Source organism: Nuphar pumila, chromosome 8, assembly GCF_984573655.1.
Source record: "Nuphar pumila chromosome 8, dmNupPumi1.hap1.1, whole genome shotgun sequence".
Classification (NCBI taxonomy): Eukaryota; Viridiplantae; Streptophyta; class Magnoliopsida; order Nymphaeales; family Nymphaeaceae; genus Nuphar; species Nuphar pumila.
This window is the reverse complement of record NC_143256.1, coordinates 125,620,349-125,692,437: the sequence shown is the minus strand read 5'-3', so window position 1 is coordinate 125,692,437 and position 72,089 is coordinate 125,620,349. Positions and strand designations below refer to the sequence as shown.

The 72,089-nt window shown below is 37.3% G+C and overlaps 3 protein-coding genes and 1 pseudogene across 5 annotated transcripts in view; 1 reads left to right on the top strand and 3 right to left on the bottom strand.

The window, feature by feature from the left end:
- Positions 1–12,151, bottom strand: part of LOC149830643 (type I inositol polyphosphate 5-phosphatase 4-like) — a 14,550-nt gene extending 2,399 nt beyond the window's left edge. The window contains exons 1-9 of the mRNA XM_090015505.1: positions 12,117–12,151; positions 11,470–11,809; positions 2,295–2,382; positions 1,855–1,923; positions 1,609–1,699; positions 1,403–1,507; positions 553–1,180; positions 219–412; positions 1–52 (exon numbers count right to left, since the gene is read on the bottom strand). The exon at positions 1–52 is cut by the window's left edge and continues 57 nt beyond it. Of these exons, the coding sequence (XP_089871631.1) occupies positions 1–52; positions 219–412; positions 553–1,180; positions 1,403–1,507; positions 1,609–1,699; positions 1,855–1,923; positions 2,295–2,382; positions 11,470–11,809; positions 12,117–12,151 (1,602 nt within the window). The remainder of the gene's footprint in view (positions 53–218; positions 413–552; positions 1,181–1,402; positions 1,508–1,608; positions 1,700–1,854; positions 1,924–2,294; positions 2,383–11,469; positions 11,810–12,116) is intronic.
- Positions 12,152–18,789: 6,638 nt separating this feature from the next.
- On the bottom strand, positions 18,790–39,701 carry LOC149830642 (putative plant SNARE 11). The gene is made up of 11 exons (XM_090015892.1): positions 39,574–39,701; positions 39,302–39,387; positions 30,790–30,882; positions 30,279–30,372; positions 30,109–30,146; positions 27,897–27,991; positions 20,662–20,741; positions 20,026–20,082; positions 19,839–19,931; positions 19,498–19,572; positions 18,790–19,312 (listed from the first exon to the last, which is right to left on the bottom strand). The coding sequence occupies exons 2-11, from the start codon at positions 39,376–39,378 to the stop codon at positions 19,223–19,225; spliced, it is 792 nt and encodes a 263-aa protein (XP_089872018.1). The 5' UTR covers positions 39,379–39,387; positions 39,574–39,701; the 3' UTR covers positions 18,790–19,222.
- An 8,734-nt stretch (positions 39,702–48,435) lies between these two features.
- LOC149830641 (ATP-dependent RNA helicase SUV3, mitochondrial-like) lies at positions 48,436–67,692 on the top strand. 2 transcript variants are annotated; one of them, XM_090015891.1, is made up of 17 exons: positions 48,436–48,485; positions 48,583–48,715; positions 49,773–49,896; positions 50,250–50,371; positions 50,500–50,690; positions 54,967–55,107; positions 56,516–56,638; positions 60,315–60,392; positions 61,196–61,364; positions 63,106–63,218; positions 64,473–64,553; positions 65,057–65,122; positions 65,337–65,401; positions 65,895–65,940; positions 66,023–66,139; positions 67,084–67,175; positions 67,462–67,692. In XM_090015891.1, the coding sequence occupies exons 3-17, from the start codon at positions 49,778–49,780 to the stop codon at positions 67,556–67,558; spliced, it is 1,620 nt and encodes a 539-aa protein (XP_089872017.1). In that variant the 5' UTR covers positions 48,436–48,485; positions 48,583–48,715; positions 49,773–49,777; the 3' UTR covers positions 67,559–67,692. The 2 variants fall into 2 exon arrangements, with proteins under 2 accessions (XP_089872017.1, XP_089872016.1); XM_090015890.1 differs by lacking the exon at positions 48,436–48,485 and having other exon boundaries at positions 48,553–48,715.
- Positions 67,693–68,428: 736 nt separating this feature from the next.
- Positions 68,429–71,027, bottom strand: LOC149830640 (uncharacterized; annotated as a pseudogene). The gene is made up of 6 exons (XR_016433691.1): positions 70,965–71,027; positions 70,763–70,876; positions 70,308–70,586; positions 69,440–69,553; positions 68,769–68,843; positions 68,429–68,713 (listed from the first exon to the last, which is right to left on the bottom strand). The product of XR_016433691.1 is annotated as an uncharacterized LOC149830640 (transcript).
- Positions 71,028–72,089: the final 1,062 nt, after the last annotated feature.

Sequence of the window (72,089 nt, the reverse complement as noted above, 5' to 3'; positions counted from 1 at the left end):
ACGATATGTTAGAGCTATCCGATAATTCAAGTCTCCAAGCCAAATAATCCGACTGAAGCACAGACAAATTTTCCATTAGTTCATTGAGAAGATTCATGGAAAAAAATAAAATTGGGGCCTCAATGAGGCATGAAAAAACAGAATACAGTATTTGTTCAATTGCCCCAAAGAAAACTGAATTGGGAGTAAAGTTCTCATGCACTTTGTCAGTGACTTACTCGTGATCGAAGATTGTTTCAGGGGAGTTCTCGTCACCTAGCCCATGGACTCCAGGGAATCGAGTCTTCCTTAGTATCTCCATGACATCCGAATTCCTCCTTAGCTCATCTCCCTCTTTCTGCCCTGATGTCAAATGACTACAGATGAAGCAGAAGCTTGTTTTGTGCACGAACATGCTAATCGAAATGGAACCCTGAAAAACCCATGAGTTGAAGAAAAATGACAGAGAAAGAAAAGATTTTGAGCTAAAAACGAATACCAAAAACAACCAAAATTTTCAAAAATGAATCAAACAATGGCAGCAGAGAAAAAGTCAGTAGCAAAAGATTTTACCTTATTTCCAAGATAACCCATTAACCCTCTTCCCACGCAAGAGACTTTCAGGTTCCTAACATCATCCCTTATGTCACTCCTCACCCAAACTGAGAGAAATATGCCAACCATTTGCTTGCTAGCCACCAGACAGTATCGAGAATGGCCTGTTGATCTCTCTCTTTCCTCGCCCATGGAAGTGGGAACTCCGTAAGGCAATGGTGAAAAATACATAGCACTTGGAGAATCACAACCAGCATTTTCATCATCCGAAGAACCTGATCGAAAGGTACCATCGCAATCGCTTGGCCTATTCCCAAACATAACTCTATCACAAACACTGAATCGGCGATCAAGCCTCGGTTGAGGAATCAAAATATCGTTATCCATCCTCAAACTTCGACTGAGTGACTGAAAAGACCGGCGATTGAAGAAAGAAGTGGCCTTTTGCCTCGTTGAACCTTCAAAATCGGAGTCTAATTCTACAATGGGATCAGGTATAGGTGAAGGCATTTGGTAGCCACCACTGCCACTCGTGCCAGGAAGATTATTTAGAGTTTTCCGTATCAATGCTAGCCATTTTATAGCAGGGCCGTTGTCCTCCGCACCTAGGACGTTCCCCGCATTCAGAGGAACTATTTCTTGGAAACTGCAGGGAAAAAGACAACAATGAGAAACTTCCTAGTTCCTTCACCAAATGCAAACAGAAAAATCTTGTGATATGAACAGAAAAACTAGTCCTGCCACAGTCAAATGAAATTAACAGAGAATTTGTGATACCCCAAAACGTAATTGTAATGCAAACAGAAAAAACTCGTGGTGTGAACAGAACAAAGTGGCCCACTAAAATGAAATTAACAATTTGTGATACCCCAAGACATAAATGTCCGCAGGAGGTGAAGTATGAAGCCAATCGTCGAGTCTCAGATAACTAGGAGGTGATTTTCCAGCTACATTCCATGTTGCTACAAATACCCTGTTCACAAAATGAAAGGTAGAAATCATGAGAAATGTGAATTCAAAAACCACCAGAGAAAACTTCTTTTTTTTTTGCCTTTGAGACTTCGAGTTAAATACCTATAGTCCTGAACCTCAGTAACTTGAGCAGTGGTATCAAACTCAAACTTTGGTCTCCTGTAAGTCTCTGGGCTTCTCTTGGTTGATCTCTCTGGAAGAAGACAAGCAAACAAAATCAGAAAATAAACAAGGGTTGGATACAGGGTACCGACAATTTTTACTTCAGAGAAAAATAAGAAACTCATAGAAGAGACAGAGCAGAAAACTCAGAATAGGAAAAATAGGTGTTGGACAGTTGGGCCTAGCCTGTTTTGCTTTTCTTGAGTGTGAAACTTTCCCTCTCTGTGAAACTCTTCTTCCACTCCTCATCACCAACTGAGATTCAGAATTGCATCCCAAGCCAATCATTAGAGGATTAAAAAGAAAAACCCTTTTTCATCAGAACAAATTAAAATAATTCATAGAACAGGCCATAGAAATTACACGAAACATATTTGTGTGACAGGAGGAAGAACCAAGACCAGAAATGAAAAATTAAAAAATCCAAATGCAAGAAAAATGTGAAATGCACAAAGACTCAACTCGATGTGATTGGAAAACAAAGAAAGATTCAACTTTGTAAAGGGGTTATAGGTATAACTTTGTCTCTCTGTCATGGCTAATGATCCTTTTAGACAACAGTAACACAATCCAAATCCCGGAAATGATCTTTGAAGGAAAAAATGAGGAAATAGGAAGAAACCCACCTTCTTCAACCACATCATCAGCATGAAAATCATGAGCTTTGCTCTTGATATTGAACCATTTTCTAACGAGAGCCTTAGACCAGGAGAACTTGAGTCCATGAACAGTCACAGGCAGGTACACAGAGACAGAATAAGAAAATAAGAACAAAAACAGAAAGGAAAAAGAAACCAGAATAGACCCATTTCCACAAATGTCAATCAATCATAGAAAGAAGAAGAAAAATGATGGCATTGTTATGAGACCTTGCCCTTCTTCTGGCTCCCATCTCTCATTTTTTCACTAATTCTTCATACAGCCTTCCTCCAAATAAGCAATGCCGGTCTTCTCTCTCTCTCTCTCTCTCTCTCTCTCTCTCTCTCTCTCTCTCTCTCTTTTAATCTACTTAAAGATGAGTTTTGAGTTTTTGGGATTTGGCTTAAGCGTCAACAGCAACTTGAAGGAAATAAATGAAAGAATTTGAATGAAAACAAGGTGGGTACCGTCAAGAAATGAAGGCCAAAAAACAGAAGGGAGAAAATGAGCAGAGGAGAATACGGATGGCTTCTGAGAAGAAGACAATGCAGAAGGGACACGCTCTCTCCCCTTCAAAACCTCGTTTTTGAGTGTGTACAGCAAAGCGTAGAATTTGAAGAGAATAAAGCGCAAGCAAATACTCTCTCTCACTCTCGAGGCTTTTTTACAACAAATCCAAGACCATGAAGACGGTTCAGCAAGGTAAAACCACCTTGTTTCTCACATAGAAAAAACTGCCCGGTTTGCTGCCCTGATGGGACCCACATGGCTCTTTCAAGCTGAGGTAGCCTGCCCGCGGTCAGGATGGGGTAGTGAGCTTTATTTTTCTGGTGTACCCTTGTAAGGGAGAAAAGCAGTTAAAGGAAAGAAGAGATAAAGACCGACCGACCAAGAGTGTGTGCAGTTTTGAAGGGCTGGGAGATTTTGAAGGTCCTTTATTTTTCCCATATATATTTTTCTTGAAAATCTTGCATAAGGCCTTATTGATCGTGTGAAGAGAATGTTTTGGAGATTTTGTTTATATTTTTTGAGGGGGGTGTGGTTTCCTATGTTGGGTACTGGTTTATGATTTTTGGGGTTCCTGGAGCTCTTGTCTCCTCCCTTGCCCTCTTTTGTGGGGCAATGTGTTGGTTTCACCTCTCCTAGATTTGGATATTAGAGTTTTGTTGGAATTGCTTAGGGTTTTGTCCATCTTCCTCCAAATCTAGGTGATTGTTTGGTTTACCAGCCAAGGTGTTGGCCAGCCTACTAGGGTGTTGTTATGTTTTGACAAAATTTTAAGCCTTGTTATCCTTGTGCCTTTGTGGGGATGATTTTAAACCCCTAATGCACTATTCACTATGTCATTGTTTAACACAAATCTAAGGTTTTGTTAGGCCATCTTAGGGTGCTTCAATTGGAGGCTGTCTCACTTCTAGAAATTTGCACACCATGCCCTAATCCTGGGGGAATTGCGATTCCCTTGCTCAACTGGTCAAAATCTTAAGCCCATGATCATGGATTTATTTTAAACTAATCTAGGGTTTTGCAGTCTAAGCTTAACACAACCCCATGCTCATTTGTGGGAGACTGTGCTAAGCTCCACTTATTCCATTCTTTGTGCACATATAACTAGGTTTTGGTACTCTTTTAAGGTATTAGTTTATTGGATTGAGGATTGGATGGCCCCCAAAGATTCGAAAAAGTGCAACCCTAGATCTCCATCTCATGTCATCATGGAATCCTTCTCCATATCCCAGTATCCCCATTAGTCACCAGTGAAGCTTCCACTAACAAGGCAGTGAGTGGCACCCCACGGTGGGCCATACAAATCTTTTACATGTATTGATCAAGCTTTCATTGTAGCCATCTATTCTGGGATCCACAGTTTGTATGATGTGGCAATCAGTTATTGCTCACAAGTTGAGCAGACATGCATATTCAAGTGCCTTTCTAATCAAAAACTTATCAATGTTTAATGTGCAGTCAGTGGGGACTCAAGGAATGGCATCTCCAGAGAGTCAATTGAATGCTAAGTGCCCCCAAATGAAGCAATACCATGATGCCCAAAGACTGCCTAACTGCATGTGCTTTTTGAATGGGCTCTAGGATCCCTTAACTCATTTTCATGTCTTCCTGTGAGGTGGGGCCACCATGGAATGTGGACTAGATGAATGCATAGGTCACAGTCTTGCAGAGATGTCTATCTATGGAGGCAATCAAAAGTAAATGAGGGAAGCTCAACTGAAGGGTGTTTTTTCAGCAAACTAGGCATTAAAAGGGTGGCCATGGGTTCTTCTGCTCAAGTGTACATCTAGATTCTAGACCAAGACTAGAAGTATATGCAAGGGCAGCTCTTAAATCGGGAATGTGTTGGTTCCATGTTGGGCATGACATAGAGAGGGTCACCATGCATTATGGATTCAATAAAGGCATGAGGATCCCAATCTTTTGGTTCATCTACCTGTATGCTTGCCCTAAAAAAGAAAGAAAAAAAGACCACTCTCTCTCTCTCTCTCTCTACTAACTTTAACTTTTTACAAGGAGAGGTGAAAATCATCTATCTGGCTCTTTCTCAAGGCATTTATTTTCCAGCCCTATATTATTTGCTGTATTGCTACAAATGGGTAATCTGCAAAATTGCATTTAGACCATCAAATGGAGGAATCCAACGGTTTATGAATTCCTTGAAGGTTGCTTCTATCATTATCTACCAAAAAAGGAAAGATGGGCGTCAGCACATGCTGATGCATGCATACTTGATGCTTTCAATGGTCAAATTGGAAAAGAAATAATTATTATTTTATGGAAAAGAAAAAGGGAATGGAGATAAAGATCAAAAAATCCGGTACATGAGTAAAGCTCAGGTAGGTTATGTCTATTATTACGTCACCGTTATTTCCAAAGCTGAAAAGTTATAAAGAAGGGAAATATACTCAAATTCCTTTCTTGAGCTTAGTCCTCACATCAAAGGCAAAGTACACAATGATAAGTAGGGTTTGACTGCCCTTTTTTGGCTTCATGACTCTGCCTAGCCTTGGTTTGACTGGACTTGACCATAACTCTTAAGTGCCTTGAGTCCATGTTGGTGAACCCAAGTCAAAGCTTACCTGTCTCTAGGTCCATCCTGACATACAATCAATGACTTGGCTGAATAAGGTGAGACTGTTTCAAGTCTAGTTGGACCAAGGTTGAGTCTTATGCCAACTAGACTCACCACATTGTATCCCATTTGGGTTCTTGATATTAATAAGAAATTTTAAGAACAAGGCATTGCACCCTAACATGGTGGATGCACATACACTCACTTATCCAGATAAGTAAGGATATCATGTTGGATCATAAATCCAGGATCGATAACATGCTCTCGTTAAATCGTTGAAATCATAAATAGAACAAAATCAAAAGCGAAAGCTATACCTAAATCCATAGCGCTCAAGTTGATCATTGATGGGTATGATCTTTCAGAACCTGTGTATTAACCTTTTTTTCTCTAAACCTCATGAGAGGGACTAAATCTCTTTCTGATAATAGGGAGTCTAAAGAGAGAGAGCCTTAATATAAGGTTTGGGGATCATAACCTAATGTATTTAGGATTATGTCTCAACTCAACCCATTATAGAGTTTTAGACAGGGCAGGGCTCTCCACACAGTGTTCCATATCATTTGAAATACCACAAGGCTCATCCAGATTAGACCACATGAACTAGGCCTGAACCTAAGACAGACTTACGATGTGTGGTTCAGCGCATGTAGATCCACATGATTTTTCTAACAATCTTCCACTTGAGCCACATACGTAACTTAATAATCACACATTGTAACCTTATGAGCTCAAAAATATTGTCTTATCAATTGATATCTCAACCAATCTGGTCCATTGATTATGTCAACATAGAACCAAAGTGATCTTCATTACAAATAACGCAAATGGACTTATCAATGATCACGTATATTGACATAACCAAATGACATTGATCAAGTATGAATGTGAAGCATGGAAATTACATGCAATATGATCAAACATGCCTATTTCCAACTAGTCATTCCTGAAAACTTAAGTGAGATCATAACATAATGAGTACATAATGCAACTTAACTTTAATTTTATACCAAAACAGCAAAAGATAACTTTATTATATCATAAAACGACCAAATACAAACTCTCATTAAACCAACATATCATAAAATGATAAAACACCCATACGAGCAGTATGCTCGTGAAAGACCTTGGGTGCAAACCTTTACTAAGCGAATCCGCAATCATGGAGTTTGTGCCAATATGTTCTATTGATATCTGAATATTTTGCACTCTTTTTTTAACAACAAAGAACTTAATATCAATATGCTTTGACTTAGATGAGCTCCTGTTGTGATTGGAATATAGCACTGCTGAATTATTGTCATAAAATAACTTTAGCGGTCTTTCAACATTATCCAAAATATGCAGCCCAGTGACAAAATTGCATAGCCAAATCACATGGTTGGATGTCTCATAACAAGCCATGAATTCTGCTGCCATGGTGGAAGAAGCAATGAGTGTCTACTTGACACTCTTCTAGGAAATATCTCTCCCAACCAACAGAAAAATATAGCCTGACGTGGATTTGGGACTGTCTTGGCATCCCGTAAAATCAGAATAAGAATACCCAATGATCTCTAGTTGATCTGACTTCCTGTATGTGAGCATATAACCTTTTATTCTTTGTAAATACTGCATAACCCATTTGGTTGCTTTCTAATGATCCATACCTGGGTTACTAAGATATTTGCCTCACCTCTCAACAATGTACGCTAAATTCAGATGCGTACACACCTGAGCATACATGGAACTCCCCACAACATATGCATAGGAAATCTGTTCCGTAGCTTTAATTTCAAACTGGTGTTTGGGGCACTGAACGAGAGTAAACTTGTCTCCTTTTACAATGAGAGTATCCTCTGGTTTGCAATCCTTCATACCATACCTTTCCAGAACACTTTTGATATAGCTCTTTTGTGATAATCCAAGAATACCCCAAGAACGATCTCGATGTATCTGAATCCCTAATACAAAAGAGGCATCCCCAAGATCTTTCATTTCAAATTTCTTTGTCAGAAATCTCTTGGTTTCGTGCAATATGCCTATATCATTACTGGCAAGCAATATGTCATCCACATACAAAACCATAAAAATAAATTTACTCTCACTGAATTTGTGGTATATGCATTCATCAATCACATTCATCTCAAAACCAAACGAGAGGACAACTTGATGAAATTTATGATACTACTGACGGGAAGCTTGCTTAAATCTATAGATGGGTTTCTTTAGTTTACAAATCATTTTCTTGACATCGCTTGAGACAAAATATTCTGGTTGGACCATGTATATTGTCTCATCGATGTCCCCATTAAAGAATGTAGTTTTAACATCCATCTGATGTAGCTCTAAGTCATAATGAGCCACAAGTGCCATCATAATCCTAAAAGAGTCTTTCATAGAAACTGAAGAGAAAGTCTCTGTGTAGTCAATGCCTTTCCTTTGAGTAAACCCTTTTGCAACAAGACAGGCCTTATATCTTTCAAGATTACCCTTTGAATCCCTTTTGGTTTTAAATATCCATTTGCAACCAATGAGTTTCACACCTTTAGGTAATGGGACAAGACCCCACACGTCATTGTCACTTATGGATTTAATCTTCTCATGCATTGCTTCAATCCACTTTTGAGAGTTAAAACTTTGTGTGGCTTGATGGAGGTTGATTGAATCATCTTCCATTAGGCCAGTATCACCCTCATGTTCTTGTAGAAAGATAATATAATCATCCAAAATTGTCTTTCTTTTCTCTCTAGTAGATTTCCTTAATGCGACTGATTCTTGAAGTGTTTCTTGAGGTTGTTGAGTTTGAACTTCAGAAGTAAAAGCTTGATTTTGGGTAGAGGGATTTGAAGCATTACCTTGATCCGAATTTGTGGAAATAATGTCAAGAATGAGAATCTGATCATTGTCATCCACAATTGTGGGAAGTGAAAGAGACTATTCTTTAAAGGCAATGTCTTTTACTTTATCACTCTCTCCAAACTCAACACCCTCAAAGAAACAAGCATTTCCTGTTTCAAAAAATGACTTATTTGCAGGGTCATAAAACTTATAGCTCTTGGATCTTTCAGAATACCCAATAAAATTGTAGCTAACCATTCTGGAATCCAGTTTCTTTTCATATGACTTGTAGGGCCTAGCCTCAGCTGGACATATCTAAATATGAAAATGTTTTAAGCTAGGCTTTCGGCCTGTCCATAATTCACATGGGGTCTTGGTTACTGCTTTAGAGGGTACTATGTTCAAAACATAAGATGCAGTCTTTAATGCTTCTCCTCAGAGGGACTCTGGTAGGGTAGAATAAAAAATCATAGTCCTTATCATATCTTTAAGAGTCGTGTTTCATCTTTCAGCAACACCATTCATGCTAGGGGTGTCTGGCATGGTATACTAAGGGATGATCCCACATTCCTCTAGGAATTTAGCAAAAGGCCTTGGATGTTGTTTACCTGATTCATTATATCTGCCATAGTACTCGCCACTATGGTCAGATCTGACGGCCTTAATTCTTTTCCCAAGTTGGTTTTCAACTTCGGCCTTAAAGGATTTGAACACATCCAGGGACTGAGACTTTTTATTAATCAAATATATGTACCCACAACAAGAATAGTTATTTATGAATGCAATAAAATATTGTTGACCATTTCAAGAAGCCGTAGGGGTCCACAAATATTTGTATGAATTAGTTCTAAGACGTTTGTTCTCCTTTCAGTACCTAATTTTCTTATGTTTATTCATTTTCCTTTTATATACTCAACACAAACCTGAAAGTCAATAAAATTAAGGAAATCAAGAATTTCATTTGACACACGCTTTTCAATTATTTGTTTAGAAATATGACCTAAGCGCTTATGCCATAACAAAGCAGAATTCTCATTTGTTAATTTTTGTTTTGTACCACGAAAACTTATTTGTAACGTTTCATTAAACGAGGCAATAGTATCAAACATATAAAGGTTGTCAACTATAGATAAAGGTTGTCAATTGTAGATAAAGAACCGGTCCTAATAAGATTTGAGTCAAGAAATAAATTAAATTCATTATTTCTAAATAAAAAAGAATAACTGTATTTGTCCAAAATGGAAATAGAAACCAAATTCTGCCTAAAAGATGACACAATAAATGTTTCCTTCAAATCTAAAAAAAAAACAGTCTTTAATGACAACCTAAATGTTCATATTGCCTCGACTTTAGTTGTTTTGACATCGCTCACATAGATGAATCTTTCAGCATCAATTAACGGTTGGCAACTTAGGCAACCCTGCAAAGACACACTTATGTGAGTGGTAGCACCAGAGTTCATCTACCAAGTGTGTTCGGGCACAGAAGTCAAATTAACTTCAGAACAAACTAAAGTAAGGAGCGTACCTTTTTTCTCACTCCAAGCATGAAACTTGGTACAGTCCTTCTTCATGTGACCCTCCCATTTGCAAAAGAAACAACTAGACTTTGGTTCTTGATGTCTTTTTTGTTTCTTCTGCGATTGAGGGTCAACTGCAACTTCCTTAGTCTTTTTCTTTTTCTTAAACCTATCCTTAAATGTTACTTTCAGATGAGCACTTTCAATCTTCTCTTGCTTCATCCTATCATCTTCTTGCACACAGTGTGAAATAAGCTCATTAAGAGTCTATTTTTTCTTCTAGCAGTTATAACTGACCTTAAACTGGCTATACTGTGCAGGAAGGGATATCAAAACCAAGTGCAAGAGTAAGTTCTCAGACAACTCTAACTTTAGTGCCTTTAGTTTTGAAGCAAGATGAGATATCTCCATGATGTACTCCTAAATATTTTATTTGCCTTTATACCTCATTGAGACAAGACTCAAAAGAAGAGTACTTGTCTTAGCCTTTTCATTTTTCGTAAAACATTTTTTAATTTCTTCAAGGAAACATTTGGCATTGGCCTCTTCGGACATAGTGCCCCTAAAAGATTCTAGAATCGCATATTTTATGATCATGAGACTCATGTGAATAGATCGATCTCACCACTTAGAGTTTTTTTTATCCTCAGTAGAACTCTTATTCGTAAGAGCAGGTGGTTGATCTTCTCATAGTGCGAGATCCAGATCCATACAATCAAGCACAATCATAACATTTTCTTTCTAATTCTTGAAATTTGAACCGCTCAAAACAAGAATGGAATTAATGTGGGCAGATATCATAGAAACAGATGTATTAACTGAATAAAAAATAGACAAACTCACGATCAATATTCATATTCACATACAATAACATAAAATATACATATTTAAACAATGGTGAACCCCATCACAAGATACATAACACAACATTGACACTTAGTCTTTGGACAAAAGTGTCAACTTGTAAGTGGTACTCTCAATACAATAATCAAAATATGAACAATCAGTCTTGTCAAACAATGAGTCTTTCTTTAGACCGACTCGTTATTCACATGAAAAACCGAATGATTGTCTCATATTCATTACTGAAAGTATACATTTGGGCTTGACCAAATAGTAATCTTCCTTTGAGTTGATTACTATTCACATGAACCACAAACATATAGCCATCACAATATTCTAAAATGAACTAACCTACACAACAACGGTTACTTTGACAACATATTGATTCAATTAATTCAATTTAAGATATCAGACCCAGAATCAGAAACAATACCAATGTTCAAATATGTCAACAAGAGCACATGCATATGAATGAAATAAGCAAGCATAATAGCATATGTGGGTCGAATAGTAATCGAATATTGACCCACCAGAGTGACCCAAAATGCACACCAAATAACCATATAAAACCTCAAACATTTTTTTCTAAGGCTTAGTGCGTAGGTCCGAAAGTTGATTTGACCCAGATCAGATCAGATCTCACACACTACATACGGGTAGAAAAAGAATTCACAGGGTCCGGTCTAAATAAGCATGGCCCACATATGACTCGATTCAGTCCCCGCGCCCACATGGGAACCGAACCGGGTTAGCAGTGCCCGGACCCAAAAATAAAGCCAGACAGTCAGTCTGGGCTCGACTGAATGTCGGTCTAACCCAGAATTGGCTGACTAAAAGTTGAACCAGCTCTGAGTTTGACGGCTAAGGACCGAACTGGGTAATCCTGCAAATAACTCACCCACTGTGCAACCCTGGAACATCTGGTAACCAAGCCTAATGCCCATACGGGCCTGAGACGGATAGCCAAACCGATTCTGCAAGAAACAGTCGGCCAATCGGCTATACATGTACACTGGTTCGGTCCATCATCGAGCACCGAACCGACTGGTGCACACAGGACCAAACCTGTCTTGAGTGCAGAGGCAAAATCGGCCTGAGGTTCCCTGATGGTCGAGTAGACCTGACGCCATTGTGGTGAGACTGCTCTCACTCTGACACCATCTGTAAGGCCGAGAGTGGTCTGACGTTCCCTAATGGCTGAGCCGGTCTGACGCCATTGTCGTGAGGCTGCTCTCACTCTAGCACCATTCGTAAGGTTGAGAGCGGTCTAATGTTCCTTGATGTTCGAGCCAGTCTGATGCCATTATCGTGAGGACGCTCTCACTCTAGCAGCATTCGTAATGCCGAGAGCGGTCTGACATCAATCTGATGGTCGATTAAGCACCGTTTGTAGTCTTCCCTGAACCCTCAGTCACCCGACGATGGTGGTTGGGGCGACCCGAATTCCTTACCGTCGTTGTCGGACATTGCTAGCTCTGGACACCAGGTGGCGACTGAGCCAAACATAGTGCCTCAACCGTCGGCAACCTACAAATGATCACCCACCGATGGCTCGAGCAAACCGAAAGCCCAGGCACCATTGTCGGACACCTTCCTGCGTGAGTGTGTTGTTGGAAACCTACCGATGATCTCGCCCTGGTCGTCTAATGAGATAGAAGGGTTGGACGGTCTTTTCTGAATCCAAAACAAAAATAGGGTTCAATGGGTGATCACAATGCCTAGGCTATCATCGTCGGGCACTGTCCATCGTTCGACGATGGCGATCAGGCGGTGGCTAAGTCGGCACCCACCCCGGTCTCCTAAATCATGGAAGGGTCATTCACTGCTGCCAGAGACCAGACAAAACAAAAAAAAATGCGTAAGAAGAGGGTCGAACGACCGTCTCTCGACGACGCCCTAAATCCAATCAAAAGATCGATGCCGAAAGAAAATGAAACATAAAGAAATATGGTTCAACGATTAAACGAGAATATGCGCTCTAATTGTTGGATCATAAATCCATCAAAAACTAAAACAAGATCGATAACATGCTCTCGCTAAATTGTTGAAATCATAAACATAACAAAATCAAAAGCGAAAGCTATACCTGAATCTATAGCGCTTTGATTGATCATTGACGGGTATAATCTTCCAAAACCTGTGTATTAGCCATTTTTCTTTCTCTAAACTTGATGAGAGGGACTAAATCTCTTTCTGATAATGGAGAGTCTGAAGAAGGAAGGCCTTAATATAAGGTTTGGGGACCATAACCTAATGTATTTAGGACTCTGTATCAGCTCAACCCATTATAGAGTTTTAGACGTCAGAGCAGGTCTCTCCACACAGTGATCCATATCATTTGAGATACCACAGGGCCCATCCGGATTAAATCACATGAACAGGGCCTGAACCTAAGATAGACTTACGATGTGTGATTCATCGTATATAGGCCCACATGATTTTTCTAACATATCATGCAGGGTCAAAACCAATAATTAGAAATTAATACTGTGGAGGGATAACACTAGGGTCAGCTGGGCATTAAGGGGGCATAACATTATCGCGAATCACACTTATGTTGTTATGAAGATCTTCTTGGTGATGAAAAATCTTATCATGAAGTAAAAAAAAATTGTCGTTTGAAAATCTTGAGAAATATCAAAGGATGTAATATTTAAATTTTCAAAAGGACACAAAAATTTTATTTTTTAGACCAAAAACATTTTTTTAAATTAAGTGTAAAATTACTTAATAACTTGTCTTCGGCTAGTACAAAAATGTTACCACTTTACCATCCAACAATTAGAATATATTCTTGGTCTTATTGTGAGGCTTATGAATTAGATGGATCTTGATTTGATATTTTCCTCCCTCAATTTTTGAATCCTTGGGATGTATTGATATTTAAGTCATCATGTATGCATGTCTTAACAAATTGGTTCAACTTATGAAAAGGAATTCAAAGCTTGAAGGGGAGAAGATAAATAGAAGTGATTAATAAATTTTTAAATGTCATATTTGAGATTTTGGCATACATTTAATACCAAAACTGTCTGTGATTAATCATAACAAGTTTAGGTGTACATTTAAAAGGTCTCAAAATATAGGTGCACTATTAAATTGTGCTGAAAATTAGTTAAAACTTAGGTGTTGGTTTGGAAACTACCCTATATAAAATCTTGACATATTGAATATATGTGATATTGTGTAAATATCCAAGTTTTTTCAGTATTTCATCAGCTTTCGAGAATTATTCGTGCATTATTTTCAATATATAACCTACGTTCGTGGCTATGATCAGGGCCATTGCCTATCAAGGTCAACACAAATTTCTCAATAAAAGAATCGGTAAACCCCAAGGGGTTTGGCGTAGTGGGAGAGGGCCTTGGCCGCTAGATGAGTGGTCAGTGTTTCATTTCTCACGAATGTCAGCCCCTTGTATATAAGAAAAGGCAAGGGTAATATGCTTCTTGCTCATGCCAAAGCCAGGCAACTCCCTTAGGGGCAAGGGGTGAGTGCATCACGGGTTTACACCATAGAAAAAGCTACCGTAAGTATGACATGCTACTAGGTCTCTGATCCCGAGAATGATTTCTCCATTTTTTTCATGAAAAAAAAAATATAAAAAGTAAAAAACACAAATTTCTCCTATTATTACTAAAAACTGGTGGTTTTCCATCATTAAAAAAGAAAAAAGAAAAGGTTCCCCATGCTATGGTTTCTTATTACGTGTTAGGAAAAACTATGCTACTAGTTATTTAAAAGCAAATGTTTTAATAGTTGAGAAAATGTTGTTGTCAGTGTTTAAGGAAGCACTCCCTCTCAACTTTGTAGAAAGCACATCGAAGCCATAAACGATCCTAGAAAACGTCACCGATCTACAGCATTTTCTATTGAAAAAAGAAAAGGCTTTACGTGTGAAAGCAAGTTGAATGTGGTACAACTTCAACGCGTCCTCTCTTTTGAAATAGGAAGGTTGATTTTACTAAAGAGGAGTTTTGTAATCTACCTCACTATGTTTTGTCACCAAGTTCCTGTTTGGTTGTTAGTTATGTACACAGCATGACGACGCCTATACAATAGAATAAGGACAAACATCTCAATCGAATATGGGGTAGTGCAAATTTACGAAAGATACATAAGTGTGACATATTGAATGCAAAGCCTTAGCAGTTCGGGTGACTTCTTTGTACTGGCTGGCCGTCATTGCACCATAAAGATGAAAGAGAGTGTCCTAGCTGTAGGGGGGGTGTCAACGGGTCGGTTTTGGTTCTGACCCAGGTGAAATCAGACTTGGACTTAATTTTTGGGTATGGTATTGGGTCAGGACTTGGGTTTAATCGGATCCATTATAAGAGAAATCATACTCAGACCCGATAAGAACTCCATGAACCAGACCCAGACCATACCCGATAAAATAATATTTTTATCATTTTTACAATGAAAAATTGCAGGTCTTAATCAGTACTCGGGTCGGGCCCGAGTTTGGTATAAATCTTCACAAGCTATACCTGGATCCATGTATTAATCGGACCTTCTTCGGTACCCACATAGATATGAGAGAGAGAGAAAAGAAAAATCGGTAATATGTGCCTAATGATAATGCTCACAAGGGCTTGGCTCATCTGGTAGGGGCCACTTGTGAAAATCACCAAGTTGACGGGATATTAGAAGTTCAAAACCCATGGGTAACATCCCTTACTGCAAGGCCAAATTGGGTATACTCTCATTTGGAGAAGGGCGAACTCAAGGGTTTTACCAGAGGCTGTCCAATATGCGGTTGGTGATGGGTTTTTTTTTTTCTCCTTGGATTGGTGTACTGTATTCGGGCTTCGCTGCTAAGGGGGTGTTTAAGAACCTCCACTTCTCTGGCAGGAGCACTTAGTGCACGTCACCTTGTGCTGGGACGTTGCAAGTTCGAACCCTAAATGGTATGGTTGTATAACTGGTATGGGTCTGCCTAACCCCAGCTTTCTCTTTTCAGAAGAGAGGCTCGAATCTCAAATCTGAGCTAGCATAGAGCCATGCTGATGTAACGCAGGCGTCGTGCCAACATCCAAGGCTTCCAAAAAAAATTTTATTCAATTTGAAATCTCTCATATGAGTCTATGTTTGGGGAGTCGATGTTGAAGTGGTGATGGGACTAGAGATGAAAATAGGTGATGGGAGTGGAATTGTCAATTACATCCTTAGAATGATATAACTGAAATAGGGATATGGGAGGCCATCCCTCTCCCATCTCTCAAATACAACCTAAAGAGAGTTGGATTTTAGATCGTGAATTTGAAAATGGATGGGGGCCCCCAGTTGGGTGGTAACAGGCCAGTCACTGGAAGGACCGTTGGGTACCCAGCCTGCCCAAAGCCCAATAAGAATTGAATCTTACCTGACCCAAACAGATCCTGGGATCTCAAATCTAGAGAGAGAGAAAGAGAGAGGAAAAAAAAAACATTTGGTATTTGTAATAAACGGACAGACAATTATTTATGCCTAAGTGATGTTAACCCCACGCCTTGCACGCAGGAACATTTCACCAACAAGGAGAGAGAGGGGCTGTAAATAGAAATGTTTTGCAACTACTGAAAGTTCAATTAGTTACGTTCCTTTCCATTCAAGCAATTGGAAATAATATAATAGAAAGAGAATAAAGAAAAGAACAGATATAGCACGATGCATTTTTTTTTACATGGGAAACCTTTTAGGATGCAAGAAAAGAATCATGAGGCAAATCATAGTAAGGCTATTTTGGAGTTTTAAAAAAATTACCTCCTTCCAAAGCCGGTTCACACCCTTGGTTTTGTTGGTAAAAAGTGCATTCTTATCTTAAGGTTCACTTTCTCTATCCATTTAAAGAGAGACACCCCTTTGTCACATAATATTTAATTTCCTTTTGGGTGAAGGTTCATTAGGATGTGGACTCAAGTAAAAGATGAAATCTAACCGTTTCCCCATTAGTTTGAACGCGCTTTCCAAATATAAATATGGGGCAGTGCAAGAAGTTGTCCCATGTTCTAAGCAGATACTTTTTTTTTTCTTTTTTCGACAGAGAAAGCTGGGGTTAGGCAGACCCCTACTAGTTATACAACCATATACCATTGGGATTCGAACTTGCAACGTCCCAACACAAGGTGACGTGCACTAACTGCTCCTGCCAGACAAGCAGAGTCCCCGTTAGTTGTTCTAAGCAGATAGATACTTGAAGATTTGTGTACTTAGAAAAAGTTTTGGCAATCTAATATTTCAATGTTAATTATGAGCCAGCCCCTCTCACATGGAACTTACATTGACTGGATTATTAATACAGTACTTGATTACTAATCTTGTTTAATGGCGCAGTAGAAAGTTTTGCATTTTGGTTGTTTGAGAGGAACAAAGTTCAGGTGAAACATCTGCTTCAAGTTAACTATAAGTATGATAACCATTGATATATTTGCTAAAATATTTTGCATGTAGAAACAACTTAGCAAATCCCCTTTTTTCTCTTGCATTTTTACACCATAGATGTGATGTATCTGATCCATTTATTATGGATCAGTTTTTGGATGGCTAAATGCCAACCTGTGAGAACGATTTCCAGCAAAGCAAAAACCAACAATAGTCAGTGCACCAAAACTTGTTGACTCTAAAAAAAGTGCTAGGGTTGATCCCTAATAAATCAACCAAGCTGAATTCATCGATCAGGCTAGATTGAGTCAAAACAACTTGGCAAATATTTTCCCTAATACTAACTGAGGTTTCGACCGTCTGGTTGGTGCAGTTTGTGATGGGATGCTACAACTTAGAACCCCACTGGTATATGGGTGGTTGCATAACTGCCTGGTATATGAACAGGCCTCTGGCCTGTTTGAGTTGGCTTAACACTATTCTTAAAAAGGATGGGGCCCTAATTCCCCCAACTCTTTTATGGAATATATACATATACATATATATATATATATATATATATTAACCAGCTTAGAAATTCTATTTTGTTTTCCTTGCGGGAGAAAAGGGCTAATAACTTGACATTATGCGGAAGGAATATTTGAACAAGAATAAAAATTCAGAAAAAGATATGTAAAGGACTTCATTATGGTAGTAGAGATATCCGATCTATATGAAAAACCAAGTACCCATTACTGAAGGTAGATCTTTATATTCCATAAGCTGAGCTTATCTTCGTGAGAAGAATCACAGAGATAATTCATATGGTGTTAATATTGGCAAAGATTGTGATAGCTAGGGCCTCTTTGACTCAATCTAATTAGGGGCTACCCTCCAAATTTCACAAAACGAAAAATAAATTAAGGCAGCAAATCTAAAAGTAATATTACATTCATAATACTTGAAAAGGAAAAGTATAGCATTTTCAATTAACATCTAACACAATTAGTTAACAAATAAATAAGATATCAAGGGCATCTAACTTTCGGATGGTTCAATGCCAAAATGGTGATAAGAATTGTTTTTTGGCACACAAGGCCTGTAGTGTCATCAATCCAATTGTTGATATCCAGGGCATCTATGTAAATAATATGATTTTGAGGGTAGCAAAGCCAGATATTTGATAGAAGGATTGTGTTCAGAGTTGTTTCTAGGGGTCCCACGCACTCCTGAACATGGGATACACTTTCTGCAAGCAAAGTGTCCCACTTTCCGATAGTAACACCCCAAAATCCACAGGAACAAAGTCCGATGGCAGAACTACTGCAAGGAACCTCCTTTACCACATGGCAAAAGGACCAATTCGAATTTGCATCCACAGATCCAAAAACTCAAAATGCACAAGGACATATAAACCTTATATGCGACCAGCCAATGTACTCCACTTCATGTAAGCTTCTATAGGTAAAAACCAAATTATTGGAGATTCAAGTCAAAACCCATCCCCATGTATAAATTTCAAGTGAACCATAGAGGGCAGGTCTGAATCACTGGATAAAAACCTCTGTGGCACGCCAGGCCGCTTTTGTCCAGAATGCACAATTTTGGGACAAAACAGCCCCCATCGGGACCATTTTGATCTGCATGTGTGGGCATCTCAAATGTGGGACAATCCTGCCTGGGGACCACGATATCCCCAGGTGGGATTCATCCCGCATATCAAATGTGCCCTCCAAATTTTAACTTGTTATAACACATGGATGTGAACGTCCTTTTTGTGGATACCAGAGCATCGAACAGGCTTGAAGAACCATCTAATTTCAGAATAGGTTAAGAATTCATATATTATTTTCAAGTAAACAAACAAGCTCAAATGCATACCAATTTGGTTTTTTTTTGTCATTCAACACAGGAAACTAGTAAAATATACTGTACTTTGTGAAAAATTTATTTGTACACACAAAACCAGTCCTTTGGCCCATCTAACAATGTTCATATACCTCCCATAGGAAACTTGCCTCGTAGCACACTTGACATGCTGCCACTGGTTCAGACATAAGAAAACAATGCAAGTGGTACGATAGTTAAAAGAAAGATTAACTGATACAACTAAGTCACAGATACACCCAACTAAAATATCCAACCCTTGTTTTTATACTTCATCACTGCCCCAACAACAACAACAACAGTAGCAGCAGCTGCTGCAGCTTCGGCCACGGACCCAACAGCAATAATGGGAAAAAAGAATAGGAAATTAAAAACAACAATAAGAATAAAGAACATGATAATAAAAAAATGCCATGCTCCAATCAGTAGACATCCCAAAGAAGTTTCCGCTTATTTGCTGGAGGTGCTAATCCTGGAATATCTTGAATGCTTTTGTTGTGTGGATTCACAATCTGATCATAGAACAGTAGATAGATTGATTTCATAGTTCGTGTAAAGATAAAACTATCAAAAACTCTAGAGGAGTTAGCATAATTCTACAAACTGTAAATCAAATAAAAGATACTTTTAGGAGGAACATAAGGACAGGCTGTTTTCCATAGAAGAAAACAAAGAGGGTAATAGAACATTCTCTAACCTTTACAATGATGATTGCAATCACACCGCAAACTATGAGAAAAAGCATGGCCATGATACACCGATCCGTAGCAACCTAGCAGAAAAAGTAGAAAGGTGGTTAACAAATGAACATCATGCATAATAGAAACATGCACAAAGCCAATCCAAGGACAAATGCTAGGTTGTCTCATTCTTTGGCTGACTGGACAAGATTTCAGATGGAGTTAGGTTGTCCCAAGTGAAGACAAGCTTTCTGAGTTACTGGAAGGCTCACAGCTATATGTGACTAAATACCAAAACAAGTCCCGAGTCAAGATCCACAAAGCAAAAGGAAGAGCAAAAAACATTAAGAGCACAAACCTGTCTACCAATCTCCTTGACTAGCTGAGAAGCCTTCTTGATTGAAAAGTGAATGGAATCTAGCTCGTTAACAATTTTATTCATTTGTTCCGTCTGAAAATAATCATCAGAAAACACAAGTTTCATTTTATGCTAACAGTACACTTAAATGGAAAAACAGGTTTCTCAGTCCTATATGATCAAAGACCTGCGCCTTGAGGGCAACTGATGTCTCTGCTCCAACATTGATTGTCTGTTCAACAACCTGTCACTCATCCATGGAAAAAGAACAAGTTAGCAGATGCGGTTGAAAATGGTAGAATACAATTACGCAATTTTCTCCATAATAATGCTAGGAACATTATGATGCAACTATATCCAATACTTGAAGAGATTTAATTTGTTAAAGAACAGTGTATGGACAAGAAATAGACAAGATCTGTAAAAGGCCACAAGCCTGACAGAAAATGAGTTACAGCAGGATTAGAATTGCAATGCACAGGGATATTGCAACTGGTACGATATTTTCTTAAATTTTAACTGAGGTTGCATCTTCCATTTGCTATCGAAAAAGAGATTGGTTACTGTTTTCTCCTTTTCTTAGGACAAGAATAACCTGAGTTCCATCAACATTGTAGACTGCAACAGGTTTGCCATAAAATTAATTGATTTCTTTAACAGCTGCTTCAATTTGGGTGAAAAGAGGTGAATTACCCCAAAACAAGCCATTATGAGTAAAACTTTCAAGTTTTCCCCTCAGAAATTGAGAGAATAAAAACTAATGGTTAGCCATGACTTTGGTGGAAGTACAGAAATCACGTTAAGCTTTGTAATGGATTCTAACCTGTTTTGACCGCTCTATAGCTTGATTAGTTTCATCCATCATTCTGTGCCCAGTGTCCATCAACTGTTGATTAGTCATAGCTGCCACATTCAAGGATCAGACTTCAGTTTGAACCCAATAAATCACATTTGAGCTAAAAGATCTCTATACTACCACACAAAAGAAGCTAAGGCCACATCAGCAAGAGAAAAAGAGATTATAAATGAGTCACTTAAGTATTAATAAAATCTCATGTAATGATGCCATGGAATACTACTACCATAATACTGTACAAACATCCATCATATTTTGGACGTTTAGATGCTGTCCATGTCTTTCACAAAGATAAAATATGTCTCTACAATAAGTTTCTGTCTATGCAAACTGCATATGAACTGGGTGCCTGGTACTTTTTGTGCAAATCTCACACCGGAAATGTGCTCAGCTGTTAAAATACAGTGTATATATTTTTGTATTTAATTGATATACATATATTTATACAATATACATATATCAGAGGAATTTTGGTTATTTAATGTCCTGTAATAGAATACAGTCAACTAGGGACTGTAGAGTCTTTTATTTTTACTTTTTTTGTTTTTTTATTGTAAAGTCAATATGACTGTTGGGAGGCAGTCCAACTAGTCTTTGGACTGCTCCCAACGGTCATAAATATGACTGTTGAAGGCAGTCCAACGACTGTTGGACTGCCTCCCTATCTTACATGTGAGGCTCTATAAATAGAGCCTCACTACTTGTTACGAAATGCTTTTCGCAAGCATTTTGTGTGGTAATATAAAAATATTTATTTTTATATTGTTCTTGTGAGATTGTGTGTCTCCTTTGTGAGATTGTATTTGATTCATTTGAGATCCTATTGTGATTGTTTACTTGTGTAGCCCATTGTGATTGTGCACATCTTGTTTCATTTCATCAGCATGGCCCATTTTCTAAGAATCAACACTTGGATCATGTTATTTCGATGAATAAATAAGATTTTTTGAGGCTTGATCATTTATGAAAATTTTGAGCTATTGATTTTCAAGCCATGTAAAAGCCTACTCAGTTATCAACTTATCATAAATGAATGATCCAAGATCCAATCCTTGCAAGATCAAGTATCTAGAACACATACATACAGGTAGGTTTAAAACAAAAATGAACAAAAAAACCCTGAAAATGCCAGTTCTTAGATTGAATTTGCAGGATCGCATTACCCCTGTTCTCAGTATACTACATATAATTTTGTCTAATTTTAATTGCATATTAGTAAATGTTGTTAAAACATATGTAATTGTACCATAATACCTGATAGGGGTATTATGGTCATTTCACAAAGTACCCCATAGGGGTACTTATTTTGTTTCTCTTATTTCACTATTTTTTATTTTTATTTTTATTTTTAAATTTGTATTTTTTGGATACCGAAAAGGGGCCCCACAATGGAGTCGTTGGGGCCCCCAACGGTCACATATGTGACCGTTGGGGGCTCCCAACAACTCTATTGGGAGCCCCTTTGGTCTCCTTTTCTTATAAATAGGGGGAACCCCCCATGTATGTTGTATTGCTCTTGAGAGCTCCTCTTCAATAATAGTGATATTATTTTTCATGTGTGTAGCCTTTTTATAAGGCCCTTTGTATATCCCTTAGTGGATTTCCTCTCTTGTGCTTGTTGCACTTGTCCGTGTGGGACATAGTAAATGCTTTAGCATTCTTGGTTTCTTCCGCTTATTTCATTACATGGTATCAGAGCCATAAGATCTACTAAAGGTAAAATCTTGTCTCTCTCTACTTCCTTTCTTTCTCACATCTTCATTGTGCAGCAATGGAAGTCAAGATCGATCTATCATTCAAACTCAATGGAAAAAATTACATGATGTGGGCATCCGCAATGGAGAATAATCTCAAAGGCAAGAAGCTTTGGGGTTATGTAATGGGAACCGTTCCGGAACCCCAACTTAAGCTCACAAAGATGGAAGGAGATCAAGAGAAAGCACTTGAAGGCGATGCTCGTCTCAAGGCCATTGAAGATTATAATCATCAAATGGAAGATTGGGAGAGCAACCATGCAAAAATCCTAGCATGGTTTATGAATAATGTCGAACTTAAGGTATGTGCAAATATTGCAAAATTCCGCCGGGCAAATGAAGCTTGGTTTTTTATGAAGGGTATGTTTACCCAAAAGGATCTTGCAAGAGCTTATTTCTTGCAAGAAAAAGTAAGAACCACAAAACAAGGTGACATGAGCATACAAGATTACTATAGTGCTCTAAATCCTTTGTGGGATGAATTGGCTCTTTTAGAGCCTAAATGGGTATCTATGGAGGATGTGGTTCTAAGACAAAAACAAATGAAACAAGATAGATTGTTTCAATTTTTATTTGGGCTTCGTCCCGAATTTGAACAAGTGAGATCCTCACTTCTCCATAGATCCACGTTTCCTCCCTTAGAAGAGGCTATTGCCGAGATTACTCAAGAAGAGACTAGGCATAGCATGGGTAAAAGCATAGAGGAAGTTCTTGTCGTATCTAAACCCGACAATCATGTTAAAACATACAAACCACCTCATTTTGGTAAGCAAGGGAGTGGTGGAAGAAAAATGATTATATGTCACCATTGTTATGAGCCGGGACATATTAAACCCGTTTGCCCAAAGCTAAATGGGGCATTCAAGCCAAATGTGGCTTCCGTTGAAGAATCCACCACCAAAGAAGAAGACGGCAAGAACGGGGATCTCAAAGATACTCTTGGACAAATCTCCTTGGCTCTTCAACAAATTTTAAAGGTCACTTCTTCCACCTCCGGTGCCGCCATTGCCTCATCATCACCTCCTGGTACGTACTCTTGGATTTTAGATTCCGGAGCTTCTTTTCACATGACCCCTCATGAAAATGCATTAACCAATGTGCACACCAATTCAAAAATGTCTTGTGTCTCTACGGCCGATGGAACTTTTCTCAAAATAAATGGTGTTAGAACTCTTGATTCTAAAAATGTTCAAAATTTCCTTGTTCCAAAAGTTAGAATAGTTCCAAAATTAAATCTTAACCTCTTTTCTGTTTCTCAAATAGCCGACCATGGATGTGAAATATCTTTCTCATCCCAAGGGTGCTTTGTGCAGGATCTCCGGTCCGGGAAGCGGATTGGGCAAGGCCATAGGAAGGGAGACCTTTATTTTATGGATAATTTAATGCTTCCAAATACCTCATTTTGTACTTATGTCCAAGACAAAAATATTGAAACTTGGCATAAAAGGCTTGGACATCCAAGTTACTCTAAAATGTATCTTTTTCCTTTTGGACACAAGTTTTGTAAAGAAAAAGATATCAATTGCAAAGATTGCATTTTTGGCAAAATGAAGTCTACTCCTTTTCCTATTAGATCCTTTGTGACAACAAGACCTTTTGAATTGGTGCATTCCGATGTTTGGGGGCCATCTCCGGTTCTATCTAAAGGTGGTTATTCATATTATGTTACTTTTATTGATGATTATACTAGATATGTATGGATTTATTTTCTTAACTTTAAATCAGAAATTTTTAACTTCTTTAAAGAATTCCATGCAAAAATTCAAAATCAATTTCAAAGTCAAATATCCATTCTTAGATCCGATTCGGGTGGAGAGTACTTATCAAATGATTTTCAATCATATCTAAAACAACATGGCATTTGTCATCAAAAATCTTGCCCAAGAACTCCTCAACAAAACGGTCTAGCAGAAAGAAAACATAGGCATATCTTGGAAACCACTAGATCCTTACTCATTTCTAAAAATATTCCTAAAAAATTTTGGGCCGAAGCCGTGTTAACCTCCACCTATTTAATCAATAGGATGCCATCTTCAAAATTGAATAATATCTTTCCTTATGAAAAACTTTTTAATATGACACCCGACTACAATCGTCTTCGAATTTTTGGGTGTAAATGCTTTGTTCTTTTACATAAAAGAGATAAATTGTCACCTAAAGCAATAGAATGTGTATTTTTAGGATATGGTGAAAATAAAAAAGGCTATAGATGCTTTGATCATAAAAACAATAAGTTATTTGTCTCCAAAGATGTAACCTTTTTAGAAGATGAAAATGGATTTGACATATTGGAAAAATCAAATGAAATTGATTATATGTTTATCAATGATCTTTTAGAAGATTCAAATGATGACTCTTTGAGTCATCCGGAAGTTTTAGAAAATACTCATGATTCTCATGATAATGATGTATCACCAACTAATGGTGACAATCTCCAAGTATACACTCGGCGTGAGGAAGCCCAACCTATTAGTGCTTTAGAAAAATTCTTGCGGCTTCATGAACCCCTAGAAGAAACCTCCCTTAGGCGTTCTTCTAGAGAATCAATTCCACCTAATAGGTTTGTCTCATATGAAACTCTTTCACCTAAATATAGAGCTTGTCTAATAGCCTTGCATTCTTACTATGAACCCTCCCATTATAATCAAGCAAAAAGTATACCTCATTGGGTTGAAGCAATGAAAGTTGAACTAGATGCTTTAAATAAAGCTAAAACTTGGGAAATAGTTCATCTTCCTCCAAATAAGAAAGCTATAGGATGTCGATGGGTCTACAAAGTCAAAACAAAAAGTGATGGTTCCCTAGAGCGTTATAAAGCTAGATTAGTTGCTAAGGGATACTCACAAGAATATGGCATCGATTATGAGGAGACTTTTGCTCCCGTGGCTCGCATGACAAGCGTTAGAACTTTAATTGCGGTAGCATCATCTAAGAAATGGCCTATATTCCAATTAGATGTTAAAAATGTCTTTCTTAATGGTCAGTTGAATAAAGAAGTGTATATGGACCCTCCGCCGGGAATCAGTGTTAACCAAGGTCAAACCCTTCGGTTATTAAAAGCTTTATATGGTCTTAAACACGCCCCTAAGGCTTGGTATGATAGATTTACTGCTATCATGTTACAATTGGGATTTCGCTCATGTTATACTGACACTGCTCTTTTTGTTAAACATGCAGGTAATAGTATCATCATCCTTCTGCTTTATGTTGATGATATGATCATCACTGGCAATGATGAAAGTGGTATTCTTAAAGTTAAAAATATGTTAAAACATAATTTTGATATGTCTGATCTGGGTTTTCTTAGGTACTTTCTTGGTATAGAAGTTGCATACTCTCCTCGAGGGTATATATTGTCACAGATGAAGCTTGCTGCAGACATATGTTCCAAATCTGGGATTTCAGATGATAAAAAGGTGAAGACTCCCGAGGTTATCAATGCTAAACTACGACTGGAGGATGGAGTTCTGCTGGATGATCCTACGCCCTACAGGCAACTCATAGGCTCCCTCACCTATCTGACTATCACCAGGCCCGATATTGCTCATGTTGTGCACTCTGCAAGCCAATTTCAGCATGCTCCTACATCTGTGCATATGAGTGTTGTGCTCCGGATCATTCGATATATTAAAAATACTTTGACTAAAGGGCTATTTCTATCCTCAATCTCTTCCTTAGATTTACTAGCTTATACTGATGCTGACTGGGGAGGAAACTCAAATGATCGAATCTCAACTACTGGCTTTTGTGTGTTCCTAGGAGATTCGCTAATTGCTTGGAGGTGCAAGAAACAGCAGAAAGTCTCATTGTCTTCTACTGAAGCAGAATACAAGGCTATGGAAACTACTACAATGGAGCTGGTGTGGCTTCGAAGTCTTCTTCTAGATATGGGAGTCGAAATTACCGGGGCTTCGAAGTTTTGTTGCGACAACAAAAGTGCCATCTACATTGCCAGCAACCACACTTTCCATGAGAGGACGAAACATATTGAAATGGACTGTCATTATGTACGTGATGAATATCTTCGTGGGACAGTAACACTGCCATATGTCACTTCAGAATATCAACTTGCAGATTTCTTCACCAAAGCCCTGCCTGCTCCTCGCTTCTTGTTCCTCCTTGGCAAACTTTCGGTCATTCCCCCGTAAAGTTTGAGGGGGGTGTTAAAACATATGTAATTGTACCATAATACCCGATAGGGGTATTATGGTCATTTCACAAAGTACCCCATAGGGGTACTTATTTTGTTTCTCTTATTTCACTATTTTTTATTTTTCTTTTTATTTTTAAATTTGTATTTTTTGGATACCGAAAAGGGGCCCCACAATGAAGTCGTTGGGGCCCCCAACGGTCACATATGTGACCGTTGGGGGCTCCCAACGACTCTATTGGGAGCCCCTTTGGTCTCCTTTTCTTATAAATAGGGGGAACCCCCCATGTATGTTGTATTGCTCTTGAGAGCTCCTCTTCAATAATAGTGATATTATTTTTCATGTGTGTAGCCTTTTTATAAGGCCCTTTGTATATCCCTTAGTGGATTTCCTCTCTTGTGCTTGTTGCACTTGTTCGTGTGGGACATAGTGAATGCTTTAGCATTCTTGGTTTCTTCCGCTTATTTCATTACGTATGGTGCACAATGCTTGCAGTTATGTCCCTTTTTCTAGTTAGAGTGAGAAGGATTTAGGTCAGTCAGATGTTTTTGCAGGAAAAGAATAACACCATAGACTGAAAATTAAGTGATTGTATTCCATAATGAAGTTGGACAATTGAAGGTTGACTCAGATTTCAAATTTCATACATACATGGAATTAAGCAAGGAACTCTCATTCAATGGATAAAGCATGGTTCATGTTCAGCAAGATGCAATAGAGAGGTAAGAAGGAGATGCTCAATGAAGAAGATAGAAAAGCTTCATTAGGTTCAAAAGAATATGAGGCTACAACATAAAAGGGGACACACCCTTAGGGTTACACAAGACAAAAAAATAATTGACTACACTGCCTAAGGTAATGTTACAGAAATACCCCTCTACAATGAACATATATACACCTTAATGGGGGTAGCATACACACATTGGTAAAATGCATATTACATTCCTTAACAGTTCATTATATAATTTATCATCCAATATGTACTAACACATGCAAATATTAATATCACAAATATTAGAAACTCTCAATTTGAATTTGTCATCTGGACGTTGATCTATAGCGTATATTGTGTTCTATATTCTTGCATCTGTATTAAAATTATACTCATCCATCAAAAATAAATTTCTTATGCTACCTTGCCTAAGTGCACACTTAGCTACTTCATTTCAAGACTTCAAGTGACACTATTGTATTAGGAATGCTTCTTGTTTTCAAGAATCCCCTTTTAATAACAAATTTCTTAGAGGCTCAATTCATGAGATAAAAAGATGCCTACAATGAAAGGAAAGATGCTTACATGAAGCTAGCATCACATTCTCCTCAGCAGGCCCTTCAGTACCTCCAGGTCCGTCAAATAAGTCAACTCGCTTGTTCTCGAGGGAGCTTGAGTATCTATTCATTGATCGCAAGTACAACATGAAACAGTAGTTCTAGAATGACTGGTTAAAAAGATCATGTTGATGCAAGAAAAGATACCAATGAGAAAATAATAAGATGAATGATTCTACTATTAAGTATGGAAGCAACAAGAGACCCTCTATAAACCCTGTTGTTATGTAGCTAAGAGACTAACGCTTTACCTACATGGACACCAGACTTGCAATACAAGTAAACTTGGTAAGATTCATCTTTTGTTGTGGTCTAGCAGTACAAGTAAACTTACATTCATCTTTTCTTTTGGTCACCAATGATTTTGCAATGAGAAGTTTGGTCAAAGGTTGCCAATCATAAGTATAGTAATTAAGCTTACACATTTACTGCACCACAGTAGTTTTCACCAAAACATGCAAAAGAACCACTAAATTCACTGCATGCGATCAAGGACGATAGGAAGCCCTTAAGCATTTATGAGCAACATTCTAAAGACTCAATTTGGCAATAAATAACTCAATATTCGTTCCAATTGTGAGGACTAAACCTGTAACTAGGATGCTTTACAACACAAGTTTCTGTTAAATCATTGACCTGAAGAAAATTTCCATTCCCAAAACCAAACAAAATGAATTTGTTAATAGATCATGGCCTGTCCAAACCACCAATTGATTAAGCAACTATATTGAAACTCCGATAGGGACGAGATGCTGGGCCAATTATAATGAGGATCACTGAAGTCCTAACCCTCCACAGAGGAGCAGAATTTCATACCTGGTCCTAGCAGACAATATATGTCAGAATTTTTCAACATATGTCCTGGCAATAGGTATTTGTTCCTCTTGAACATTTGTCACTAAACATCAAAGTACAGAAATGTACACTAGAAACATGTAATTCTAGATGTGTGTTGAACTATTCTTAAAAAACAGCATTTCCAACACTTCACATAACTTCTCATTTTTCTTTCAGCTACAAGGTTGGAATGTAGCATCAACAGGTTGCCCCAAGAAAGCATTTATTTAATTTAGCCTTTTAAGTTTCATAAATCATTTTACCTTTGTTAAGATGTCGCTCTTCTAACAAATATGAAATGAGCCAGATTGACTTAAATCAACCCTGCCCACTCATTTGCTTACATGTTTTCCTTAATTCATTCTTGCCATCAATATTAATTTCATGTATATATCTATGTATTTGCTGTCTGGATGCTTATGGAAAAAGGATCACTGTTATCTTTGCAAATAGACAACTCATAACCTGATCTATTATTTTGAATAGCAACCTATTGTGAGTGTCTTGAACATTGGATCCACTCTGATTCATGATCTGATCAGAAAACATTTTGGTGACCGTACAATGGGAATTTTCAATGAGGTTTGTGGTGGTAGCGGAGGGATTGGGCCGTTAGACCCAAGACCGGAGCCCATCACAAACCTCTTCCAGGGGTCCAAGGGGGGAGCCCCCGTAGTATGGACCTGTCTAATTTTTTAATTTTCCCTTTTGTACCGGATAGGGTTATATGTCCTTCATCATATATGTAGTTGCCTCATTTGAGAGCTGGGTATGAGAGTTTCAGGTATATTGGGGATTAGGGTTTTGAGAGCTCTATATCTCACTTTTGTATTTCATTGCATCTTGCTAGTGGATTTTTGCTCCTCCTTTCACCCGCAGATGTAGGCCTTAGTGCCAAACCACGCAAATCTTGTCTCTTCTCTTGTTTTCTTTCTTCTTTGTATCTTGTGGTTTGCCTCATTTTTTGTTGTGGTTTGTGTAACATAACCAATTCCTTCACATTAATAAGGCAACTCCGATTGGCATTAAGAGTGACTTATCTAATTCAAATCACTAGGAAAAAGAGCGAATGAACCATTCATCTCTGATAACCAAGCCTATGTACTTCCATGTATTCATGAAAACTCATGCATTTCTAGCAATTTGTTACTTAATTTTAGTTCTTTTCATGTCAAACTAAAGAGGACTTCCATTTCATAATCCAATTTATCTCCAATAGTTGTTAGGATCAAATTAAATATTCAGATCCATTTCATTAAAAAGGATAAAAAGGATAAAAAGGAAATCACAATGTGAAAAACCAGATGTTTCATAAATGTAAGGAAAGGCAGCAGATCACATACTTCTTGCGCAGGGCAACATAGGAATTTAATTCTTTAATCTGCAAAACAGTGCACAGAAAAATCAGATTGACATTGGAAAGTTAGAAAACCCAGTTTGCAACCAGAGCATTATGCTTTAGAGATCTGCAGCATATAAACCACAATAAACTTCTTAAGAAGTAGATTATCACCATTGATTGCTTTTTCTCACTTAGCATCTTGTTCATTTCAAAATCATATCTATCCTCTTCTTCCTTAATTTGTTGATCAAACTCCTTAATAAGCCTGGAACCAGTCACAACATTTAGCAGTGCATCTAAAAATTTCCATAACAATCTCAACCATCTAGAAATATTTTATAACAAAAAAAACTAATGATGAAATAACCCTGGAAGAAATAGAAGCATTGATAAACATGAAAGTCATGCATTCAAAAGTAACCAAATTGTGTTTCATACTATATTTACACAGAGCAGATACTTAATACATTTATGTGGAAAAGGTAGATATGCTTTTTTTGTAATTGAACACATGAACTGGACATCAGAAACAAATACAATGCTAGCTAAAACATAGTTAAAAGATTTTTTGACCTAGAAATTACTTTAGAGCATCAAATAATACTATATCTGTATAAAATATATAGTCATTAACAAGTCATCTGCATCCAATGTGAAGCCAAAAATGATGAAGGCAGCATACCTTTTACACTCACGCATCTTTCCAGTAAGTTCTTCTAATTGTCTGCTCTGTCTATTTGCATCTTTGATCTTTTCTAGTTTCTGAAATCCATTTCTGCAAAAGAAGATGATGCATGAATTTAAAGAACAAAATAACAAAACTCTGGAAACTATTTAATGAAAAATGAATCTACATAGTTTTGTAAGTAACCCCCATCTCCAGAATTCCAAACAAGCTACCATTATATATGGATTATTTAATTGAACACTCTATATCTGAAGATAAATAATCACATTCATCAATTTCCATGGTTTAGAGCATTGCCACCCATATCGGTTATATTTTGAAAATATCGCGAGAAATACCGATATTTTAAGGTAGTCAATATTAAAGGTAATATCTCACGATATTTTCAAAATATTTCCAGAAGACAAAATATTGTGATATTATCGTGATAATATCGCGATATTTTTTGGAAAAAAATAACTTTTTTTATTATTTTAAGTTTGCATTTTCTATTTTTTGTTTCTTTTATATTTTAAAACCTTTAAAACATGTTTCTTTATATTTTTGAAAGAAAAATAATGCAAAACTTATTATTTTCTTAGCTTTTTCATTGTTATTTATATTTTTTTCATTTTTTTAAACTCTCGAGATTTATCAACTTTTGAAAATCTCTCCGAGAAATACCATCACCGAGAAATACCATAGCCGAGAAATTACCTTTAACGATACAGGTGACTATGGTTTAGAGTGTGCACACACACACACACATACATACACATGTGCATTCAAAAATTAGAAAAGAAGGCTAAAGTGAAGTTCAATGGAAACAAAAGTTTCATCACCAAGTGTTACCAACAACAGGGACTGCAAATACATGTGGACCAAAACTTACGTGTTTCAAAATATTTGTTCAATATATCTCAACAATGTTACTTGGACATTGACACGGAAGTGTCGGACACTGTTAAAATGTAAAACTGTACATATATGTATATATAATAATATTATATTATATATATATATATAAATACATTTTTAATTTCTTTCTTTTCTGTATTTTTTTTTCTTGAATTTTATTTTTTGTCTTTATGTCATCTAGTTCAGTTTGAACTAGAATGACTGTTGCTAGTCAAGTCCTGTCCAGACTTGACTAGCAATAGAGCTGTTGGACTGACACAGTCCAACAGCTCTTAATAGAGCTGTTGGACTGACACATTCCAACAGCTCTAAATAGAGTTGTTGGACTGTGCCCAACAGCTCTATTGAGTCCTCTTTCAGCTGTGTATATAAAGGGGTGCAGCCCCTCTTGTATTTCACTCCAATGCTTCTTAAGCAATTGGTTTTTCATATCAATAAAGAATACATTTTTATTTTTATTTTGTTTTCAGTTATACCCTTTTTAAGGGTTATGCTTTAGTGTCATTCTTGACACTTGCTCTTGTTAATCAAAGCTCGTGTTTCGAAGATCCCCATTTCATTTCATGGTATCAGAGCCGCGAAAGTACTAAATCTTGAGGAAAAGCTGCCTCGGTTTCCGTGCCCGTTTGCAAAAGTGTTCGCCACTTGAAGAGAAGTGTTTTATCACTTCATTGGAGAAGATTTCACATCTTGTTGTATTGTTTTTTTTTTTTTCTTTCTTTCTCATTTTCCTTCTTGTTTCTCTTCTATCCCTATTCTTTCTCTCCTTGTAATCGATGGATGACAATGATAAAGTCACCATCATGCCTATGAAACTAAGCGATACGAACTATGTAACATGGGCTTCAATCATGAAGCACCATATATGGGGAAAAGGCTTATGGGGGATTGTGGATGATTCTGATTCGGAACCTAAGCTATCTCTTACTAAAAAGGAGGGAGATAAAGACGTCCCTCTATCGGAAGAAGAGAAAATCAAGGCTATTGCCTCATACGAGAAGAAATGGAAAGAATGGAGAATATCTCATGCGAAGATAATGTCATGGCTTATCAATAGCGTTGACATTAAAAAATGCTCAAGTCTTGCCAAATTTGATCATGTCGATAAGGCATGGGAATACCTTAAGAATATGTATTCCCTTAAAGATATTGCACACGTGTGCAACCTCCAAGAAAAAGTTCGAATGATGACACAAGGAGACAAAACTATTCGTGAATATTACAATGGGTTGTCCGAACTTTGGGAAGAACTTTTCCTTTTAGAACCAAAGTGGCATTGTGCCGAAGACATCGAGCTTCGTCAGAAACAACTCGATGTTGAACATTTTTACCAGTTTATCACTGGATTAAGGCCGGAATTTGAAACCACTAAATCGGCCCTACTTCACCGGGGAAAAATTCCTTCTATTGTTGAAACTATTGAAGAGTTAACAATGGAAGAAAATCGTCTCCGGAAAGGTTCTTTAAAAATTGAAGATGATTCCGTTTTAGCCGTGTCTAGACCAGGGAATCATGTTCGATCATATAGGCCTCCTCACTTTAACCGACAAAATGGTGACTATGATAAGAAGAAAGTTATTTGTCATCACTGTCATGAACCGGGACACTACAGGCCACAATGTCCCAAACTTAAGGAGCTGAGAGAAAAAAGAGCTGCAATTGATGGATCGGAGCCTAAAGATCAGGATGCACCAGTTTCCCTGGCCCAACTAATGGAGATCCTTCAGCCTCTCATCAAAGGTGCCTCTTCCTCATCTGAAGCTTCAACCGGCGCAGCAGCCTCATCTTTTTCTGATTTAGGTAAAATTTCTTGGCTTCTTGACTCTGGTGCATCTTTTCATATGACCCCAAATAATCAAAGTCTATCCAAATGTGTTAAAAATAAAACAAGTGTGTCAAAGGTCTTTACTGCTGATGGGACTTCTCTTGAAATAGAAGGAATAGGAGATTTTGAAAAAATTTATAAAACAAAAAAATTTTTTATTCCAGAAATTAGACATGTTCCCAAATTAAATTTAAATCTTTTATCTGTATCTCAAATTTCTGATTATGGGTGTAATATTTCTTTTTCTTCTCATGGTTGTTGGGTACAGGATCGCCAGTCAGGCAAGCTGATTGGGGAAGGCCATAGAGAAGGAGGACTCTATTACATGGATTTTTTGGAAATGCCGAAGAAAGCTTTTTGTTATAATATTCAAAAAATAGAGTTGGAACTGTGGCATAAGAGACTTGGTCACCCACATATAGCCAAAATCCAACATTTTCCAAATCTAGGGAAATTTTGTAACTCTGAATCATTTGATTGTAAAGATTGTATTCTCGGCAAAATGAAAAGATTACCATTTCAGAACAGAACCTTTTTCTCTTCAAGACCACTTGAATTAATACACTCGGATGTTTGGGGTCCTGCACCAGTAATTTCTAAAGGAGGATTTGTTTACTATGTTATTTTTGTCGATGATTTCTCCCGACATACGTGGATGTACTTTCTCAAACATAAGTCTGAAGTATTTTCATACTTTCAAACTTTTTATAATATGGTTAAAAACAAATTTCAAAATGATATTACTATTTTTCGCACAGATTCAGGGGGAGAGTTTTTATCCACAGATTTTCAAAATTATCTTAAATTGCATGGCATCACACATCAAAGATCTTGTCCTTATACACCTCAACAAAATGGCTGGCAGAACGAAAACATCGCCATATTATAGAAACCACTAGAACTTTATTAATAGCAAATCAAGTCCCTAAAGACTTTTGGGCAGAAGTTGCCTTAACTGCCACCTATCTCATTAATAGGATGCCATCTTCTTCGTTACAAAATATCACTCCCATTGAAAAACTTATGAACATTTCTCCAGACTACTCTAGATTCAGAATATTTGGGTGCAAATGTTTCATATTTACTGACAAAAATGATAAACTTTCCCCTCGTGCGATTCCCTGTGCTTTTTTAGGATATGCTGAAAACCAGAAAGGTTATAGATGTTTTGACTTCAAAAATAATAAACTATATGTGTCTAGAAATGTTTCCTTTCTTGAAAAGGAGAGCTTCTTTGATTTTAGAAAATTAAAAGACGTCACTGAGTACTCCTTTTTGCTAGATCTAACATCAACATCTGATGAATATGACCTTGATTGTAACTTTGATGATGATCCAAGAATTATTGATCTTAATGTTGAAAATGAAGAAGTTCATAGAGATACTAGTATTCAATATTCCAGGCGACAAGAGTCTAATACTCCATGTGCACTTGAGAAATATTCTAACATTCCAACTAGACAATCATCCTGAATCTCGAGGCCTCCAGAAAAGTTTGTATCATACGAGTCTTTCTCACCCACATATAGGGCAGTTATTGCATTAATTCACTCATATGAAGAACCATCCACATATTTTCAAGCAAAAAATGATATCAAATGGATAGAAGCCATGAAAGTTGAATTAGATGCACTTGAAAAGGCTTCTACATGGAATATTCAAGATCTTCCTCCAAGGAAGAAAACTATAGGATGTCGATGGGTTTATAAAATTAAAACCAAGAGTGATGGTACTCTTGAAAGATATAAAGCCCGTTTAGTAGCCAAAGGTTATGCTCAAGAATATGGGATTGATTATGAAAAAACCTTTGCTCCGGTGGCTCGTATGACTACTGTCCGAACCTTAATTGCCTTAGCTTCTATCAAAAAATGGTCTATTTTTGAAATGGATGTCAAAAATGCTTTTTAAAATGGAAAGCTAGTTGAAGAAGTATATATGGAACCCCCTCCTGGTCTAAGTATTCCTAAGGGTAAAGTCCTTCGCTTAGAAAAAGCTCTTTATGGACTTAAACAAGCACCAAAAGCTTGGTATGATAGGTTTAGTCGTGTTATGATTGATATTGGTTTTCAATTCTGTTTAACTGACACTGCTTTGTTTATTAAGAATTCTGATGCAGGGATCATTGTGCTTCTTCTCTATGTGGATGATATGATCATCACCGGAAGCGATAAACAGGGAGTTGAAACAATCAAAACACTTCTTAAATCTCATTTTGAAATGACTGATTTGGGCTTGTTGAGATATTTTTTAGGCATTGAAGTTGCTTATTCTCCTAGAGGATATTTATTATCTCAGACTAAATTTGCTTTTGATATTGTTTTCAGGTCTGGTATTACTGATGATAAGAAAGTTGACACTGCAGAAGTTGTTAATGTTAAAATGAAGATTGATGATGGAGAACTTCTTGCAGACCCTACTCCTTACAGACAGCTTGTCGGGGCACTTTCCTATCTATCCATTACCAGACCAGATATAGCACATGCTGTTCATACAGCAAGTCAATTTCAACATGCTCCTACTTCTGTTCATATGGGAGCAGTCATGCGTATTATCAGATACATCAAGTCCTCTCTTTCACGAGGACTTTTCTTATCTTCCTCCTCTTCTCTTGATTTAATTGCATATACTGATGCTGATTGGGGAGGTGATCCCAATAACAGACACTCAACCACTGGCTTTTGTGTCTTTTTAGGGGAATCATTAATCTTGTGGAGGTGTAAAAAGCAGCAGAAGGTATCTCTCTCATCCACCGAAGCTGAATACAGAGCCATGGCAACCACGACCATGGAAGTAGTTTGGCTCCGACGACTGCTTGCTGACATGGGAGTTGAAGCAACAAAGGCTTCACAAATGTGTTGTGACAACAAAAGTGCGATCTACATTGCCAGTAACAGAACATTCCACGAACGCACCAAACACATCGAAATGGATTGTCACTACGTCAGAGAGGAATATCTACACGGGATAATTGATCTGCCATATGTCACTTCAGAATATCAGTTAGCAGACCTCTTTACAAAGCCTCTCGCTGCTCCCCGATTTCACTTTCTCTTAGACAAACTTTCGCTCATTGTACCGTAAGTTTGAGGGGGAGTGTTAAAATGTAAAACTGTACATATATGTATATATAATAATATTATATTATATATATATATATATATAAATACATTTTTAATTTCTTTCTTTTCTGTATTTTTTTTCCTTTATTTTTATTTTTTGTCTTTATGTCATCTAGTTCAGTTTGAACTAGAATGACTGTTGCTAGTCAAGTCCTGTCCAGACTTGACTAGCAATAGAGCTGTTGGACTGACACAGTCCAACAGCTCTTAATAGAGCTGTTGGACTGACACATTCCAACAGCTCTAAATAGAGCTGTTGGACTGTGCCCAACAGCTCTATTGAGTCCTCTTTCAGCTGTGTATATAAAGGGGTGCAGCCCCTCTTGTATTTCACTCCAATGCTTCTTAAGCAATTGGTTTTTCATATCAATAAAGAATACATTTTTATTTTTATTTTGTTTCCAGTTATACCCTTTTTAAGGGTTATGCTTTAGTGTCATTCTTGACACTTGCTCTTGTTAATCAAAGCTCGTGTTTCGAAGATCCCCATTTCATTTCAGGACACGACAGGTCTTAAAAAACCAGACACTTGGACATGGCTATATATATATATATATGAGACAATGAGAGATTTAAAGAATTATGCAAACAAAACCAAAATGCATATTCCTTTCACATTTCTTGATGATTTACACAAATATCAATGATGTAATATGAACATGTAAGATTTTGAGTGCAAAAAGTCAAAACAAATCATCAATACTAATGAGAGTGTTGGATGCTCGATGAGTGATGGATATTTTCCAAGTATTTTTCAACTCAAAAATACTCGAAGAAGTGTCCACAAAGCTGGGCATTCGTGTCTATGATACCCAACACTGGACACAAGTATAACACTCGTTGGACACAGCACGTCCGAGACACCTTTTAAGGTGTCGGACACTCGACACGCATATTCAAATTTTGGACACTCCTAATTTTGAAAAAAAGTGTGTCAGTGCCATGCCCAGGAGTCCGACACTTCAGCCTAGGTGAAGTGTTCATGTAACATAGTATCCCAAGGAAAAAACTATCATTCTGAAGTAGGTAAATGCACAGCTATCATTATACTTAGTAAAAAACATATCTTCAAATTTCCTATGACTTCAAAATGTTTTTCTTAAAAAAAAAATACTTTCAAGATGTATCCAACACAAATGCTCAGTCAAAAGTGTGATTTCTAGTCAGCATCAAAAGATCCCATTGTTAAAGAAGAAAAAGATGTGAGAAATAAGAAATCTATTTAACATTTTTTTTTCAAAAACTGTCCTAAAACAATAACTACATAAGTGACCGCATACGCCACTTTTTCTCTGTGAATCCAGTAAAATAACATGACTGATGACTGCATATGCAACTTATTGATAACATTCTGAAACAATGGAAAAATAAGAAAGGAAACCATGGTTTGTTTGTACTTCGATCAGAATCACCATTAAATGTGACACAATATGCTTTGTGAGATCCAGAAACTGTCTATTTTCCAGTCTCATTATCTAAAAATAGAAATGATGATGGAATAAATTATGCCATAAAAAGGAAAAGCCTTGGAGGGATCAAAAAATGACAGAAATATTTTTGGTAGTATCCTAATCTACGAAGGAATTGAAATTTCTTGGGAGATTCTAAACAATACCTTCTATCATTTTCTTTTTTCGAGAAGCAAAAACTTCCTGCTGTTATTGTTATATATCTTTAGATTTCCCATTCTTCCCAACATATTCATGACCATAAAAGCTCAGTAACATGGTTCTGCAAACCTTATACATTTAATGCATGTGCCCATCCAACATAGATGCCCAGGCATAGACGCATAATAGATGCATTTATTTGTAGGACACAGTGTTCTGCATCAGTTGATGCAACTAATAGTAATAAGTACAGCTTTTTGGATATTCAAACGTTATAGATGTTGTTGAACTAAGTTTTTTCTCTAAAATCAATGTAGTGTCATTATTCACTAATTAATACGTTTTCACATAATGGAAGTGTTGTCACTGGAATTTCCAAGGCATGAAATGAATTTGTAAAACGTTACGGACAATCATTGAAAAGGAGTTACAGGAAGAGCATGTGTATTTAAAAAAGAGTTTGGAGAAGGTGAATGAGAAAGACAAAGATACACATACAAGAAGAGGACCTTTTTTGGGCGAGCTTCGCCATAGAGCAAGCAGTTCTAATCTATTCTGGAAACTTACAGCACACATGATCATCTACAGTTTAAATATTTCAAAATGCAGTAGTTTATCATACAAGTAGTTCCATTATACCAACAACTTGCGCGCGTCAACAAAATGCAAACAAAAAACAATCCCTGCAGCTCATTTCTAAAGGTTCAAAATTCTTAATCATAAGCAGACTCATACTAAACACATCTCAATTGTAAGCCTCTAATTTCTCAGCGAACAACTGAATAAGAAAATGTATAAGAGAAATCCACACATTATCTGCATCAAGTTCAATGTTGTTCCATATGTTTCAGCATCAAATTCAATGCTACAGACAATTAAAACCCCGTCTCTTTAACTTTAAAGTACGAGAGAGAGCAAGTAATTGTTTTTCTTACACGTTGAATCAGCATATAATTGAAACACAAAAACTGAAACTTTATATAAAATACATAAAATCAAGCATTAAAAAAAAGTGTAAATCAGGAACATGTCGAATATAATTCAGAAACGCTTACGATAATGTTCGGAAGATGTCGGCGATCTGCCCATCGAGTTGGGCGAGCGTGTCGCTGACCCCCGACAACGGATCCATTCGATCGATCTGCATCAAAAAGAAAAGAAACCCATCATCCATCACAAGAAAAACCTTCAAATGGGCCCAAAAAAACCCAAAAAAAAAACTAAATCTTACAGTCAAAATTCTCATTTCCTTGCACAAAACGTAAATTCAGAACTGCGGAAAGCTAAGCACGTAGAGAGAAAGAGGGAGGACGGGAGGGGAGCTCACCGGAAAATGAAGATCGACGGATGGCAGTAACTCGCAGAGGGGATCAACGGCTCTCGGGCGGCGATGGGAAGGAGGGAAGATGGTGAGGTGGCGGGTCCCTTCCTGCTCTCCCCGTGTTTTTTTTTTGTTACTTCGTTTATGGAAAAGGAAAAACTAAACGTTACGACGAGAGAGAGTTCAAAATCGATGCTTTCGGATCCGGATCTTGTGTTGATCTGATTTGGTGGAACGGCCGGTTCGTTTTGTTTCAGAGGAAATCCATGCGATTGGTCAAACCGAGTCATTGCCAGACCAAAGAAAAACAAATGGATCAAATAAAAAAGATTTTGAATTTGGATTTGATCCGGTTCCTAATATAGGTTCTGAAGAAAATATTGATTCGGATCTGGTACGGGTCCGAAGAAGAGCTAATGGCGTAACAAATATCACAATATTTATAAAAAACTCGCGATAATATCGCGAGAAATTGCCAGAAAGTTTAAAACGGCAATTTCTTGCGAGATTTTCAAACCGTGACAAATATCACAATATTTACGGTTTTAGCATATAATTATAGCGAGATTTTTTTTAAAATGTGTTTTATTTATATTTTATTATAAAAGTTATTTTTTATAATTTTTTATTTGTTTTTTATTGCTGAGATTTTGCCGAAAAAATGCGAGATTTATGAAAATTTTCAAAATCTCCCGAGTTTTTAACTCAGGAGATTTTGCCGTTTTTAACTTTTGTCACTGGGCATCAAATCGTACAGCACCTTGGGACCTTTGTTTAACATCAGTATCAACAAATTTATGTCGGATCCTGATCTATGGTCCGATATAATCGATCCGTTTGCTCCTTGACAACAAATCCAGTAATCCACAATCCTAAAAATGTTCGTAAACCGTGTGACACTACATGAGGTGGACATGGATCGGGCCTGACGTAGAACTGATACACTACACGAGGTGGACTTGATCAGATTAATACACGGATATGGACCGACTTTGTAACGGGTTTTTGAGTTTGGATACGAGATAGATATGGCTCATCTCTAGTATTCACAGTTTCACATGTAAGAAAACCTCTGTTTTGCACAATTAGATATTACTATGCGAAAATTCGATCCATATCCATATCCGTCCCTACATTTACTGCAGGCGTGGGTCCTGAACTACTATTGGTTGCTGGATCCAACCATGGTGACAAATCTTGTGATTTATGAGAATCTGGCAAAAATTTGCCTGAAAGTTAAAAACGGTAATTTCTAATGCTGTTTTCAATTTCTCGCAAGTTTTCCTTAAAAAACATAAATATTGTGTTTAAACGCGATATTTGTCTTTTATTAGCTATGTATCGTAAAAAACTGTGGCTTTTATTTTTTAATATTTTTATTTATATTTTTTGTAAAAAATATATTTTAAACTTTTTTATTGCCAAGATTTTTGCCAAAAGATGAGATTTTAAAACAAAATTCAATTTCTCATGGGTTTTTGGCTGCCGATATTTTGCCATTCTTAACTTTTGTCCCCCATGGGTCCATCCAGTGATCATCCATGACCCCATGCAGATCGAACCTTTTATCTTTAGATTTCTGATGCATGGGCGAGGAGACTTGTTTGTACTATAGAGGCCGGATCAGGTGAAATCACATTGCACAAAATGATTGTGCTGCTGCACCTGACTGCTGCCTATTCGCTGTTGAGCCCCACGGCTGTCTCACGAGTTATATGAGAAAGATGGGTGGCGGTCATGTGCAGTATCATGATCATTTTGTACAACGTGTTTGCACATGATTCAGCCTCATTAAACGCCCTGCCGAGTTAGAGGGAGGATCAGGTGCAACGTGATTGCATACTTTTAACGTGCTTCTGCACCTGATTACCCTCCATCTTTGGGATTCAGCTTGCTAACTGGACCGAATCCGATTTGGTCAAACCCTATTAAGCCAGATTTGATGATGCCTAGATCCAACCCAAATCCAAACGTCGGATGACATAAAATCCCTTTTTATATGACACACGGGATAACCAACCCATTTGAAGGTAAAAACCAGCCACGTCAAGGAGTCCCAGACAGTTCCTCCCCGTAAAAAACTAAAAAATGACTTCACAGTCAAACCTGTGGACAGCTTGTCCTGTCTGCTTTAAGGCAATTGCTTAAACTAGTTGTCCTGACCAAAGTTGTCAAAATTTGTATCGGCCATGGAATCGGTAGGCCAACGATTTTGGTTAATTAGGCAATTCCGATTCGGGCCTGAATCGATCTGATTCGGCCAATTTTTTAACTAGCACTTGACACATGATACAAAAATATTAAAATAATGTAAAAAAATATTTTAAAACATTAAAAGTATTTTATAACATTTTTTGTGATTTATTAAAAAAAATCTGAATCATGTCATTTTTGTATAAAATTCGGGTGCGAGAATATCAGGTGCAATGTAATTGCACACCTGATAACCCTTCATCTTTGGGATACAGCTTATCAGCTGTCGGATCCAACCAAAGATGGTAGTTTTTTTTTTTCTCGAAAGGCAAGTTGGGGTTAGGCAGACCCCTACCGGTTATACAACGATACCATTGGGAATTGAACTTGCAACGTCCCAACAGAAGGTGACGTGCAGCAGGACACTTAAAGTGTGCAGCCATGTTAGTGGTCTGGTCCGGCTTGGATCTCGGGGCCAAAGAAGTTATGTTTTGATGCTGGGCTTGGTGTGGACTGGGCCCATCAGATTCTGCAAAATCCAATCTTGGCGGGTTAGGTGTTAGCAATTTGGGTCTGGGTTGGACAAGATCCAATATGGTGAATTTCAATTTTATCCTGGTAGAAATGCTAGGTTAAACTGGGGTGCGTGGAGTTTAGGATTTACCATTGTATCCAACAAATCAAACGGGCAATGATTTATTGTGAGGTTTTGAAAAAAAAAAAATCGTATATTTGTCCTTTTTTTTATGTACAAAATACAGCCACATTAGTAATTTTAAAAGGTACAAAAATACGTGAAACATATAAATGAATTTGCATAAATAATGTAAGGCCTCAGATTGTGATAAAACAATTGAATTGACAAGTCAAACAAATGGGAAAAGTGCAAGCATACTACTAAACGGCCACGGCAATAAACCCAGAATTACAAATACCTCGATATGTTTGCAAATACCACATAAATCACCAGTTTTCTTTTTCTATATTTACACGGAGAAACCACGCTCAGTGTCAGAGACATAGCTCTTATGAATTTGTTATATTTTTAAAAACAATATTAAAATATTAAAATATTAAAATATTAAAATATTAGAATATATTGTGTTTGAAAACAATTTATTATTATATTTATATTTTTATCATCATAATATTAAGTATTGGTTTTCTTCTGGCACACGTTTTTTATTTAAAACATCTCTACTCTTAAAGTAGTCATATGACTAGAGCCTACTACCACCACATAAATTTAGAAGCGGGTATTGATTTTTTCTTTTTATTTTTCTTGTCTGACCTTTATCCTTGGGGCAGTATTATGACTAGAGCCTACTACCACCCTGTGGTGAAGTTTCGAATTGGTGACTTCCGTCAACTTGGTGACATTCACAAGTAACCCAACCGGATGAGTGAAACGCTTGTGGGCAAAGTACTATTTCCTATGTTTATAAGCATATGCCAAGAAAATTAAAACTACCCAGAAGAAGTTCTCCACAATGCCTGTCCCTGTCACACGGACAAATAATATGCATGTTCATTTTGCCAATACCCCCACCTAAATAGTTATATTTCTACTTTATGTGCAGGATTCACTGGTCACTCAAAAATTGACTGTAAAAAGATGCTAAAATTTGTTTTTTAAAACATCATATTTTGGTTTAATTGTATGGACTATAAGCAAACTCAAATCAATGCCTTTTTGAGGGCCCAAGTTCTAGTCATCTTGAGAGCCATTTCCTTAGTGACTCAATTGGAAGCAATTTCTAATACAACAACAACTACGCCTTCGTCCCAAAACAATTGGGGTCAACGATATGAATCAAAAAAGAAATTCATTTTGGGTCTTCAACATGAATCCTTTTCCTCCAATCATTTCTATCCAATGCCATGTCCTCGGTGAGGTTCAAAGCATTCATATCCTTTCCTATCATCTCCATCCAAGTCTTCCTAGGCTTACCCCGACCTCTTTTAACTAATATATTTTCCTATTTCTTCAACCTTTTAACTGGAGCATCATCAGGCCTTCGCAGAATATGTCCAAACCACCGTAAATGATTATCTCATATCTTATTTTCAATGGGTGCAACACCTACCTTCTTACGTATCTCCTCGTTCTGAATCTTATCTTTTATTGTATTTGTGTAGTTATACACTGCCGGTCCCAAGCCCGGATAAAGGAGGAGGGTTGCGGTAGGCCTGTGACAGCCAGCATAAAAACTTTGTCATATCCTATGAAAATGAACCAATATGAGAATTTCGTTGGGGCATTCCCTACTGAGCGACGCGCTGTACTCTCTAGGCCCGGAGGCAGTGATAAATGTGCAAGGGTTGCTAGGTCGTCGCCCAGAAGCGACGCGTCACACCGGCGCCCGGGTGTGGTGTCAAATAGGCAAGGGTTCCCTCACTTTGTTGGACGGGTGGGGGTAAAGAAGTTAGTCCAAGACCATAAAATTAGGTTAGCCACTTGGAACATAGGGTCTTTAACTGGTAAGTTGGTAGAGTTAGTAGATGTTATGTGTAGGAGAAAGATTGATATTTTATGTCTTCAAGAGACCAAATGGGTAGGTGAGAAAGCTAAAGTGATAGAACCTTGGGGATATAAGATTTGGTATACAGGAATAAATAGGAATAGGAATGGAGTAGGGATTGTTATGAGTCGTCAGTTTATAGATAATGTAGTTGAGGTCCGTAGGAAGGGTGATAGAATTTTACTTATTAAATTAGTATTAGGTACGGATATTATTAATATTATTAGTGTTTATGCACCTCAAGTAGGTTTAGATGATTCCATTAAGCATCAATTTTGGGAAGATTTAGATGGAGTAGTACAAGAGACATCTTATGGAGAAAAGCTTTTCATCGGCGGTGACCTTAATGGACATGTAGGCATTAGTAGGGATGGATTTGAGAATATCCATGGAGGCTATGGTATAGGAGAAAGAAATGAAAGTGGAGAAAGGATTTTAGATTTTTGTTTGTCCTATGATATGATCTTAGCAAACACTTGGTTTAGGAAGAGGGAGTCTCACCTAGTAACACTTAAAAGTGGGGTTAATACGAGTCAGATAGATTTTTTCCTACTTAGAAAGAGAGATAGGGGTTGTTGCATCGATTGTAAGGTTATACCAGGAGAAAGTGTAGCTACACAACATAGAGTCTTAATTTTAGATCTTAGAATTAGACAATGCCGCAAAAGGGATAGACATAGGATAGATCCTAGAATTAAGTGGTGGGCACTGAAAGGAGCTAAACAAGGAATGTTTGTAGAGCAGGTAGTTAAGGAAGTTGATTGGTGTCTCGAGGAGGATTCAGAATCAATGTGGAAAAAGATAGCGGGTGGTATGAGAAAAGTAGCTAAGGAGGTATTGGGTGAGTCTAAAGGCGGTGCACCACTAGGTAAGGATACATCATGGTGGAACGAGGATGTCAAATTAGCTATTAAGGTTAAAAGAGAGTGTTATAGAAATCTAAGTAAGAGTCGTGATAATGAGAATTTGGAGAAGTATATGATAGCAAAGAAGGAAGCTAAAAAAGTTGTTCGAAACGCGAGGGCTAAGGTATATAAGGAGGTTTATGACAAGTTGGATACCAAAGAAGGCGAGAAGGATATTTATAGGCTTGCAAAGATGAGAGATAGGAAATCGAAGGATTTGGGTATGGTTAGATGTATCAAAGATGAAACGCAAAGGGTTTTAGTCAAAGATGAGGAGATTAAGGAGAGATGGAAAGATTATTTTGATAAGCTATTTAATGATAGTCATGCTCAAGATCTTGGAGACTTCTCCATTCCTTTTCATGAGATAAATCGTGACTTCATGCGCAAGATTCAAAAGAAAGAAATTGCAGAGGCTTTGAAGAAAATGAAATCAAGAAGGGCAGTTGGCCCAGATGGTATACCTATCGAGGCTTGGAAATGCTTGAGAGAGAAAGGTTTAGAATGGTTGACAAATCTTTTTAACTTGATTTGGCGAACAAATAAGATGCCTAATGAGTGGAGGAAGAGTACTTTGGTGCCTTTATATAAGAATAAGGGTGATATACAAGATTGCACAAACTATCGTGGTATAAAACTCATGAGTCATACTATGAAACTTTGGGAGAGGGTGATTGAGTCTAGGTTGAGGAAGGTTGTCATGATATCGGAGAATCAATTTGGTTTTATGCCTGGAAGATCAACTATGGAAGCTATACATCTTCTTAGACAACTTATTGAAAGATATAGAGAGAGGAACAAAGATTTGCATATGGTTTTTATTGATTTAGAGAAGGCATACGATAGAGTACCTAGGGACGTTCTCTGGTGGACAATGATGAAGAAAGGTGTTTCTCTCAAGTACATTAGTATAATTAAAGATATGTATGAAGGAGTAGTAACCAATGTCCGCACTTGTGGAGGGGTGACAACCAATTTCCCGATAACGGTTGGGTTACATCAAGGACCTGCTTTAAGCCCTTTCCTATTTGCAATAGTGATGGATGAGCTTACGAGATCAATTCAAGAAAATGTACCGTGGTGTATGTTGTTTGCTGATGATATTGTTTTGATTGATGAGTCTAGAGCTGGGGTTAATGCTAAGTTAGAATTATGGAGACAGACATTGGAAGCTAGAGGTTTTAAGTTGAGTAAGAGTAAGACTGAATATATGGAATGTCGGTTTAGTAAGCAACGAAGTAGTGATGGGAGTGTAGTGAAGCTTGGTGAGCAAGATATACCGGTGAATGATTATTTCAAATATTTGGGATCCATCATTCAAAAGTATGGAGAAATTGATGGAGATGTAAATCATAGGATAAAGGTTGGGTGGATGAAATGGAAAAGTGCTACTGGAGTGCTGTGCGATCGTAGAATGCCATTGCGGTTGAAGGGAAAGTTTTATAGGACGACTATTAAACCCGCTTTACTATATGGTACAGAATGTTGGGCTGCCAAGAGACATCATATTCAAAAAATGAGTGTAGCTGAGATGCGGATGCTTAGATGGATGTGTGGAAATACAATAAAAGATAAGATTCGGAACGAAGAGATACGTAAGAAGGTAGGTGTTGCACCCATTGAAAATAAGATGCGAGAGAATCGTTTACGGTGGTTTGGACATATTCGGCGAAGGCCTAATGATGCTCCAGTTAGAAGGTTGGAGAAATGGGAAAATATATTAGTTAAAAGAGGTCGGGGTAGGCCTAAGAAGACTTGGATGGAGATGATAGGAAAGGATATGAATGCTTTGAACCTCACCGAGGACATGGCGTTGGATAGAAATGATTGGAGGAAAAGGATTCATGTGGAAGACCCAAAATGAATTTCTTTTTTGGTTCATATCGCTGACCCCAATTGTTTTGGAATGAAGGCGTAGTTGTTGTTGTTGTTGTGTTGTTGTTGTATCTAAGCATCTGCATCTCAGCTACACTCATTTTTTGAATATGATGTCTCTTGGCAGCCCAACATTCCGTACTATATAGTAAAACGAGTCTAATAGTCGTCTTATAAAACTTTTTCTTCAACCGCAATGGCATTCTAGGATGACAGAACACTTCAGTTGCACTTTTCCATTTTATCCACCCAACATTTATCCTATGATTTCTAATAAACAGGTTAATCTGGACATGTCATTTTGCCCTTTAAGTGCTATGCTTTTTTGGCAGGGACAACTTGTGAATGTCATCATGTTGACGGGATGTCATAAATTCGAAACAAGAGGATCTCAAAGGTTTTACCAACTAGAGGGCAGCAAATATACGGTCGGTGATGGAGAGTTTTCCTTGGAACTATAAAAAAAAAAAGTGACATGCCATTTTGGGTCTGTGCCCTTGGTGGCACCGAGCGCTCATGCTCGGATACACCGATAAATGTGATCGTTATTTTAATTTGTCTAAGTTATTTCAATAAACTATGTGTTTTCTATTATTGAAATACCAAAAAACCTTTTTTGACGATTAAAAATACAAAAAAATCATGTCTTCCTGTCCTGTTATCTGAAATGCTTTTAAACTTGCTAGTTGAATCAATGTCGCCTGTCATGGTGTCCACATGTCTCAGTGAAATAGAGTTAAACTAACTGTTCTAGTTATAGCATACAAAGTTTGGTATTTTTGTTCATGAAATAATATTTTGCCAAGTATGGCATGGGTCTGGTTTATGTAATTCTTGTCGGATCCAAATATAACTTTTCTTGTGATAGATCCCATTGGACCTTAGACACATTTGAATATGAACCCACCTAATTTTAACCGAGGTCCGACCCACAGACACTCCTAATTAAAACATTATTACTCATGTCTACATTGCAAGGTCTTGGCCCGGATTGATGCACTAGGTGGTCACTAGGGGTGTCAATGGGTCGTGTTTGACCCAGAAAGGAGTCTCGATTCGAATCCAGGTCATACCCGAAGGGTCCAAATTATTATATGGAGCTGGATTTGATTTCTAAAATTTCATACCACAGCTTGGCCTGATCCATGATTTTTTAAATGTAAAAAAGTTAAATAAATATTATTTTATCAGGTCTGGAATGGTTCATAGGATCCGGGTATGGTTTTCCTTATGGTAGACCCGATTGGACCCAAGTCTGTATCCGGTACCGACACCTCAATTTCAGATCCGGGTTTGAACCTATCTGGGGTCAGACCCGAACCGTTAAGGCAAAGCCTTTCTTCCTCTGGTCAGCGGAGGGCACCTGTTGGATCACCCTCTCTCCCGCTTCCCGCGCTCCGTTTTCGCGCCCGACGACCTTTGTGTAAGCGTGCGTCTCTCTCTCTCTCTCTCTCCATTGGAGTTCAGAAGCCTCATATCCCTCCGTCTCTTCTTCCTTCTGTCGCTCTCCCTTTCATCAGATTTTGGGTTTCTAGAAATTTCTCGAAATGGAGACGTTTTAGTGTTGGCAGATTTTTGATCGGTGGTGCTCCCGACGCTTTTGATTCAGAGTCAAGTGACATGATTTCCCCTCCGCCTATTCTTCGGTGGAAGGTTTGTTCCCCCCCCCCCCTCTCTGTGCGCGCGCGCATGAAGGTGGCAGTTTGCTGTGCTTTAGATGATGATTTAATTAACTATTGGTGTCAGTTATGGATTGTGATGATAACCTTCCGGTTAATCTTATGATTAGTCTTTGTAGCCTACGTTTTTGATGAGGAGGATGCATTTGATCGGAAGATTGGACAGACTTTTTTTTAAATCTTTTTTGTTTAGTAGCTCTCATTGCGAATATGTGTCGATATTGGTGTCCATTTTATGAATTTATGATCATTGTCTTTGCTCTTTCCAATCTATCGCGAAATTGTTGCCATTTTTATTTTTCTGCTTTTAAATATTTATTGTTGTTATTACTGTTCTTGTATATTTTTTAGCTATAAATTATCAAGATTTTTTCTAAACATTTTTCTTGAAAGCAAATTTTTATTCGATCGGTTATATTTATGTTTTTTGCATCAGGTTTCGTGGGCCGTTCATCTTACTATTTGATGGCAATGAAAGAAACGTCTATAACAACTAATATCGACGAATTTGCGTTTTTGTTAATTATGCATTCATCTTAAGTACGTTTGTATTTGCAATTATTTTATTCCGTTGGAGTAGTTGTGCTCATGGTCTAGTTCAAATGTGGATATGTTTTCATCGGGTGTTGGGCATAACCAAGTTCTTGTTCCCATTCTCTACGAGGCAATGTTCGTATATGCATTTACTTTATGGACTACCATGAATTTAATGGACATTTGAGCTCTGTTTGGAAGCTGCAACGGGGATTCACAAAAACCCCGTCGGTCATCGCTGCTTGGCATCGCCGATTTGGGAATAGGAGCAGAGATGAGAGGGTGTTTATGTTAAAATCTGCAGATTTCGACAACGTCTGCTCGTGGATGTTGTTGTCTAATCGGCCTATGTGGATGCCCCTCCCATCGCCCCTCTCGTTTACCTCCTGACACCGGCTCCCAAACAGAGCCTTGATTTTCATTTGGTTCCTCTATGTATTGTTCTCTGAATTTGGTAGTCTATATATGTTTACTTTGTTATGATAACATTTTTGTAGGTACCATGAAATTTTTCCCGAGGCACTTGAGGTGCATCCTTCACTCTTCATCTGCTGCTTCCTGCGGTTTTGTGCATTTCAGTAGTGTTTCAAGCACCTCCAAATTTGACCTTACCGACTTGACGTAAGGAAATAGTGTGGTTTTCACTTTGTATACGGACTATGCTAAAAAATTTATTCATAAAAACATTTTCTTGGACTAGATTTTCTTGTCTAGCTTGTCTCCTTACGGGTCATAGCCGTTTGAATTTGCATCTCTCTATATGGCATGTTTGTCTGTCCAGCTTGCATGTATTATTTCCCCTAATTGTCTCTTCATAGACCAGCCAAAACTTAGTCGATAACATATGACATTGCTTCTTGGCTTTCAGCAACTTTATCAGGGAGGAATGCAACTAATGATCTTCATTCATATGTAACTTAGAGTAAACAGGCAGAATGTTGAATATATTACCCTAAACTTAACTTTGAATGCAGTCGTCCCCATACATGGTACCCACTTGCCCGCAGGAAGAAGCGCAATGTTTTTCTACATGTTGGTCCTACAAACAGTGGCAAAACATATCAAGCTTTGAAGCAGTTAGAGTCAAGCTCTTCAGGTAAGTTTAAATTTTGATATTCAGGCAAAGACCTTTTTTAGTTTCGAATTGTTAAGCAGAATTAGATTCCTTGGTTTCACAACCTTGTCTGTGTAAAAAATCTTGTTTCTCAATATGGGTGGGCACAGGTTTATACTGTGGGCCTTTAAGACTATTGGCATGGGAGGTGGCTAAAAGGATGAACAAAGCAAACATCCCTTGTAATCTGATAACAGGACAAGAAAGAGAGGAAGTTGATGGGGCAAAGCACAATTCAGTTACTGTTGAAATGGCTGATGTGACATGTGACTACCAGTGTGCAGTTATTGATGAAATTCAGGCATGTGTGGATTGTGATAGCTTACCTGCATTCCCAATTTGTCTATGAGCTTGTTCCACTGCTATGTACTTGTTTCCCGAGTCCTTGTGACCTTACCCATGGCTTGAGTAGTTACGGTTTCAAGGCATGGTTCTTGTAGAGTTGTTAAACATTACCTGGATACAGATACAGGTGTCAATGTTGGACTGGTACAATGTGTTAGACACATTGAGACTTTAAAGACTAGAAATGGTGATACAACTACATATGGAAGAAGAACAAGATGTTTTTGAACCACAGAGAGAGGATGAGGAGTCAAACTAGTAATATATGGACGAGAGACTAAAAATAAATATTTATATTTCACTTCATGTGTCTTGTGTGTAAAACCATGGAAATATGATTCCAAAGCTAGATCATCAAGATGCTTGTAATTTTGGACAAAGTTAACAAAATTAACCACAAAAAATATGTATGAATAATAAAAAACTGTTACGCTTTCAAGACGTGGTTCTTGTAGAGTTGTTAAACCTTACCTGGATAAAGATAAAGGTGTCAATGTTGGACTGGTACAATGTGTTAGACACATTGAGACTTTAAAGACTAGAAATGGTGATACAACTACATATGGCAGAAGAACAAGATGTTTTTGAACCACAGAGAGAGGATGAGGAGTCAAACTAGTAATATATGGACGAGAGACTAAAAATAAATATTTATATTTCACTTCATGCGTCTTGTGTGTAAAACCATGGAAATATGATTCCAAAGCTAGATCATCAAGATGCTTGTAATTTTGGACAAAGTTAACAAAATTAACCACAAAAAATATGTATGAATAAAAAACTGGATAGGAGAGTTTGGAATGAAGTGTTGAAATATGTCTGCTGATGTTGGACATCTACAAAGTTCCCAAAAGGTGTTGGACACTTAGTGAGCTGATAGCATATCATCTCAAAGTATCCAAGGAGTGCTGTGTTGCTGTTGTTGGTATCACCAAGCATCCATCGTGGTCATAACAGTCACATATGTTTTCTCATTTGCAAAAACAGAAAACAAGGGGCGTATGTGTGTGTGCATGTTTTTCAATATACAATGCAATCCAAATGGAATGTGCAGTATTTAGACTGCTACAATAGGACATAGTTTAAGAGTTATAACTTTCATTCACTCTTTCCACCACTCCATTTGATGCCTGTTCAAATAAAGTATTGAATTGTCTGAGAATGATGGTTTGTTATTGTGGACTTTGAAAGAAGTCATTGATGCAACAATGATGAGAGGAAAATATGGAAACAAAAAAAGATATTGGCTCACCTATGCATGGATGAAACAATTTGCAGATTGAGTACAAGCGTACATCAAATTATTGCAAATATCATGACCAATCTGCAGATACACGTTTAACATGTTAACAATTACCATTTCATTATATAGTTTGATAAATCAATATTAATGGCTTTTGGTGGACTGCATCACATATGCTTGTACATCCAAGTAAACCAAAGTAATCTTTCTCTCTCTCTCTCTCTCATATTCAATATTCAAATGTACATTAGGGTTTCATGAAAAGAGACACAAAAAGGAGAAGTGAAGAGATGAACTTCATTAGTCTCAAAACTGAAAGAAAGATACAACATAAAGGGATTCACCCCTCCCTTATTGACAAATTACATAGATGTCCCCAAAGAATACAAATATGTACACTAAAGGAGGGGTAGCACAAATAGCTGGTGATGCACAAGATACTATTATATTACACTATTTAACACTCCCCTTCAAACTTGAGATGATGCAAGAGGAATCATCCCACATTTGGAAAGGAAAGATTAAAAGTGTAATGGGGCTAAACTCTTAGTGAAAACATTTCCAATTTGCTCTTTTGTGCCAACATTCTCTAGAGCCATGACTCCATCTTTATAGGCTCTTCTAGTGAAGTGACAATCAATTTTAATATGTTTTGTTCGCTCATAAAACTCAAGATTCTTGACAATATGAATAGCACTCATATTATCACAATATAGAGGTGTCTTCTCATAAATAGTCACTTCAAGCTCCTTCAAGAGCCATGTAATTCATATGACTTCAGCTGTAGCCTAAGCCATAACCCTGTATTCTGCCTCTACAATAGACAAAGCAACCAATTGTTGTTTTTTACTTTTCTAGGAAATCAAAGAGCTCCCAATAAACACATAAAAAACAGTAGTAGAAATATGATCGTTGGTCGATCCTCCAAAGTCTAAATCACAAAAGTTTCTAACATCTGTTAAGGATAAGGAAGAAAAAAACATCCTAAAATATATATATATATATATAAAGTCCAAAAGTTGGACATAAATGACCCTGGGTGCGTTGATTGCACCCAGGGTCAGGTTGTCCGCATCGGGTGCGGATGCGACAGGGGTGCGGCACCTAGTTGGAGAATCCCTGTGACATATAGGGCAAAAAAAAATTTCTTGGCAATTTTTTTTTATGTTTGAGAATTGGACCAAAATGACCCTAGGTGCGTTGACCGCACCCAGGGTCGGGTTGACCGCACTCAGTGCCATACCTTCACCCACGTCGAGTCGCGTCGACGCAGGTGCGGTACCCTGTTTGCCGAATTCCTGTGACATAGGTTACCGCCTATGTCACATGGGTGCGGGTGCGGAGCAATTTCAAAATTTTTGGACACGAGGACACGACTATATATATATATAAAGTTTGATATTTTTTTTTAGTTTTTATACGTCTTTTGCCCTAAAATGGACAAAAATAGACTCGGTCAAAGTTGACCGAGTCCAAAATGTGGACGGACTTGGCCCCGGTGCATTGACCGAGTTTGACACTTGGTTGACCGTGTCCGCCCCGTGTCAGAAGTCGCACCCGTGTCGGGGCGTGTCGACGTGGGTGCGTCGACCTTATAGCCTACTCACCGCCTCTTAGGAACACCTCAAAGCCACGATACAAGTCACCAAAAGCATCAAAATCTTCTACCCAACATAACTTCAACACAATCTCCAGTAAAAAATGACCCACAAGCATCAAACCCATGCCATCTAAACCCGCCAATCAAATCAAAACAAGCAAAAAAGTCAAAACAAGTTATTGTTCACTTCCCGCCCTTTTCATAAATTCAAAGAAAAATACATATAAAATCAAATACTACTCCGATGATCACAATTATTGATTTACAGGATTTCTAAAATCAAGATCTACCAAATGGTTGCTTCAGATGGCCCAAATCTTGCTGTTTGTACCAGAGTTACCAGTCGAGGAAGCGGTACCGGGAAGCGAGGCACTTTAAAAAATTTAGGAAGCGTGGAAGCGTGGGACCGCTTAGAAGAAAATTCCGAACCGTCTCGGAAGCGACCTAGGAAGCGAACCGGAAACGACCTAGGAAGCGAACCGAAAGCGAGGGGGAAGCGAAAAAAATGAAAAAATGGGGAAGCGTGGGGGAAGTGCGCTTCCCATAAATGGGAAGTGCATTTCTCATAAAAGGGAAACGTGCTTCCCATAAAAGGGAAGCGCACTTCCCAAAAAAGGGGGACACTTCCCCTCACGCTTCGGAAGCGCGACGTTTTGCGCTTCCGAAGTGTGCTTCCCCTTTTGCCTAGGCGCTTCCGGTAACTATGGTTTGTACTGTCGGAGATGACATCAACACTTTTCGGCGAGACCCCCAAAACTGAACCTCATGAGTGATGAATGAAGCTTGCTCCTCTCCCAAAACTCAGTTCTCACTCTCTCATTTGATCTTGGGATGACTTTAATACCATATTCAAGATTTAAATGTACATTAGGGTTTCATGAAAAGATCCACAAAAAGGAGAAGTGAAGAGATGAACTTCATTAGTCTCAAAACTGAAAGAAAGATACAACATAAAAGGTGAATCCCACTTATTGACAAATCGCGTAGATGCCTCAAATGAATAAAAATATGTACACTAAAGGAGGGGTAGCACAAATGGCTAGTGATACACAGGATACTATTATATTACACTATTCAACATCTCTCTCTCACACACACAGAGCAGGGGTTGGCGGGTATTATGGATCAAATCTTAATGTTGTCCACGTGTTTTCTTGAACTTTACATCTCCCTGTCTTCCTATTATTCATGCTAATATAGTGATGTAATCTGTTGTTTGAGATCCTTGTACGTTTCTGCTAACTTTCTTGCTATGGAATCTGTTTAACATGCACATTAATTTGTTGTTTAGGTTTCAATGTCTGACACTAGGGTTTTTCATATTTCTTTCTTATGATGGCTGCAGGTCAGCCCTTAATCTTGTTTTCTGAAGTAGCTTTCTGTTTGCAGATGATAGGATGTAATGCTAGAGGCTTCTCATTCACACGTGCATTGTTAGGTATTTCTGCAGATGAACTACACCTGTGTGGAGATGGTGCTGCTGTTCCTCTTATACAGGAAATACTTGGAGTTACAGATGATGTCATCAAGGTATATCTTGCTTTTGCAGCCTGTTGATGTTACTCTATAACATAGAAAAACCTCCTAGTCTATAAATGAAGAATGAAAATAAAACACAAGAAAAAGGAGCACATGCAATGCATTTGTATCACACCCATGTTTGGTACATGAAATGTATGTATTAGGAAATGAAATAATCGGTATTAATGCATGGTTTGCTTGAAGTTGCCAATTCGTTTTGATTCACTTTGTTCTCAAGACATTTATGTGGATTTGCAATTAAATGGGGCATATAAGCAGATGATATGGCTTAGTTGGCAAACCTGGTGATTTTCTCAGAGCACTGTGGTTTTGACTTGACTTGCCTGCTCAGGCCTTGGAGCCTAGGTGACAGAAATCCTAAGTTTATTTGGATATGATCAACATCAAGGAGGTTCATATCTTCTGCAGAGATTGTTCTATGAGAACATAAGATGGGACTTGCATTTTGGGTTTTGTTAAGGAACAAGGTGTGATGACATTGGATAACTTCTAATTTCATCCCACATGTACTTTCTCCATAGTAATTGTCCCAGTTCACATGAATGTGAACTCTCAAAAGCTAGCCAAACAACAAAAAACCTTTATGTTATTTGAAGTGTATTTTCTCCAAATATGATTTTTGGACTGAAGAAAAAAACCCCTAATGGATTTAATGCAACTTTTTCAAGTGTCTGGCTTGATTCAAATCCTATCAATGCTTCTTTGGTGGTGTTTTGAAGGTTTGGTACCTCAGCTCTAAGAAATGGCTCACAGTAAACCTGATTGTACCTAGTCTGTTTAGTCATTTGTTTGTTATGCAAGTATTGTTAGGGTACTTTGTTATTACTACTTCCCCCATGTATCCTTATGCTTATCAATTTGAGAAAACATATTTCCAAGGTTCTCTTTTTTAACAAATAATAGGTACTTTGTTTTTCCTAATCATTTACCATTCACAATTATATGAAGGACATGAAAACATATGCACAGATGACTGCAAGTTTTCTGATACAAACTTTACCAAACTTAGTTTTCTATACAACTCCACAAAATTGAGTACACCTTTAAATAGACCCTGGATTGCGGCTAAATCAAGTGTACCTTCTGAAATGCCTGGTTTATCCACCATGTTCTGAATACCTTGCACATTCAATCTAACAATTGATCATTCTGCTCATCCAACAAAAAGATTTCATGGCTGTGTATTTTATGCAACATGTTATGGGGAAACACTTGGAAGCTGTGAGTATTGTTTGGGTGCATGATATAATAAAACTTTCATAATGAATTCAGAAGCAGTGGAAAAAGTCAGCAATAGAGCTTGGTGCTGTTGTTGGTGATGTCTTGAAGTGCCTTTTTTCATGAAAATTCATGATATGTTTCAGTTTGATCCTAGTTTATGTTTTTCATGTCTCAGGTTCAATACTATGAAAGGCTTTCTCCACTTATACCAGCAAATGTTCCACTTAGATCCTTTGATGACATACAAAGAGGTGATTGTGTGGTTACTTTTTCACGGCGTGGAATATACAGACTGAAGGTGAGAATTATGACATTGCTTACACTTTCTTGGTTACCATGTAAACTATATATATTAAGCTTCTTTTACTTGTAAACTGTTGCTTTTCTTGTTTGTCACTGAAAATAAATTGAAAAAAGTATTTATGTTCATATTAAGGTTATTCTGGACCTCTTTCTTTTAATGAATTTATACACATAGCAACAAATGCCTCCGATATATTGAAAATACAGGATTATTTGGTGGTAATTTTAGCAGTTGACAAGACTTCATTTTGTGTCATTAAACTAAATCCCTACTAGAGAATAAGTAATACCATGAAAATACATGGTATTTTTGGTTACATATTGTAAATTTGTTAACTAAGTTTTATTTTGAAAAATTCTATTTGATGAATATAAGATTTGTGAGGTTGTTAACCAAAAAAATTTCAGTCTGTTCAAAATTATTCTACCACTAAAAGTTTTTTATTTTATATATATATATATATATTTAAATATAGAACGGGGATTGTGCTGCCCCCTTTTTTCATTAGGTCACCATTAGGATCCTCCAAAAATCATAATTTTATATGTTTTAAGCTAGCTTTGAACCATTAGATGTGTTTATCATTGCTTATTTATTAAGAAGCAAGCTTTGTTTTGAATCTATTTGATGTAAAAATGTGAATATTTTATCATAAAATTTTAGTACAATATCAACCATTTTTTTACCTCTTTAAACTACACATCTGAGCATAAAGATGTCTAATTAAAAACATGTTTTCTATTGAATAAACAATGATAAACACGTCTAACAGTTCAGATCTAGCATAAAACACCTAAAACTTTGATTTTTGGAGGGTCCTAATGGTGACCTAAGGAAAAAAGGGGGACCACACAATCACCATTGTCTCTCTATGTATGTATGTATGTATGTATGTATGTATGTATTTTGCAAACCTGAGGAAGTTATGGTCCTTCACTTTTGATGAGATATTCCATCATCAAACCTTCTAGCAAAACCTTTGGCTGTTAGACTTCTGCTTATATTTGATTCTGCGGACACTATGATCCAGATATAGTGAATTAAATATATAAAGTGGAGGAGTACAAACCAGAAAAGGATGCCTGTCAAAAACAGATGTAGGTGCTGGATGTGCATCAAGGTGGTATAGGTTCCATCTTGGTTGTTGTATGGATGTGCCTCAAGATGGTATAGATTCCATGATGGTGCTTATGTTGAATATCCTTCTCAGTTGTAGGTCAATCAAGAATGCACCGAGTAGAAAATATCAAGTAATGTTTAAAACCATGAGTATTGGACCATCAGAAATGAAGAAATTTCATGTAGACTTAAAAATAGTTTTTTTTCTCATGTGCATGAGAGGAGAGGAGTCTATCATCTCATGTAAACTGTTAGTTATTGTCTTGTGATCCAACACAGTGGTCGAGTTAGAAATCGAGAAGAGCGAGGATATGAGCGAAATACAAGGACACATGAAGGATACTAGATGAAATAAAAAGATCATTTAAAGAAAGTAAAGGTGACAACTGATTGCTAGTACAAAATAAAGTTATCTGTTTCTTGGATATCCTGATTTATTGTCGATGATCTCATAGGGTTGTCTATTTTTTCTCTTTTGGTAGGCATTATTCTGGATTTGATCTCTCCTCTTTCACACCAGTTCCCTTCTTTCATGAAGTGAGGTCATCAATGATGAACATAATCTAATGTTTATTATTTTAAAGCTAGATAAAATTAAGAGAGGAGGAGACAAGCGGGTATTATTTTTCCTTAAGAGATAAAAAGCCGTTTAAACATGAAATACCAGATATATAATTTAAAAAACATTAAGATGCAGAGAGAGGACCGGTGATGAATATTGCAGGTGTTGTAGAAGAGAAAGAGGGAGATATATGTTAAGGGGGCACTTGGATGGCAGAGAGAAAAACCTGGGTTTTTATAAACACAGGTTTTGTCTAAAATCAGGTTTTTGATTTTGTCCATTTTTGACCAATTGGTGGTCGGAAAACAGTCAGAAAAGCCAGATTTAAAAAGAAAAGGAAAACATTTTGGTTGTTTTCTGGCCAAAGGATGATCGGACAAACTAGATTAATTAAAGAAAAGTTTTTGGCCACCCACTAGCCAGAAAATGGCTGGACAAACCAGATTGGGAAAAAAATCTACTGTTGCCAAAAAATAGCTGGGACAGTGTCATTGACATTGAATAGTACCGTCCAGCCAACCACCATCCAGCCAGAAAATGGCGAGAAAGTGGTCACATTAAAACAATGGTAAGAGAAGGGGGAAGTGGGCAACCCTCTCCCTTCCCCTGTCATGATAAGCCAAAACTGGAAAAAGTAAGGCTGGGGGTTGTTGTGGTTCAGATTTTTCACGAACCGAGTTTTGAATAAACCACTTTGTGAATTATCAGGTCTATGGTACCCAAACGGTGCACAAAACCAAGTTTTCTCCAGATGCCCCTAAAGAAATGATGCTGTTTAAGGATTAAAATTTTATGTGAAGAGATTAAAGGCTAAAAGAAAAAGTAATGATCCTATACTCATGTTTTGGGGTCTTATGCAGCTTTAAATAAACAGTACCCACAACCCTTGTAACCATGCACTATACATGCACATGCATTTGTTTGTTGAATATTCAATGGGAGAATTGTTCCACTAATTTGTATCTTCGGTAATGCGGACACTCATGTTACTAACAACACACATGATAGTTGATTCACACCTAGCAATCCCTGATCCCATGGCCTATGATCCATGGCTGATAACTCTGTGAGGCATGCATAAAGATGCCGTCTCCCAATTTTTTGTGTTGGAAAGAGGGCTTTAACCCGTGTCCTGCCCAAGTGACACTAACCTTTTCAATTTCTTGATAATGCATTGTTCAAATCCAAGTTGGTCTATTCATTACCGATCCAGGTGAGGTACAAGACCTGGACTCAATAGGTCAACCAGATTTTCTGATGGATTTTCCCAGGTTGTTTGACTTGGATCAAGTCACAAGTTGACGTTTGGTTCACATAGATAGGTGATGGTGAACCCAAGTAACAATCTGAGATTAAATCAGGTGAGTTGCAGCAGGTCATGTCATGTATTCTTTATCATTGCAAAAATTGTAAATTCAGCATATATCATTGGCTTATTTACCTGAGTCCATCAAACTCTTGGGATAACTTATGCTTGTACCTCCTGAATGAAAGATGGTGTGTAGATGCCACTTCTACAAATTTGGTCAATCATTTTTTTTTGAATGATCAAATCTGCCGCCTTTTGGAAAGTTCTGTAATTAGGGTGCTAAATTCGTAAAGATTTTTTTGCTTTCTAGTTGTGTTATTGGTCTTTTTGAACTTATTTGTACACAGTTCTCAACTTTGTTTGTTGCCCAAAGAATTCTAATGTAGTGCATCTTACTTTTTCTTATGACGCTCACTTCCTGCTCAGACTTCCCTTTTACTGTTCTCTTAGTTGTTCAACCCTTGAATCTCTTCCCATGTTTTTAAATAATAATGCATGTTACATTGTTGGAACAACACAGTTCACGATATAACTGAGTAGGATCCTATGCTGTTTAAAAGTCTGATGTGCCTCCAATATACTCAGATGCAGTCTCTAATGACTTGTAATTTTCTTGCTGTTTTGTTTCTTGATGTTTCTTTGTCAACTATGTGCTAAGTTACATTTTATAATATTAACAGAAAGAAATTGAAATCAAAGGAAAGCATCTTTGTTCTGTAGTGTATGGCTCATTGCCCCCAGAGACTCGAACCCGGCAGGTATTTGTTTTTTTCCTTCAGCTAGAGAAAGCTATTCTTTTGATCTCCAACTATTAAAACTAGATATTCCTAGGTTTGTACATGCTTATGGTTATATTTTCTTACTAGATGCATGGAACTTTCAGTGTTTGATTGTACCTCTTGTCTCATTTTATATTTGATCTCTTCCAAGTCTTTTTTTCTTAGGAACTTAACCATGGAACTTAACGTTTAACTTGAATTCAGTTGTTCTCGTATGTGGCTAAATTGATCTCATTAAGTGTGACTATTGGTAAATTGGCCACATCAACTGTGTACTTTATAACATCTTACTGGTCATGGCATGCCATAGACTTAGTTACTTGTATGATACTTGTTTTGTGAATTTGGTATCTTTCAACTGTGCATAGTTGATAAGGTTAGGAAAAAAATGAACGTTCATATGCTGTTACTCGGGAACTTACAATGGCTTAGATGTGTGATCCCTTTTTCTTCTGAATAGACTGTTTAGCAGGAGCACATGTATACACAGACACACCCACGGGAAAGGGGGTAGGATGCTTCTGAAAGAAGATGAAGAAAAGTTGAATGCAATAATTTTTCCTTACATTGTAGCTTGGTGGTGCACTGTATAAGTAGCAAAGAATTCCTCATTTTTTTGTTCCTAGTTTGCATGGAAGAGTATATTTCATGATATTCATGTCTGTTTTGTCAAAAATATGGATGCTTTTGCTTGCTGCTAAATTGTTGCCTGTAATTGACATGCACGTTTTTTGTGCTACCATGATATGGTTCAGCTAAGTTTACTTGTTGTAGGATTGCAGGCATCAATGTTCAATGATGAAAGCAGTGAATTTGATGTTCTTGTAGCTAGTGATGCTGTTGGGATGGGCCTCAATCTGAACATCTCTAGAGTAATATTTTCATCATTGAAAAAGTTCGATGGTGTAGAAATGCGGGAACTTACTATACCAGAGATCAAACAGATTGCAGGTGACTAGATTCTTCTTACATGTTCTTAATTTTACACTGGTTTAGCTTTGAAGTGATCATAGAACTCATATGGGAACTGATTTTACAATTGTGTGCATTTAAGCTTCATAAACTTGTAGGGCATCTATGAGCATCTCCTGTATGATCTTTGTGTTAAGAACTTAAGATACATGTATTGTTTGTATAGTTTGTATGTATCTAAGAATATCAAGGTCCCCTTAGGTATTTTTCTTATATTTCTAGTTCTCTTGTATTTCTTTTTTTTCTTGTATTCAAAGTATACCAAAGTATACTTTTTGTGTATTTAGTTAGGTATTTTCTATTTTCTATTTGTACTTTTTTAGGATTTAGGTTAAGTATACTTAATGTATACTTTAGGTTAGATTAGGTTTTTTGGTTATTATTAAAATGACAAAATATTTTATTTTTGTATTTTGGATTTGCTTTAATAGCTAGTTTGAATAGTCAAACTAGCTGTTGGGATTTGCCAGTCACAAATATCGGTATCGGCTATATCTCGGTGAGGTTATTTCTCGCGATATTATGGGTTTGGTGATAAATCTTAGAAAAATCTCAGGGCTTAAAAAAACAAAACATATATAAAAATAAGTATGAAAATACAATGTTTAGAATTAGATAATAAAAAATAAGTAAAAAATGCAAAATAAAGAAAAACACATTTGGAATGTAGAAAATAAGTAAAACAGTAACAATAATTGATAATATCGCAATATTATCATGAGAATCGTAATAATATTGCGACATAACCAAATTGGCTATATTTTTAAAATACTGTGATATTTTACCTATAATATCGTTCGCTGAAAATACAACGATAATATCGTGATATTTTTAAAATATTGCTGGTATTTGTGACAGAGGGATTTGCTCTAACAACTAGTTTGATTAGTCAAACTAGCATAAGGACTAGTTGTAACGGCTAGTTTTACTAGTCAAACTAATTTTTTCAGTATTGGTATGTATTGGGCGATTTGTATTGCTAGAAAATCGATACACAATTGACCTGAATTGGCTAATCTTCAAAAATACCTGAAAAATGGTCAAAATAGTTTTTTAATATTTTTAATATTATTTTGACTGTCTTTCTGTGGTTAAAAGTTAGGCGATTCAAGATGATTCAACTCTGAATCGGTATTGCCTTATTCACCTGAGTCGTTTGAAAAATGATTCATGGCCCGAGACGATACTGACAACACTGAGTCAAACTACCTGTTATGTCTTCCTCTATATGTTGCTCAGCCTTTTCTTGTATAGGTGACAGAGGATAGATGTGTGTGTGTGTGTGTGTGTGTGTGTGTGTGTGGTTGACTTGTATATTTGTATGAATATTTCTCATTAATAAAATATTTAATTTTTAATGTCTTTTTTTTCCTCATGAGTCATGACTACGTATGGTTTATTGTATCTAGCAAAATGCATTATAAATGCATTTGGATTTCATTTATGTTTGATAAAATTGTTGTTATTTTTTTATATTTCTTGTGTTTCGTATTATGTGCCATTTCATGACACTTTGGTCTATTAGTATTTATTGTTTTTTATATTTTCATTTTTTTTGGGATTTAGATGCATCCTTCCAGTTGAATTAAAAAGAAATTTCTATGCTTCTGTTTCTGTTATTGGTTAGTACATAGATTAATTTACATTTTTTTCTATCATTTTTACATCTATTTTAATTAAAATTACCGGTATTTTATGATTTCCCTGTTCTTTGCTCCAGGAAGGGCTGGAAGGTATGGATCCAAATTTCCAAATGGTGAAGTAACTTGTTTGGATGGTGGGGATTTGCCTTTGCTTCAATCATCTTTAAACTCTCCTTCCCCCATTTTGGAGGTAAGTTATTTGATAGAGATGCTTTGTGTGCCTTTGGTTAAAATCTTTGTGAATGTTCAATCTTATCTCGGTTTGAAGATAGTGGCTTATGACAGTAAGATCACAAACCTTGCCTACTGAAAAAAAGGAGTGAAAACCATGGTATTACAGAAAATAACATCAAGCAATATATATATATATATCCATTATCTCTGAGAATAGAGTTACAACTTACAACAATATGTTGTCTCCCCTCTGCATAAAAACATCTGATTTCTGTGCTTAATTGAAAAAATAACTATTTTGACTGGGTACAATATGATCAATCTTATCTCAGTTTGAGGGTCTCTGTTTGAAGATAGTGGCTTGTCACAGTAAGATCACAAATCTTGCCTACTGAAAAAAAGGAGTGAAAACCATGGTATTACAGAAAATAACATCAAGCAAACAAAACATATATATATATATATATATCCATTATCTCTGATAATAGAGTTACAACTTACAACAATATGTTGTCTCCCCTCCGCATAAAAACATCTGATTTCTGTTCTTAATTGAAAAAATAACTATTTTGACTGGGTACAGTGATAAAAAGACCATTGAAGACCTAGCTGTGTGCAGTATGACTGTATCAACATGAAAGCACCTGAGCCAAAAAGTTTACCTTGGCTATCATGCGATTTTGTATAGGTTTCTGAGAACACGATTGGTTCTGATATCTTGCATGATGCTTAAACTCAAAGTGACTTTTAGTGCCAGAAGGAATACGTGGTTGCGTTTGAGACTTTGTTCAGTGTATCATGTATCTTTTCCATTAATGGGATTAGCCTTGTTCATATTTTTATTTATCAGCTTTTGAAGCACTCCGCACCTTTTTTATACTTATTTCAGCCTCACACTTCACTCCTTTGAAAATGCTCAAACATGATAGTTTTTGAAAATTGATGGTGATTTTAATGGATGCATGAAATATTGAATGTTTGTTTTATCAGATTATAACTCATTACATCTGAAATCAACTCTGCATAAGTGTGATGTGCATATGCACACTCACACGTTTGGTGCATTTTTAAAATTTCACAAACCTTAGTTGCATTTCTTAAAAATGCCTACAAAGCTAGGAGCCATTGTATCTAATATTTCTTCAAGTTGTCCATCTGGCTGAAGGATAAGTGAATAATTTTATTAGTTCCACAATTGACTGCTTATACCTTGCTTCACATGGTCTACAGTTAATGCCTTTCCTAAGGTCTCTTTTGTATGTCTTTGCAGCGTGCTGGACTCTTTCCTACCTCTGATCTGTTGTTTCTATACTCCAGATTACATCCCAAAATTGGGTTTTATCACATCCTGGTAATCTCTATATGAACCAAAATCCTGATTATACTTGCTTTAAGATAAGGTCAGGTCATAACTATTATGTGTAGAAACAAAAAAATCAGGCCTACTTTTAGCAACAAAGCAATGTTTGCACACTTCCATAATGAGTTCATAGCTATTTTCTTTAGAAATTGTCCATTTTGACTTGTTTTTGTGTGTGGGACCATTTTTGACAATTATTAAAAGGGCACCCAGGTCCTCCTTTGTTAATAAAAGATACATCATTATCTCGGTTCCTGTATGCAAACTAAACATGACAAATACTCCTGATTCGTGTACTTTTTTGCTCATATATTTTATATTTCTATCCGCATACATATGATATAATTGTAAGAAATTATGATTGTTTGCCTGTATACATGCATGATGTTGAATACGTACATGATTTTTTGGAGTTTACATGAGCATCTGAGAGCTTTCCTATCAACAATTGTGCAGTAACCGTTTGTCCATTACTCTTGTTTTTATTTTTGCAGGAGCAGTTCCTAGAGAAAGCAAAAATATCTTCGTGTTATTTCATTACTAACTATGAAGATATTCTGGTACACCATGCTTGATTGAGTTCATTTGATGCACTTTTTATGATTTATGCTTTTGAATAGTTTGATATCTAATGGAGTAATGGTTCATGGAAAATTATCTGGGTGTCAATTAATAGCATGCAAGGTATTTCCTTAATGGATTCCTGCTGTTATTGATGAAATGGTCAGCCTCCCGGAGCATTATTTAAATGGTCAGCCTCTTTTTTGGCTGCAGAAGGTCGCTGCTGTTATTGATGAAATGCCACCAAGTTTGGAAGATAAGTATCTCTTTTGCATCAGGTAATTTTCTTCTTTTATTGGGCAGTAAATGTATTTTCCTCTATGAGAGTAGAAGTCAAATTTTATGGGAAGTTGCCTATATGTTTGGATTGTACGAAAACAAAATACTTTTGAGGCAACATGTAACTGCACCAGAAGGGGCCACCCATTTGAAAGAGAGTTGGTGGGTATTAGGCAAGTGGCAACAATAACCAAAGAAAACCAAAAGAAAGAAACTATCGATTCTCCATGTAGTTAAACATAGTTTTGTGAATCTAAAATTATTCTATATGGTTATTGCAAGCATAAGCAGAGGTTGTTTGTTCAGCTGACTAGTTTTTAGTCTGCTTGCTTTATTTGATATTTTAAGATAACCCAAACTATCGTCATCAGTATAATCCATTTCTGTATATTGAAGACATGCATTTTCAGATCAGATGAAGATTGTCTGATTGAAATACTACGAAGCTGTCCTTTTTGAATTCCCGTGATGTGTAAATTTGTTTTTTTACAGCCCAGTAGACATGAACGACGAAATCTCTGCTCAGGGTCTTGTGCAGGTGCATCTAATGTTTCTCCATTTTCTGTAGCTGTTTAATTTCTAAATATGCTAGTTATATTTATTCTATTTGGATGGATCAGTTTGCAGAGAACTACTCGAAAAGCGGCATTGTTCATCTGAAAGAAATATTTACCCCTGGGACACTACAGGTGCCAAAGTCACAAAATGCACTCATGGAACTTGAATCTATACACAAGGTATTAGTTACTAATTGTTTTGTACGGATAATCTGCATTGCCTCAGAGCTGTTGGCTTAATGCAGACTGCTGATTCAGCTGTGCTGGTCAGTAAGTTTGCATATTAAACAAAAAATTATGCCAGGTAACAGGGTTCTGATGGACACAAGGTGATCTTATTGTGAAGTTTATAGTGTTTGTCTGGTTAGCAGTTTCTGCTGATAAATGAAAAGGGTAACATCTATGTCAGGCCTATTTGGGCTAGTCTCTCTGACATGATCGGACACACAACTCCGACACTAGATATGTTGTGACATGGTTGGACATGGTCAAATTCATGTCTGGCATGGCATGGTCAGCAGCAGTCAACCATATAAGACACCTGACCAACCTGTGTCCAATGTTATGCTTCCAACTTTTAAGGTTTGTTCTTAACATAAATGAACAAATAAAACAATAATTCAATGAAAATAATCAACTTTCAATATATCATTATGATACTTGAATGCTGTCAAATCACATTGTGCCATGACTTGCCTTGAGCCACCTCCTTTTACTCTCTCCTCTCTCTCTCATCATAAAACTTATTCTTATTTTAAGACAGTAGTTAATTAAAGTATATAATTCTAGCTATTAAGCTCACAATGTTCATGTGCGTGTATATATAAAATTTAAAATTTGTATCCCGTGTTGGAATTATGTCCAGGTGACAGGGATAAGATTCCTATTAGTCATATTGTTTCATTTCTCGTATGACTTCTAGAAAATCCAATGCTTTATATTTTAAAGGGGTAACCGTGCATCATTGCCCAGCTGAGATATTGTGTTGTGCACCAAGATAGATATCTGAACATATCCCATTTGTCTAGAAAAGTGGCATTATCCAAACACCACACGATAAATAAACCCTTCATAATCTAGCTTGTGGTTTAGAGTTGATCATTTAATTTGTTTATTTGATGCAGGTCCTAGACCTCTATGTGTGGCTCAGTTTCCGATTGGAGGAAAGCTTTCCAGATCGTGAGGTGGCATCTTCGCAGAAGCAAATTTGTAGTCTGTAAGTGGAAGGAATTGTCTTTTATATTTGTCATGCCTCCCCACTCATCTTTGTGAGGCTATTTGAATCACCTGGGAAAACAGGCAGATCACCAGTTCATTATGGATCTGGATAGATTCAGATTCCCAACACGGTTTGAGACTAAATTTGCTTGCTTAAACACTTTTTCTAATCCTAATTTGTTATCAATTATACTCAACTGTGTGTTAGCAAGATCTCAGGTAAAAATTGAAAAACTTAAAACTTCTTTGCTTGCAACTGACTACATTTCTGTGACCGTTTGCAGATTGATTGAAGAGTTCCTAGAGAGATTGGGTTGGCAGAGGCCACGGGCAAGGAATCTGTTTAAACGCCCTATATTGCGTTCTGGTTTCCTGACTTGATTTGGTCCCTCATTATTTTCGGTTTATTTGTAAAATAAGCAAGGGGCGGATATCTGCTACTTTCTAATTATTCATTTGTTTCTGATGTTAAAATGAGTTGATAACTACCCTTATTGAAAGAGCAAATTTCTTGATGAACGTAGCAAATTTGTGCAGATTTTTTTTTGTTGTAACATCAAAAATTTAAGAAAACATATTTTGCACGATTTTTTTGACCACCAGTTTTTGCATGGTTTTGGACCACGGGTGTGGTTTTGACAACCTCAAGCACTAGGATAACATGAGCTTAGCTGACACTTGGTAAACACCAAGTGAGGCTAGATCAAGTTCTAACCTGTGCATTGATTGCCTTATATATCAAACAAAACAACCTCAGCTATAGTGACCGGAAAAGAGCCTAAGATTTTCACATCAGCAAGATGCGGCAAGCTAGAATCCAGTCGAAGGCTAGCACACAGTTGCCTAAAATCTGAGACTTGATTAGGATCCTTATCTCGACCCAGGTTAAGCCTTCATTAATTCAAACATGTTGGAAGGAAAGCATTCGCTTAGATCTGAATCCAAGGGAAGTTCCTAATGTGCCCCGCAGGGTATCCCAGTTGAGAAAGCTTCAGCAGGCCTTATGTACTCGCTAAGATCGGCATATATATGCCATAACTTCGTCAAAAACTAACCAACGGGGCTCTGCTTGTCTGGCAGGGGCAGTTAGTGCACGTCACCTTGTCTTGGGACGTTGCAAGTTCGAATCCCAATGGTATAGCTGTATAACTTGTAGGGATCTGCATAACCCCAGTTTTCTCCGTCGAAAAAATCTTTGTCAAAAACTACAATACCCATCGGTTGATATTCTAGAAAGCACTGGCACTAACAACGTGTTATCCATTAAAAAACAACAGGAATAGTTTGAATTTAGAAAGTGGTAACGTGGCCTGGTTCCTGAACAATGACTGCTTTATCCTGCCTGAAAAGGTTAACCCCCCTTAGCAGATAACCAAATATATCTTATCAACGGGTAACTAATGATTCAGAGACAGACCATAGCTCTAATAGAGTTGGGCTTGCACTCAACTGAGCCAGTAGCTACAATAATCAACCTAACAAGCAGATATGAAGAATTTCATCCGACCATTGTGCGCTTGCGGCCACGCTGTCTCACTGTCACAAATATGATTAAGTGAAAAAAGAATTATAATGAAGAGAGTCCTGAAACCTTGAGCCAGTTTGTTCAGGGTAGAAGACCACTGTTTTGAAGACTTCCGATATGCACAGCTAGTATCCTATCCATCTGCCTCAAAATGAATAGGGCGATAGTGAGCAGCTGAGGTTCCTTGAATGAAAATTTAGCAAGAAAGACCGAGGTGGTATCCCATGTGGTAAGTGGGGTCCTGTGCCAAGCTGAAGACCCAGGCTCAAATCCCTCTGCCACATGGGGCTTAAGAGATATCTGATAGGGGTCTGCCTAACCCCAGCTAGGGATGGTAGTGGACCAGGGCAGGGGTGGGGGACAAGGTCTCCACCCCCGCCCCGCCTCAAAATCCTACCCTTCATCCCTGCACACGTTTTGATTTTAACCTCCATCCCCGTTTCAAGTCCTCCATCCCCAGTCCAAAAGGGGCGAGGCAGGGTGGGGCTCCGTTTCCCCTCAGTCCACTGCCATCTCTAAAGAAGGACCGGGGATGGGGCAAGGCGGGGATCAATGATGCAGACAGGGTGGGGCAGGAGAAAGCATAAGTCCATCCCCGCCTCCATCCTCGCACGAGTTTTGATTTTAACCTCCATCCCCATTTCATGTCCGGGCCACGTTTCCCCCGTCCACTGCCATCCCTAACCCCAGCTTGCCTTTAAAAAAAGAATAGCAAGAAAAGGAAATTGCAATTATACCACATCACCGCATGAAGAGTGCATGGAGATCAATGCACGTTCAAGCACATACAAGTCCACTGCTTTATCTTCAGGGAGAGTAGACATGAAGCTAAGACCAAAGTCGATAAGGACCTGAAGATAGAAGTAACCAATTATCATAAACATGTAAAACCCATGAATTGTAATGAACTGGGAATTCAAACCTGAACTGTATCCCAAGAAACTATTCAACTGATTTGATTATGAAGCACATCCATGCAGACAAGCCAATGCACAATGCACATGAATTCCATGAGAACATCTTGCTAAGAGAATTCAAGAGCAGATATTATCTGTTCTTGATGTGAAAACCTAAAATCTCCGCGCAGAGTCTCTCTCTCTCTCTCTCTCTCACACACACACACATACACACACACACACACATGGTACATGTGTGTGCAGATGCATGCACACATAGGAGAGGCTGGATGCCTGCTGACCTGCAAGCAGTAACCTGGGTGACCATGAGAAAACCTTAATTATCATAGACTGCTTGTAGCTGCACAGAAAATGCTAGGTTCTGGTTGGCACGTGTGTGTGTGTGTGTGTGTGTGTGTGTGTGTGTGTGTGTGTGTGTGTGTGTGTGTGTGTGTGTGTGTGTGTGAATAAACGGTTAATCACCCAAACAACGGAACTGACATCATGTCAATTTCAAATCTAGCCAATATGCAGTTATGCCCAGTTCATGTGTAGGCCCACACAGCGTTTGCGATCTGATGTTATACAAAGGTGCAAATGTATACATGTCCGTCAGGACTCCATCTGCATGTATGCATAAGATGCTCATTTTGCATGTATGCTGTGGAAAACTATGAATAAATCTAAGAAATTTTGAATAAGCACCTACCAATTGGTTATTACTGCTCCTAAGTATCATGCTTGATGTAGTCAAATCACCATGCACCAGGCCTCCATCATGCAGTTTTCCAATTGCATATCCAATCTGTGCTGCAGTGTCATCTATGCGTTCCTCAACAATACCATGTAAACCAAACTCCAGCAGGACCTCTTTTACAGATGGCCCCTCAACATACTCAAATGTCAAAGTGTGAAGAACAGGGCCCATGGCATACAAAGTTGGAGTAGGAACACCAAGCCTTCTTGCTTTTGTCATTCAACGAGCCTCCTGCAAAAAGTTTGGACTAAATCACTGCAAACTGGAAAAATTGCATCACCATAGACAAAGACATCAGACAAGCCGGCTAAGCCAAGTCACACAAAAACAATGTAAGTGTTCCATGCAAATGGCGGGGACAATATAATCATTCATGGATGCAAGAAATATTCCAAATAAAAACTGACCGCATTTAGACGTTTAAGAGTCAATTTTGAATCAAGAGTTGGGTGCCTGTACTTCTTGGAGAATCGTTCCTTAATAATCGATCTTCTTCCCACAAAAGTTGACTCAAAAACTCTCTGAAAAGAACAAAGAAACTTAAACAGGCAAGCAGAAAACAAAAGTCATGGATGAAAAACCTAGAACTGAAAATGAACATCCACTTACAGCTTCAGCTCCTTGCTTCAGAAGCACACAGGAATGCCCTTCCAACTCAGAGTCAATTTCCATAATAGGTAATGAGGATTTTGCTGCACTTAGTGATCCTTAACAATAACTGGCAAGAGTTACAGCGGACCAACAGATTCAGACTCCAAAGAAGTAGGAGTAATACTATAACATTTTACCATGCTTTACAAGTATCCATGCCTAATATATAGAAAAACATGTAATGCCTACAACATGAAGACAAACAGAAGTGACTTGAAAAATGAATTATGGAAGCAGAGTAAGAGAGGATTTGAACTTAGATTTTTCTTTTGAGCTTCTATGAAGTACAAATTGAAGCCATTTGAAAAGTTGTAAAGTTTGATCAATAAAGTTCTCAACATCTAGAAGAACTTTATTTCATTAATCAAAATTTTTTACTAGAAAAGTTCACTAGAGAAAAAAAGGAATGGAAAGAAATTTTCCTTGGCATAAGGGCATGCTTAATTGCAAATCCAGAAAATTAATTTTGTATTTTATGTTATTTGTGTTTATAAATGCCAGTTTATTAAAGTTCTGAAAACATGTGCTTGGATGCAACTGAAAAATTGGAAAAGAAGCTCTCCTAATTTGGTTGTCTATTTTGACATTTTGAACACTCTCATCTCTCTCTCTCTCTATATATATATATACAGAGAGAGAGAGAGAGAGAGAGAGAGAGAGAGAGTGTTAATCCCAATGGAACTTATTTGACTCCACCACTCAATCAAGTATTGGATGTTTGGCAGGCATCCATCTAGGGAAGACAAGCTGAGAAAACATGGTTTTCTCAAAACTTGGTTTTCTAGAAACCTGGCTCAAAACCTGATCTTTAAACACCTTGAAAGCCTGGTTTCTCTGTTTGGATGACAACTGATCATCAAGAGGCAACCTGCTTATCTGAAAATTACTGTTTGGATGTCAATAAACCTAGTTTTTTAATTTTTTAGTAGAATAACTTATAATAATTAATTTTTAAGTAAAAAATTAATGTTTTCATAGTTCATTAAACAAGAAATTTTCAAAGGCTCTGGAAAATTCAGGATCGTCTATCAATCTCCTTATACTCAGAGAAACTTCTCTATTAGCGAGCATCATTAGCAAATT

Excerpts from the sequence above, each read along its gene's own strand:
- LOC149830642 (XM_090015892.1), bottom strand. The coding sequence starts at position 39,378 with ATGGATCCGTTGTCGGGGGTCAGCGACACGCTCGCCCAACTCGATGGG. Across the intron at positions 30,373-30,789 it reads AAGATGCGTGAGTGTAAAAG|GCTTATTAAGGAGTTTGATC; the intron begins GTATGCTGCCTT and ends GACTGGTTCCAG. Across the intron at positions 30,147-30,278 it reads GTGAGAAAAAGCAATCAATG|ATTAAAGAATTAAATTCCTA; the intron begins GTGATAATCTAC and ends ACTGTTTTGCAG.
- LOC149830641 (XM_090015891.1), top strand. The coding sequence starts at position 49,778 with ATGAAATTTTTCCCGAGGCACTTGAGGTGCATCCTTCACTCTTCATCT. Across the intron at positions 50,372-50,499 it reads GTTAGAGTCAAGCTCTTCAG|GTTTATACTGTGGGCCTTTA; the intron begins GTAAGTTTAAAT and ends GGGTGGGCACAG. Across the intron at positions 50,691-54,966 it reads CAGTTATTGATGAAATTCAG|ATGATAGGATGTAATGCTAG; the intron begins GCATGTGTGGAT and ends TTCTGTTTGCAG.